This window comes from Aulonocara stuartgranti (genome assembly GCF_965226115.1).
Source record: "Aulonocara stuartgranti genome assembly, chromosome: 16".
Taxonomy (NCBI): Eukaryota; Metazoa; Chordata; class Actinopteri; order Cichliformes; family Cichlidae; genus Aulonocara; species Aulonocara stuartgranti.
This window is the reverse complement of record NC_138952.1, coordinates 30,699,116-30,770,527: the sequence shown is the minus strand read 5'-3', so window position 1 is coordinate 30,770,527 and position 71,412 is coordinate 30,699,116. Positions and strand designations below refer to the sequence as shown.

Below are 71,412 nucleotides of genomic sequence, written 5' to 3'. Positions count from 1 at the left end.
AGACACACCACTTTTATTAATATTTTGAAAAACAAGTTATGGGTACATATTTGCATAACCTTTTAGGGTATGTGTACAAGTAGCGGTAATTACAAGTACAAAACATGTACTGTGCTTCATAAATGAGTAACAAATGTAGTACATAACAGTAACCTACAGCACACCAGAAAAATAGATTCGGACTACCTTTTAGGCTCAGGTGCAGTGACACGGCTTTAACAAGAAGAAAAGTCAGTCATTCACCACCATCTTTCTCTTCTTCCTGCGCACTAAAACCACCAAAGTCCTCTCCTCCAGTGTCGGAAACGAACAGGCTCAGGGTGGCTTCATCATCCACTCTCAGCTCCTTTCTTTCGTTGTCACTTTCAAAACCAAAGAAATCCTCATTGTCAGTGTCAGAGTCGAACACCTTCTGAAGAGCCTCCTCTCCATCAGGCAGCAGTCCAGCCCTTCGAAATCCGTTGGTGATCGTGGATGTTTTCACACTTTCCCACGCTGTCAGAATCCAGTGGTGGAGTTGGGCATAACTTGCTTTTTGCAAGTTTATCGCCGCTCGTCATCCACGCCTCCAGCTGAACGCGTAGCGCTACTTTGAAGTTTGTTTTTCGCGCTACTTCGTACGGCACTACGTTGCCTGGCGGATGGACATGTGACTAACATACCACTCTTGAACTCCGATCCTTCCGCCAGGCAACGTAGTGCCGTACAACAGCGGAACAAACAAAACAAATCCGCTCATGGACAATCCATAGAAAAGCCGCACCTGACTAAAAGCCGCAGGGTTCAAAGCTTGTGCAAAAAGTAGCGGCTTATAGCCCGACAATTACGGTATATGTTTTCATAATCTTGTCTCTTTTGTCTTTTACTGTGCAAACTGAATTGATTTATTTAAATGTGGCCTGTTAAAAATGCAGTAATGCTTTACAAGTCACTACGAGCATCTGTCAAAATTTAAAGCAATTCATTCAAACATTTAAATGTTGAACGGCTGAGAAGGAGCAAGTGCCGCGGCGGTCGGGCGAGCTTGTGAACAATGACAGAAGAGCGTCGGTGAGAAGAAAATAATAAAACATTTTCTGATAGTTTCATGCTACGCTTCTGAACACAATTAAACGCAACCACACCCCCGCACAATGCAGGAAAAGGGCTTCTCGGTTGGATTTTGCATGGCCTCTCTGCTCTCTGTGTGTGGGTGTGTGTGCTAGCACTGCTATCGGTCAAACAGACAAACATCTGCAGCTCTTTACACATCAGTGACAGACGGAGAGCCAGAGTTGTAACCTGGTCAGTGTGATTTTAGAGACTCAGGAGCTATGCACAGCCAGCATGTAAAGGACATACAGGCACCCACATACACTAATACAAACTGGAAGTTTCTGGCAAAGCGATGACTCGGAGATATAACTTCTGTATATATTTATACAATATCTACAATATCTTTTAAAGCAAAAAATGGTTTATTTGCAAGGGCGTATTTTCAGTTAATTAATAATGATAAATAAAAACAAAAAACACAGTTATAATTATAAAAGCTGCAAAAGGAGTTTGTAATGTTATAGCTATTTTGTAACTGAAGTAATATTTCAAACATGAATCCCACCATATCAGTTCTTACCTTCAGTGGAACACTTACAAATTAAATTAATTCCTCTGTTTTCTCTTAAGTTTCATCATGTCTGTGCGTTTTTATTTTGTTTCTCTGCAGCATTTGCCGCATTTTTTAATTCATATAATTTTTCTTCACACCTGGGTGCAGTTTTAATACACGACGAGCGAGGATCAACAGAGCTCACGTCTCTCTGTTCTTGTTTCTGTTGCTCTTTAGAAAACACCTTTCGTTTACCCAACAGATGAGTTGATTTCAAAAATGGTGGAAAATGCCGTGCAAACTCATCCGTACCTCGTTTGTTTCAGTCGATGAGTCATGAAAGTGAAAATGGCTCTTTATGGGGAAAAGGAAAAAAGTCAGCTTGAGTCCATCTTTCTCCTGTCTGGCTCTATTTCTGGTTGCTTTTAGTGTTTCTGCCTCATCGTTGTTCTTTTTCTGCTTCAACTTCCTTCCCTCTGTCTTTTCCTCCAGATGAAGAGCAAAGTGAAGAACGAAGGCAGCGTTGGTCTCTACACATATCCTGTCCTCCAGGCTGCTGATATTCTTCTCTACAAGTGAGATTTCCATTCAAGTAGCGTACAAGTTATATTGTGTGTGTGTGTGTGTGTGTGTGTGTCAGTCAGATAACTCATATTTCTTAGGCTGTGTACCCTAAGCATTCACAGCTTTTCGAAAAACACTTCCAAAAGCCCTTCCTTCTGTGAATAACTGATTTTTATATTCCAAACTCTGTTAAAAAATTTAAATAACTAATTTTCCCCCTATCATTTACAACTTCTTCCTGTAAAGACTGACTGTTACAGTGCTTTCTGTCAGGGTTCCTTATTTTACTTGATGAAGATGAAGCTGAGAAACCATGAAGGGGGATACATCCCTGCTGAAAGCATGGCTTGCAGCCTTTTGCAGACATGTGCGACCATCCTGTGCTCAGAAGTGCATTTATCCTAGCAGCTGGAGGACAAAACAAACAAACAAAGGAGCTGCAACAGAGGTCTTGCTTAAGTATCGGGCCATAAATGACAATATACAGTGTCTCTCACTGAGGTATTACTTTAACAGCAGTTTCCTCTTAATGTTGTAGTTTCTTGTGACTGTTAAGTTTTATATTGTTACTTATTGTGCTGATAATTTATCGGGATGGCTGTGGATCAGCAGGTAGAGCAAGGCAAGGCAAGTTTATTTGTATAGCACAATTCAACAACAAGGTGATTCAAAGTGCTTTACAGAGACATTAGAAACAAAAACAAATAAAAGCATGATTTAAAATTGATTAAAACAAGCAAACAAACAAACAAACTAATTAACAAACAAACAAAACAGTATATAAAATCAAAGCAGATAAAATCAGAACAGTAGATAAAATTAGTAGTTAAATGTAAGTTTTGAAATGTAAGCTTAAAAGTGTGGATTTGGTGCTTTATTCAAATGCAGCTGAGAATAGGTGAGTCTTCAACCTGGATTTAAATAAACTGAGTGTTTCAGCTGATCTGAGGCTTTCTGGGAGTTTGTTCCAGATATAAGGAGTGAGCAGGTCATCTACAGATCGGAACGTTGGTGGTTTGATGCCTGGCTGCTCCAATCTACTCCAGACTGCAAGATACTGAACGCTGAGTTGCTCCCGTTGAGTTCATCTGAGTGTGAATGTGTGTGAATGTTTGCTAGAAAGCACTTGTATGTAGTAAAAGGTTGTTGCATAAATGCGCGTGTGAGACATGCAGAAAGTAGAATTAAAAAGTGCTATTTAAGAACCACTGCAGTTTACAAACCCCAAACAAAGTCCCAAACTTTAAACGGACCCTTTGTGTTTTGCCTCAGAGAGGTTTGTGTTTTTAGCGTCAAACAGTGATGTAGTTTGTGTAAATATCTGGGTCATTATGTATCTTCATCACTGGTTGTCCAGCAGCGCCGAGCAAAGTAGCAAAAGCTAAGCTAATCTTTTCCCCAGTGTTTTTATCTTTAAAGTAACCAGTTAAACTTCTGCTTCATCTTTGCATTCTTCTGCAGTGTTGGGACAACACTGGTGTTTTTACATTTATTCAAAGATAGTGAAGTTTCCATGTTTTCCATTCCAGTCCATAATGTGTGCTCAATAAGAACCTGGAAGCTAAAATCACCTCCACTAACATAAGAAAGAACGAAATGCGTGAATTAAAAGAGTAACTGCAATGAAAAAGGAGCAGAGCCAGTAATCCACATAACAAATACCAAACACTGTGAGCCTACTAACTTAAACTGATTGCGAGCAGTGTCCTAATTTAAATATTTTTATTATTTGATTTATTTTTGCAAGCTCTAGTTTGGCATCACCTGCCTGCACAAAGCCTACAAAATACTGTTTAGCAGAGAGGTTTACCCGGAGTACAAAAGAACAGCAACATTTTTGGATACTTTTGGTTTTATTTTTGAAATCTCTGCCTCTAAGTTTTATACTTTTTCCCCCCTCATTATTCACAACACAGAAAATCAATTCCACAGCATCTTTTTTTCATTTTTATTTATTTTTATTACAGAGGCCATTTTCCTTTTAATCTACAGCACATGCCACCTGCTCTCAGAGGCCATTTCTCCAGCAGAAAATAATTCCAGTGCAAAGTGTTCACAGTGCGATCTGTAATTTATCACGAGTAACGGGGACAGCATGTCTGGCAACGAAGACTGCTGGTGAAAATGTGTTATTTTTTAATATCTCACCTCTGCTGCGCGGGGGTGGAAAGAGAAACATAACGTGCAGATATCTCCAAATAAAACCTCAAAGTAGAGATTATAAAGAGGAAAAAAATGCAATCTCTAATTTCTTTGCCTCTGACGTGTTCGTATAAATATCCGCGTCACACATTTCTGGTGGAAATTTGTCTGAGACAAAGAGTTTTGTGTGTGATCTGTGAGGTGCAGCCTGCTGATGAGGCGTCAGTGGGTTTTCACGTGAGATAAGTTGGTTGGGTTATTGTCTCGTAGCGTTTCCAAATTCACATTTAGAAGGCATCTCTTCAGCTGTTTCTGGTTCAGCAGCCATATATCCAAAAGCTCATTTCCTGTGGAGAAACTGAGTCTCATCTCTAAAGAGAAAATTAATGAACTGCTTCCTCCTCCAGTTACAGAGTTGCCAAACACTGCTGAAAAAGTCTCCTGCAGTGACTCCAAGTGTCTCCAATTTGTCCTTGCGTCTCGCTCTGTATTTTAAACTCTGTGCTGTCACTGTGCACAGTGCTGCACGGATCACGTCTCTAATGTGCTGCTGTGGAATCATCTCTCTCAGGTCCACTCACGTCCCTGTCGGAGAAGATCAGGTCCAACATTTGGAGCTGGCTCAGGATCTTGCTCGCATCTTCAACAACCGCTACGGAGAGCTGTTCCCTGAACCCTGCGCCCTGCTCAGTAAGAATACGTGGCATGATGGCGTGTACACACTCATGATTTAGGCTTTCTACGGTCAGCTTCTTAAAATCACGTAGCTCTCTGGTAGCAGCAGCTTTATCTTCTTATGTAGAGAATGTCATCATGTGACATTAAAGTCGCCTGTTTTAGTCTCTTTAGGCTTTAGCTGTGTAAGTGAGGCCTCACTTGTGCGATGGCCTTATGCTGTATATACCAAGTCATTATATTTTCAAATGTGCTTGTTGCATTTTATCAAAAAGTTTTTTTTATTTGCGAAGGGTTGCAGATTTTAGTTGATTTTTATTAAATCTCCATCTTTATGAAGTTTTCTGCTTGAATATTTTTTTTATAAAAAGTCTTCTAACTGCCTGAAACAAGCTGAGTGCTATAAGTGAAGTGAATGTTTTTGGAAACTAGATTTTTTTTTTCCTGCATTAGAAGTAAAGCTTTCTTTCTGCCTTTCCATCCTTTTTTTGTCTCCTCTGTCGGGAAAGTTTGTGATTGATTGGTTCAATTTCTCTTTTTATTTAATTATTTTTTTGTTGTTCCTGATCTAGAGCCAGGAATCTTTGGAAGTGTATTTTGCATCACATACAGAGCAAAACTGGAAAATGAAACTTAACTTAAATAGCTGAAGAAAAGTCAGTAATAAGATGCTTCTGGGCCTAAAGCCTTCCCTAAAAGACGGTCATGGCTGGTTAATCTTCCTGGAGGATTAACATGAACAGACAGGGTTTCCTCATTGCGACCTTACTTCTTTTTTTGGTTGTTTTTTGTTTATCTACATAAATAGATATCACATTGAAATGAGAAAACTGGGAGAAAGTGTCTCGGTTTTATCAACAAAAAAAAAAAATATCAGGAACTAATCCAAATCCACGTGTCCGTCTGTATCCAGGGAATTTTCAGCCTCGGAGGATGTGTGCTGTCTCTGGCCGCTCGTGTTAAACAAAGTCCCAACGTTTGAATGGACCCTTTGTGTTTTGCTTCAAAGAGATTTATATCACTGAAGTCATTTTAGCCCTGATGTAGTTCGTGTAAATATCTGGGTCATAATGTATCTTCATCACCGGCTGCCCAGCGGCGCCGAGCAAAGTAGCACAAAGCTAAGCTAAACTTTTTTCCCAGTGTTTTTGGTGCATCTTTAAAGTAACCGGTTAAACTTCTGCTTCATGCCTGCATTCTTCTGCAGTGTTGGGGAAACACTGATGTTTTAAAATTCATTCAAAGATATATTGCCTTTTCCATGTTTTGTAAACTAAGTCGGAGTGGGACGTGCTGTTTAGCTAAAGCTAAAAACCACCAACTGCAGGGCAGCCAATCAGAAATTAGAGCGAGGTTCAGGGGATTAAAACTGACAAGATTTGAAATACAATATGACGCCGTTATTATTAATATTTTCTTTTGAAACGTTTCCCAAAATGTACCAACCAAATGTTTTTATACACGAGGCCAACATTTTGAAAGATCCCACCCTCCTCCTACTTTCATTCCTCATGATTAGCGGTATGGTGGAAGCACGGGATGGAGTCAGTCATGTGTGCATTAGAGCTTTGATTAAAGAAATATTGTCTTCCTCTTGTATAATAATTAGGGAGGTAGATTTGGAGTGCATGTCATCAAGATGAGTTTAGAGATGTGTGTATGCGTATATGTGTGTGCCCGAGTGTGTATGCACTCTTGCGTGTAATCAGTCGGCAGTATATAGCTCATACCAGTGGACCCCACCCTCGTTTCTTGTCTTTGGCATAGCAGAGTTGGCAGTCAGTGGTCTTTCCTTTGAAATGAACCAGAGTGTTTTAATTTGCTTTAGATAAAGACATCTTGGCGTTGATGAACAGCCCACATGTGGCCTGCTTGTACAGGACCAAACAAAGAACTGGAGCTGGGGATGATTTTAAGAGTGAAAGAAAGAATGAAAGGAAATACCGGCTCCCGTCATCTGCTGATCACTTCACACTCGCATGCGTCTGTTTCACACCGGGATATTTTTACAAGCGCACACAAATGTGTCAGGCAATCCTATTTCAGCCATCTGAACATAGAGGAATAAATGGAAAATTACACCTAGCACCTGAAATCTCCCCAAAATGCAGATATTTTAATAATTAGACGTTTAAGTCATATTTAAAGTGGCCTGACTGAAACGCCTTTTTGACCATTTAAAAAAATAAAGAAGAAACAAAGTCAGATTCTCTCAAAAGGCTGGGGCTCGCTTACATTGCTTTTAGCTGTCAGCTTGGACTGAAATCTGCACTCCGGACCTTTTTTGACTTGGTTTTTCATCGTTTGGCTGACCTGCAGTTTGATTAGCAGAGGCTGTTAAAGTTAAACAGCCTGAGACGAGAATGTGTCGACACTGCTCAGGCTTCTGCATCCACCTTTTGTCTCGGTGTAGATTTAGTACAAACAAATCTCAAAAGGCGTTATTTTTAAAGCAATAGATTTCTCACGTGTTTGGATCTTTACTGGTGAACCGCTGTGGAATTAAAGCGCTTTGAAGTCAAAATATTCTTTTTGGTACTCACCGGTATTTCCAAACAAAGGAAAAAAATCAGAGTCAGGCTTTAGTAAATATGTATTTGTGTTTTTTCTCCCTATATATATGTATATATAATATATATATTTTGTTGTTTTGCAGGCAAACCTTTACCCGTATTCCTTGGAGGTTATGTTTTTTGGTAGTGTTTGCATGCATATTATTGTGTCTGTAAACATGATTGGTTGAAAAGTTTTGAATGAATTCTTGTGAAACGTTGTAGGGGTGTAGAGAGGGGTCATACTAACGATCCATTAAAATTTGGCTCTCATCCACCAGGGTCCACTTAATGATTTCTTGATTAAACAATGAGAAAAATCCTCATGACTTCGAAATTATGATTCTTACAAATGTCATGTGTATTGTCAGCATATAGAAAATGCATTAAAAGTGTGTTTAAAAGATGACAAAAAGATTCTATATACGAGTAGATAGATTATAAATTCCCTTAAAAGTAAATACTGCCCAAAGATTGAGCTGCTTTGGTGGACGTTTGCACTTTGGTGCTTCTTGTCTTCCTCTGGGACCGGTGATGCTCAGCGTTGCCTCAAACATAATAGAAAGCAAATGCTTTCTGATTTAATCAGAACCTAAATTTCTTGACCTAATAATTTTGAATTTTGCCAAATTCCTCCACTCTTACGTGTCTCATTTAGAAATAAAAGTGTTTATTACACTGAGAGGTTTTCCTGATCCCTCTCGTTTCTCTCCGCAGGCTCAACACGAAAAGTCAAATCTCTCCGCGACGCCTCAGCCAAAATGTCCAAGTCAGACCCCCAAACGATGGCAACCATTTCCGTCACAGACACTCCTGACGACATCGCTCTCAAGATCCGACGAGCCGTCACAGACTTCACCTCTGAAGTTACCTTTGACCCGGAGACGCGTCCTGGTGTTTCCAACCTGGTAAACATTCACGCTGCCGTGTCGATGATAAGCGTGCAGGAGGCTGTGTCTCAGGCGAGAGGATTGGACACTGGAGCCTACAAGAAGCTTGTAAGCGAGGCTGTGATCCAGAGGTTGACGCCCATCAGAGAGGAAATCGAGAGGCTGAGGTCGGACCGGGCTTACGTGGAGCGAGTGCTGGCTCAGGGGACGTGCAGGGCGCGGGAACTTGCTGCACCTGTGCTCGCAGAGGTCCGACAGAGAGTGGGCTTCTGCTGAGAGACAAGAAAATGACCCCACATTTATACTGTGAGCCTCTCGGTAAATTACTGCTGCTGGTGGAAAAAGACTCAGCAGAGTGATGCTGGTCAGACTTTACAAGGGTGACTTCTTATTTTGCTCCGTGTATGTCCTCAGTGAAATCAAAGTGGAAGCTCGTCTTTCGATGCAGTTGTTGCATCTTATTTGCTTTTGCTCATGTTTTACATAATCATTCGCAGCCTGTTTATTGGCCTTCTGATTCAGGCTGAATGGTTTCCTCACAAGCCATCGTTTTATTTTTGTCATTCTTATTATTATTTTTTTTAGAACATTTTATCTTCTTGTTTCGAGCCTGTCCAAATAAAGATTTAAAAGTTGTGAAAAATGCTTCTCATTTAAACCGTCTTCACTTACAAAAGTGAGCCAAGTGTGCTTTCACAATTAACCTCCTAGGACCTGGCGTCCACATATGTGGACATCACATTTTGGGTTATTTAGACCAAAATACTCAATTTTGCTCTACAAGGGCCTGATATCCACTTACGAGGACATTATACTGCTACTGTTCTATCGAAATTTTAAACGAATATCCTCAAATGTGGCTCTGATTTTTCATAAAAACAAAAATAAGGTAAAAAAAATAAATCTGGTAATTCTTTGTTTTTACATTCATCGGGCCCCAATATGCCCAAATATCAAAGAAATTAAAAATGCATGCCGTGGAAGAGTTCGGGTCTTAGGAGGTTAAAGCTGCAGGATTAAATACTTAAAAAATAAACAGTGACATAATAAAAGGATCCATTCTAGGTTCAACATGTGGAAGAGGTCCTGCTTCCTGACATTGAAAAGTTCTGTGTTTAGTTGGGAGAAAAAAGCTGAGTGAAAAAGATTTTTGAAATGTAAATATATTTGTCAGTATCATTTAAACATTTGCAGCTCAGCCGTTGTTTGTTCTTTTGCCCTGGGTGTCTTATTGACAGTTGTTTGTGCATGTGTGTTTCAAGATGCAATGTGATTGAACAAAATGAATGAATCTATTGTAACATTCCTTTTTGATTAGCAGCCACATGTAACGTGCACGTAATTACACATTCCCCACGCACACACACTTGTTTGAAGTCCCTTTATTCATTCATTTATTTCTTTTCTGCACTTTCCCATAAAGTGTCTGCTTACACAAACAAACACTGAGTTAGTCACTCAGGTTTTACACGCGGTCCGTTAAACGCATTTATCCAGTTTACTGTTAACGAGGCTGTCCAATAGGAGGAACCGTTATAGTCTTGTAATACTTCAGCAGGGGTGTGAGATGTACCTTGAATATTTCAGTAGGAGCAGTGACTTTAAACATTTTCGCCCCACGTCTCTCCCTTCTTTTCTTTCTTCTGTTTTCTTTCCCGTGCTCCCTCTGCTTTTATTTCTCCTCTTTCCTGTTTTCTATTCTGTCTACGAGTGGTTATTTCATCAATTCTGCTCACTCCCGCTGTTATTATTCCTTCTTCCTACATTATACCCACTATTTTATTTTATTTCCTACTCCCTGTAATCAGCTTTCTGTTCTTCTGCAGGGGCATCCCCAGGGCCTGCACAAACACACACACGCACATTATGAAGCTGGACTGCGCTGTCGTTTTTCCATCCCGGTGTTTACCTGGGAACAGACCACATCCCTGCATGGTTTACTTCCCGTTTGCTGCCCCCCCATGTTGGCATAAGGAGCTGATGGAATATAAATAATATATAGGCTGCATTTATACGGAGGAGCGGGCTGTAAATCCCGGCGACCTGCTATGGGACCGCAGCACTGTGACAAATACCTGTTTTTGTTTCAGAAGACACGGCGGCAGTGATATAGTTGCGCTGTAATAAGTAGTGCGTTTCAATGTGAAGGCGACACAGCAGCTCACCCGTTTTATGCGTGGGGGGTAAAAACTTCAACAGAGTCGTAGTAAATGCGCCTTTCTTTCTTTCTTTCTTTCTTTCTTGAAGAAATCACCGTAAATCGACCGGGATCCACGTGTCGCGTGGAAACAGCCACAGACCTGAAGAATATAAAAAACGAGATATTTTTACTGATGTTGACCCAACAGGATGTCCACGCAGTGAGCAAAAGAGGAAGCTGGTAAACCTTAAACCTCGGACATTATTGCCTCCCCCCCCCTCTTAAATTAAATATGTTGCTCAGTGTTGTGTGCTGACACGTGATTAATTACCAAATAAAACACGTGACACTGTTTCTCTTGCGCTTTTACCCAACGCGAGGGCAATTAATTTAGCATGCAGGCTTAATGTTACACGTTTTGATTCTAATTTGATGAAAATTTGGATATACGCATGCGCTGTTCAACAAAGTTTAAAAGCGTGTACCTGAGAGAGGCAGATAGAGAGCTATTAGAGCTTTGGGCTAATTGTTGGAAGAGAGGATAAAGTGTGAGAGTCCAAATGTGCGTGTACGCATGTGCGTGCGCGCGCTAGCGACTACAATTGTGTTTTTTTTTTTGACTTTCTGCTGATCGTGGCTACACCGCCTCTTCTGTAAAGGCTTCAAATTATTTAAAAAACTTTTTTAAATTTAAAAACAGAACAGAGAATTTGTCCCGATGCTATTAATTTTATTTAGCTGCTGATTAAAGTATTTTATCTATGAAGGTATGAAACTATAATAACACACACCGCTCCATTCACTATTCACATAGCCTCGTTCACTCAGGCTATGTTTTTGCCATTCATAAGTGCTTTATATCTAACAATCATACTCCGTTGGATGCATCGAAGAGCAACTTGGGGTTAATATTTGACATGCAGACTGTATGCCAAATATCCACCAAGCCTGTGATTAGTAGATGACCTTCTTTACCTCCCGAGCTGCCCCCCCCCCTCCCCCCTCCCCCCAATTTATATAATCGGCATTAGCATCACACTGGGGAAGTATTCCGCTTCACCAGATACATTCAGATTATGGACTTTTTACATTGAACATTACTGTAAATGAGCCCCCGAATTTTTTAACTTTTTAAAAATTTTCAACTAGTGTCCAGTTTTAATTATGACCTATATATCTTTATCAAAATACACTAAAGGCCAAGGCTGTGGGACCTAGAGGTGCTGGGGGTCGAAAAAGGCAGACCTCGTAAATAAATAAAGGTTTAAACACTTAGTGCTAATTGTGTCATTTTTGGAATTGTCTTAAATTAGTTACACTCCCCCTCCGCCCCTGACAAAATGACGTTACATACTAGTGAGAGGTAGAAGTGGTGGATTAAAATGTCTGTGAGTTAAATGTCCTCACAGATATCACAGATACACTTCGGAACAGCAAGTCACATTTGGACCATTATGACCTGCACCCAGATGAAGGTAACGCTTTGGTTTATTATGATGCGCAGTTTGACTTTATAATTATTCAGTAATTTCACAGTCCTGTCTTTGTTGCAGAAGGGTAGGCTACTTCACAATCCGTATAAATTTTGCATTAGGGCCGAGTACGAAAATATCCATATTTGGAAAGGTTCTGGTCAGCAATACGAAAATATGTTATTTTATATATATGTATATCATGACTTGTAGCTGACCGACTTGTATACTGCTGTTTGTGCCTGACTTGTGTGTACGCGCGCACGCACGCGCGCACTTGAGCATCTTCAGCTTCAAGTCTTTAGCTCTGCTAAAGACAATCACCAAAATTAACTACTGGGTGATTTCGTCATGTAGCTTATCCAGAGTGTAATGGTTTGCATATATTCGCCTTATAAACGGAAGGTTTCCGGGACATAATTCCCTCTGGGGTTGTGCAGGGCATCCGGATCGTGCCAAAAACTGATTTCCGGTTTTCATTATTAAAAACAAAAACTTGTCAAACCTATGTCATTAATGATATAAATTAATTTTAAGCCAGAAACGACATTTCAGTTAGAGGGCAGAAACTGAAATCGGCTTTTGGTAAAATGCCTAGATCCTCCGTGATCCAGGCAAAGGAGCGTCGCTGACATTAAAAAAGGATTTCTTTAGAGTGGTCTGGCCAAAAGTGCAGCAGAAATTGCGACATTTATCCCATAATAGTTCTATAAAGATATTTTATTAAGTATCCAAAAATGACTGGATTGTTTCTAATATAGGTACAGTAACACAGAGTCATAAATGTGCTTGTATTTCTTTATTTTACATAGTCAATATTATTATATTGTTATATGTACCAACATAAGCAAATACATTTCACATAAAGAAAAAACAATAAAATTCGCAGTCAATTTTTGGCAGATGATCACTCTTTGGACAAAAAAAGGAAAAATTAAATTTAAAAAAATCTGCAAAAAAAAGTCCGAGCGTGTGTGTGTGTGTGTGTGTGTGTGTGTGTGTGTGTGTGTGTGTGTGAGAGAGAGAGAGAGAGAGTCGGGGGGAATTTTACAGCTCAGGCGGAAGGTGCTTACAGAATCCGAGAGTTGCTGTCAGATTGCACGCTCCATTGCTCTCTTCGTCCCTCGAGGTCAGGCGGGGTCAAACCCTTCTTTTAGTTATTGAATATTAACTGCACGTTTGACCGTTTCCGCCCACCACCCTCCACGTGTCGATCTCGCGGGGCCACGCCGGATTTAATCGAAAACCTCACTGTGGTCGACGAGGTATACCCTAACTCCGATTACTAAAGGAATCTAAAAGGGAAAAGAATTTTTAAGGAAACGGATTTATTAATACTGCCCACTCATTTCATTTATTGATTTATAAAGCACATTTAATAACAACAGGGAGTTGACCAAAGTGCTGTACAAAATAACAATTAAACAATGGCATTAACAACAACAACAGGTACGAAAATTAAAAGAAAATTAGGATAAAAGAATTGGTAACTCTCATACAGTTTCGAAAGCCAGAATAAAAAAATATGTTTTAAGATGCAATTTAAAAAGAGTAACAGTTGGGGCCTTTCTGATGTGGAGAGGTAGATCATTCCACAATTTCGGTGCCACAACCGCAAATGCCCGATCTCCTCCATCCTAGACTTATGTAAGGTAAGGAGCAGGTGATCGCTTGATCGAAGGGCTCTAGAGGGCGTATAAAGCTGCAATAGGTCAGACAAATAGTCCGGTGCCTGCCAATTAGCACTTTATAAGTCAAAAGTAAGATTTTGAATTTAATTCTAAAACGCACTGGAAGCCAATGAAGGGAAGCAAGCACCGGAGTAATATGCTGGTGTTTCTTCACACGAGTCAAAAGGCGAGCTGCAGCATTCTGTACAAGTTGGAGCCGGGCCAAGCTGGACTGACTGACACCCACACATAGTGAACTGCAGTAATCCAGCTGAGATAAAACAAACGCATGAATTGCTCGTTCCAAGTTTCTAAAGGATAAAAAAAAGATCTCCGTCGCTTGCTTCACTTTTTGGGTGAATGAGATGCCATCAGGGCTATAATTGGGATCTAAATGGCAAACAGTTGGTTTTAGTGTTTAACGAGTTTCCTCCCACGGGGGATTCAACGTCCCCCACCCCACACCAGTGCGCACACAATATTTACTTGTTTACTTTTGGAAGAATTTTACGCACAAACATTTTTCTTCTTTCTTTTACAAAACATAAAGAATAAATAAAAAGAACCCGTGATATAGAATCACACAGACTGCCACAGTTTGTTATAATATTCTAACACAGAAGTCCGTATTCCTCTTTTATCCAAGTAATTAGTTCAAATATGTCCGCAAACGTTTTGCGCGCATATTACCATAAAGACCGTAGCGCAAGTAATGTCCTTTTAAGCCGCCACAAGTTCACATATTAGTATACCTGCTGCGTTGATCTCTGTACAGGATAATGAAACTACCCACCTCTATTTCTTTTTTGCAATGTGCTCACCGTTTTTCTTCAGTGTCCTGCGAGCCATCCTCGTGTGCGCGCAGTATTTATTTCAAGATGACAGATGCACAGCAATAACCTCTGGAAAGCTCCTTTTTCAAGAACGGCACTCTGACTTGGGGCCTGCCCGGTTCCCACAGACGCGTTTGTGTTGACTGATCACACAGGCAGCGATCATCCGCGGCTCTTCCCCACCCCTGACACTTTTCGACCCGCAGCTGATGAAAAATGTGTAAATTATTTCCCCCCGCAGGAACTGATCGTCCCCGAACTGAGCGTCAGGCCTGCAGACTGATCACGTGCAGCTCAGCAGCTCAAAACAGTCTCAACAAAGGGCCGCCGATTTTTTTAAAACAGGGATTTGATCCCAAGAAACCGATCACCTTCCCGCTGTATTATATTATAACGCTGAGCGTCATTTTTGTATCAATATTAAATTTTTAATATTTGGTTGCAAAGGTGGGGCTAGTCTTCTATAAAAGCTTTTCTACCTGCCGGTAAAAAATGTCTCTAAGCCCTGGACGCGTATGTTTCTTGCGACTCTGTTTTTCTTTTACTGACCTGCAGATCTGTTAAAAACGACCCCTCAACGAGCTGAGCAGAGCACAAGAATTTCACTTGCTAATCGTCTCGTTCCGTTTGCTGTGTCCTGAGCGCACAGCTCTGAGATCAGCCCACCTGTCCTGCTGAAGCTCTGTTCCGGTTCCTCAGCTGTCGGGCTGACACAATGGAGCTGTAATTGAGCTTTTCCTGCAACGACTTTTAATGATGGAATCAGGTTCAAGCACTTTGTGAAAGTGTAAAATATCAGAATAATATTTTGTGGTGGTCTCCGTGAGGCCGAAGGCCTCGCCTCGGCCTCTGCAGTTCCAAAGCTGATAATCAACAGTCAGATTAGGACTTAAAGTGAAGTTGCAGGATCTGGGTATCAAAGACTAAAATAGGTGTGTTGCTGAGGTCTTTTTTTTATTTTTTATTTTTTATATATTATTAAGCCCATAAAGTTTGAACTGATAATGATCTGATTGGTGTATTTACATGAGGCCCTGCCTTTAATGTCGATAAAAGCACAGTAAAAACACATATGTGTCTCCATATGATTCATTATGGAGTAAGTTCGTTAGGCTGTTGAAGTCGGAGAGATGGCTCCTTTTCCCGGACGCGCTCCTTCCTGCTGCTGCCATTGGACAAAACACTTTGTCTTGCTCTGTGTTCTTACTTCTCATTGGACACGCGGCTTTGCCAGAGCGCAGGAGAGCCGCCCTCTGCGCCTTTGAGAGAGAGAAAAAAGACTCCTCCAGAAGTGATTATCAATCAGAGAGAAGTGAGGGGGACAGAGAGAGAAAAAGACACGGAGTGGAAGCACGGAGAAACGCGTGAAGCAGCACACCGCATCAAAAACACCGAGTCCTGCCGCGCTGCCAGGATGACACAGTCCTCCAAAAGTTTGTCGCTGCGTTTCTAGTCACAGTTGGGATTACTTTGGACACTTGGTGAGTTTGCGATCCGCTGTAAACACTGACGTGTGCATTTTTTCTTCTTCTTCTTTTTATTTTTTTGATTGTTTTGCTTCGCTGCGTTGGACGGACGGAGTGGGTTTTTCGCCGCTTCCCCCCACTTAGGGTGGATTTTGTGAGAAATGAGTGAAAGGAGGCGATCTGCCGCAGCTCTGAGCTCTAGAGCCCACGCTTTTTCCGTGGAAGCCCTGATCGGCTCCAACAAGAAGAGGAAGCTCCGGGGCTGGGAGGAGAAGGAGCTGGAGTTGTCCATGGAGAGCCTCGCCACGGACGGAGAGGATCCGGCGCACTGTCTGGATATGGATCCCGGTCAGTGCGCAGACACGCACAACATCGCTCAAATGTCACTGCAGAGCACCGCAAATCCACAAGTCCCGAGTCAAAACGTGGCTCTGTGTTCAATGACCCAACCCCGTGCAGAGCACACAGAGTCCACGCTCCACATTATTCAGCTCTTTACATTAAACAGACTGAGATGCAAGCCTGTGGAGTTATGCGTTTTGGTCTACAGGGATATTGTCTCATATATTCAGCATATGCGTTGATTTTCATCAGTAACAACAATAATAATAATAATGTTAGGACTTAGTTGATATTTGGTAGGTTTTTTGTGGGTTGGCCAAGTTTTGACTCTGGACTGGCGGATTACAATGTGAAGCTGCACCAGAAACACATAAAAACACATTTGAATCAGCTGTTTGCTCCTTGAGCCATTTTAGCCCAGCAATAATCTGCTTGAACTGCAGGGAGGCCTCAGTTTACTGCAGGAAGGTGCACTGGTTGAAACTAACCACTCAGTCTAACACGTTTCATCCTCGAAGAGGAGCAGCCTTTAAATAGTCACAATTACACTGTCCTCTGATGAGAGTTTAAAAAATACGTTTCTGTGGAGAATTGCATTTTGCGCTTAAGGCGCACAAATTCGCAGAGCAGCCCGTCCATTCTCCATTCACGAGTGCGCACAGAGAACGCTTAGAGAAAAAGAAAGAAATCAAATGTTGTCACGTCATCTGCTTAAAACGGGTAAGCGCTTTAAATGTGTTGTATGAAACTAACAGTCACACAAGATGATTATGAAATATTTGAGTTCATAACTGCACTCAAGTAGTGGAAAGGCGGGTTGTGTAAAAGCAAAGGAAAACTAAATAATAATAATAACAATAACAACGGAGTGAAATAAATATCACAGTTTAGAAAGCGTGGCAAAAAATAATTATATTTTATTGTAAGTAGTTTTATACGTATCCTTAAAACAAGCATGCGCGATGAAGCAATTAAAAAAAATAAGTTTATATAGTTTGTTCTTTTTTTATTTTAATTTTTAAATCATAGCTTTTTTGCAGCTCAAAACAAACTTCATTGTAAGTTTTTTGCGCCAAGTCAGCATTTCTATATTTTCATTGCGCAATATAATTATTTTAAATAAAACATAATCTGTTTTGTCTCAGCAATCTTAAGGCGTAATGCGTGGAGATTAAGTAACCCTGCAAAATAACCCTGACTGTTTTTTTTGTTTGTTTTTTGTTTTAAATACCTTGAGGCTTCCCTTTGAGTTCACAATGTTCGTTTTTCGCTTCACGGGTTTCAGCTGCAATTCAATTTAGTTTTATCTTTAAAATCATTCACGAAAAAAGATTTTTGTTAAGTCGGTCACTTGAAAAGTAAAATTAATATAGAGGACTAAATGAGCCGTGTAGATAATGTACGCTATGCACATGTGAATTCACATTAGTTCGCCGCGTGGGCCTGTGTGAATCAAGTTCTATCATAACCGCATCACTGCTCATTAAATGTTTGTATGAATGCGCAGAAAGGTAGAAGCTGAGCTTTGAGCCTTGAGCTAGCTCAGACGGTCTCAGGCCAACACTATCTCGCCGCCTGCAGCAGTCTGACCTTTGGGGTCGCACGGCTACTCTCCGGTCTTCAAACGGATCCAAACGCAAACCTTAAAGAGTAAAAGCAATAATAATAAAAATAACAAAAGCGAATAAACAAAACCAAACTATAGTTTTCTCGAGGGTTTGCCTCCCAGGAGCTCTCTTGGGAAGTTTGTTGTTATTGAAGGCCGTCCGTGGTGAAATGAGGAAGGTGGAACTAAACGCTGATTACAAGCAGCTCGTTTCTGTATGTGTTTGAAAGGGTAAACGCATCAAGAAAAAATAAAGCTTGATAGTCACTGAAAAAAAACCTTCAAGTCATTTACTAAAATGTTGTTTTTGGCTGCAGCGGGGAGCAGAAAGGTCTCTAAGTTCATCTCCTCATAGTTTTTGTATAGTTTCAGAATTTGTGGCTGAGTGGACCAGTTCCTGGTCCCTCTGTCCCGCTCATTAGCAGGCGGATTCCTGGCAGGTTCCGCGGGCCCTGCTTGAGTCCGAAAGCCTCCACTTTGGCGCGTCGGGCGGAGGTGACCGAGAACAGCGAGTCTCTGTGGTCAGATTATGTGGTTTAGAGGAATCCTTAACGGAGTGATTTTATTTTTACTCAACTCCAGGCGATGCTGGAAGCCGGCTGGTCGTATAACACGTTTATTAGCCTCAAAGACAAGGGCAGGACTGAGACAAGCACAGAACTGAACCAGGCTCGGATTTAACAGCCTGCCTGGAAGAGCTCAGCAGCTCAGTTAGCTCTGAAAAAACGTTGTTTTGTTAGACCTCACAGAACTACTTCCACCACACACTCATAATATTTATCCATTAAAACATCGATTAACAAGTTAAACTACATCTACTGTGAATTCAGAATTATGCGATTTGTATGGCGGTAATTTATAATAATTACTTTTTAATACGCAGAACTGAAGCCATGCAACAAACTGACATTTTGCTAAAAATCGGGTATTTATAACCTATTAAGGTCAATGTAAAATTATATATTAATGTCACTACACCGCTCCTTCTGTTTGCCATTTCTCCAAAAGCTCCCTCTCTGTGTAAGCATGCAAGCTGATAGAGAGAGATGGGCTTGAAGTTTGCTTACTTCCAGTCTGCATCAGTGTAGGAAACAGGTGCTCTCACGGTGTGGATGGTGTTACTCACTGGTTTCATGCTGGGCAAACCGCCGCTGTCCACTTCAGATGGCGTTTTTCCAGTTTTGCAACCTAAGACATGACATCTTTTATCAGTGCACCCCAACATCAAACGGATATTTGCAGATCATTTCAAAGGGATATATTTGGCATGTATTTTCAATTTTTTAAAAAGTTGCATGATTTGTAATATTACCTACTTGTGGAATTGTTTTGAAGTGTTGCAGCCCAAATCAGGTTAAAAAGGTCAGTACTGTTCATTAGAAGGAAATTAATAAGACATCTATACTCGATAATTTAAACCAGTATTTTACACTGATGATATAGATCCGATCTTGAAGTTTTAATTGGTGATAAAATAAATTCAAATAACAATAATCTACTTCCTCATTACTTCCAGCATTTTCCTTATTAACATATTAATAACTATCTATTTACAGTTCAACCCCGCTTGAGTTCTGCTGACAGTGTAGTGACAAAATGTGAACTGCAACACAAGAGACCACTGTAATGTACAGCACAGACGATTCAGTTCTGGCCAATTAGTGGCTTAGCATCAGTGTTAGTCTCAATTTAATAAGGCCTGGCATGAGCTTAAAGAACCACAAGATGCTGGCCCTATGTGATATTCTGTGTGTGTGTGTGTGTGTGTGTGTGTGTGTAGCTAACCACAGCAGATGTCATGACAGAATTCTGCTGAGTGGGCAAATTTTTGTCTATCAATAAATGTCAGTTTTTATTTGTTCAGCATAAAGTGGGAACTTAAGCTCTGAAACAAAAACCCAGGTCTTATAATCTTGGCGCTGTGCGACTCTGGACTAAAGGTTTTATGCTGTGTTTCCTGTTTTGCTCGATTTTGACACATTTGCTCTGAGTTCTTAAACTGTGACCTGACCTCAGACGTGCCATTTAAATCTACACATGGACATAACGCACACATTGAGCTCTACCTGCTGCTAGGTATGTTTGCCTGTTTGTCATTTAGGTTTAGAGCTCTGCGTTCGTGTGTGTGTGCAGCCGCCGAGTGGCAGAGGACAAGTCCTTCAGCCTAGTGTCAGGGCGGCCCGGCTCCAGCTTGGTCCTTTGGTTCGCCCCCTCTGCATCTTGAAGACATTCATACCAAAATTATCTCATTTAATCGAGCTGCTCATGCTGTCTGGAATGCATCTGTTTCCTCTGAGCGCCTCTGCTTCACACACCATCAACTAGCTTGAGATGCCAATAGTGGATTGCACAGGGTAGCTTTTCAGCCCATGTTTACTGCAAATATTCCGATCGAGCTTAATTTTGATGGCACAGAAGTTCGCATTCTTTATTTGTTTGGAACCTCGTTACTGTTAGAGTGAACTAGCAAATGTGTTTAGATTATTAGAAGACCCCAATTCAACACTGAAACCTGACAAATGATATTCTTGTAGATTTATACCCTTATTTGAGCTTCTTATTTTAATTTGGTGACAGACTTACAGTTGTGCCACACAGCTTGAAACAGAGTTAATCAAACTTCACTGCGGACATTATTGAGACTGATGGTGGTGCAAGGCTGAAAACACTCAACCCTAGGCCAAAACATTATATGAAAATTATATACCAATAAAAAAAAAGAATAAAAGCAAATGTCTAAAGCAGGTTAACAATAGAAGTCTGTTTATCTTAATAAAATAAGGTGTTTAATTTTCATTGAAAGCCCTGAGTTTGCTTGATCTAACCTTACAGGCCCCTTTAAAAATTAATTAGAGCAATACAGACGTGATTTTTTCTTCATTTCACTTAAGCCCTCCATCCTGTCCTCTTCCTTTGGCACCAGGAGCATGTGTTTATAAAGTGTGAGGGGGCAGCTGAATGACTGTGTGCATGAGTGTGAACAGTTAAAGGGAATCATGTGTGACAGTCCTCACTGGCTGCAGTGACACTGGAAGGATCTCCCAAGAAGATGATAGAAAGACTTTCTCCGTCTCTCTGTGGTCACTGCACCCCTCGCCCCCTGCTCTTCCTATCTCTCCCCTTCACTCTCTTGTTTCCAGCAGGGTTGGCTCGGCCTGCGCCTCGGTGTTTTTTTCGCCTGGGACTCTGTCCAGTCTCTCAGCAGCTCTGCATTTACATAACCATATTTGTGTGCCCTTAGTCTGCCAAGTCAACCTCCTTGTGTCAGGGCCCTCAATAAATAATACATTATTAGATTCTTTTTATTTTTTACTTTCTGGGTGGTGGTGGTGGTAGTGGTGGTGGTGTTGGAAAGTGTGTAGGATATTCGGCTATAAACTATTTCTGAGAAAAGTGAAACGAGAGAAAGCATGTGGTGATCTTGTGAAGGTTTCTATCTGGATAAAGTGCAGGTTCAAAGATTTGAGCAGTGAAGTTTTTGGCAACCCAGCTGGAAAAAAAAGATGATCTTTTTTTTTTATATTTAAGCCCTAAAGGTTGAAATTTTAAATCTAAAAGACATCACATGTGTTAAATCACATTACAGATTCAAGCAGAGAAAAGGGGGCAGAGCAACTGCTGGTTGTGTAAGTCTACATTCCTCTTTCGGTGGAAGGGATTTGGGGGTTTTACAGCGTTTTTTAAAATTAATTCTATTATTATTACAAGAAAGTAGCTTTTTTAGTGTAGAATGCAAACTTAAGTAACAAGTGTTTCTGATCTAAATAACACAGCTACAGCTTGGGTGACGTATTTCAACGGAGTAAATTGAACTTCTCACAGAAAGCCACTCGAATTTCTTCGGTGTGCTTTTTATTTTGTCCGCTGTATAGTAGCCTGCTAGTTTAAAGCACACTGAAATAGGGCGACGTGAAATAAAGTGAGGTCACTCTGGTTGTTTTTTGGGGGAATTAGAAGCTCAGAAAGATGGAAAAGCTCTCCTGTAGGTCTGGATTTGCTTCAAGATCGGAGCAACGTTTTATCTGGTCTAACGCTGTGACTGCGCTGATGACTTTGAACGGTCAGTCTGTAAAACTTGGTCCAGGAGGAACACTTGAGGGGAAATTTCATTTGCTAAATGTTTCCCAGTAGAATTCTTCATTGTGTGGCCCGACTTAAAATTTAATATTTTCTAAGTCGCTTTTCAAAGGCCTTTACGCAGCATTTATTCTGCTTTTGACACCGACCCAGAACTCCATGACGAGCCTGAGCCAGTAAGCCAAACGCTTCTCTCCGGCTGTAGCCGGCAGGTGATTTGGAGTCAGCCGAGAGAACCGCGCTGTACTTTCTGGCCGTGCCAAGTTTCCTGCATAAAGCTTAAAGCGCTTAATTCCACTGTTTCAGAGCTGCCTTCTCATCTTCCTCATTCCCCCCTCAGACTCAGAGGCGAGTCCCGGCTCGGACGGAGAAGGTCTAGCCGAGAGGACGTCGTGTTCTTTCGGCTCATCTGCCGATCTGGCCCCGGGCCCCTGCGACCCGTCTCCCCCGGCCTCCATGGATGAGATTCAGGTGGAGCTGCAGTGCGCGGACCTGTGGAAGCGCTTCCACGACATCGGCACGGAGATGATCATCACCAAAGCCGGCAGGTAAGGTTCATATACACCCCCTGCTCCATCCAAACTTATCACACACATCCACCCATCTTTTTTTTTTCTTTATTTTATTTAATTAGAGGTAAGCGTATGAAAACAAGTCTCTCCCGCAGGCCTCTCTCTCTCTCTCTCTCTCTCTCTCTCTCTCTCTCTCTCTCTCACACACACACACACACACACACACACACACACACACACACACACACACACACACACACACACACACCTCTGCGCTCTGTCTGGAGGGTGTTAATGTGTTGCACATGCAGGCCGCAGTGCTGCGTTCAGGCCCTCGTGACGCGGCAGGTTATTCCTGATGTCGGAAAAGAAGGAGACCTGCTTCTAATTAATCTCTGTAACATGTTCCGGCTTTTTTGTGCTCTCTCGGGCCAACAGTCCAAACACGGAGCGAGAACAGAAGTTGACCTGCGGATCCTGAAGGAAGTACCTTTATCCCTGCGCCCGCAGCGCCGTGCGTTTCCGACATTTCCCCGCTCGCTCCACAACAGTCGGCATGACTAACAACACCTCTGATAATGTTTCCACTTGAAGGCAAATAGCCCCCTTTAACACTGTATCTGTTATTCCATCTAATTACACTCTGATACTCTTTACACTTCCGTAGAACAATTTGCCTCTTTAAAATGTTTTAGGTCTATTGAATCAAAATGTTTAGGAAACACTGCGAAATGTTCATGTAAAAATCTCATTCATGTTTGTATTATTATTATTATTAAAATTATTATTAAAATTATTATTATTAAAAATATTATTATTATCAATACTACTACTACTAGCAGTATTGATAATTAAAAACACTTCCATTCCCTAACTATAGTAGAAATGTATGTAGGCCTGTGGGAGAACTGCTTTTTCCTTTCTGCAACACAGCTAAAAAAATAAATTCTAAAAATATCGCACACTACATTATTATCATTATTATTTCAGTTTAACAGGTGAGTTGTATTTGTTTTACATTTAGAAGAATTATTATGAGATCTGCTTTGGTCCATCCTATTGAGCTTTTTTCTTTTCCTGTTGCAACACTTTGGAAACCTGAGTTCAAATATACCCAAAGCTGTTTCTCAGCTCTTCCTCTCTTCAGATTGAAATACGGTCTCATGTCGCCCTCCTCCCGCCGTCACACACTACACTTGGCCGTTTTTATGAATTGGGTTTAAATTGGTAATCGGCTCATAAATAGAGCAGCAATCAGTTTGCGCCGAAGCAGAGTGAAGGCGGACGCGACCGTCGCCGAACGTATTTCACGGCCTGCTCATAATAAGCTCATAAATCCAGAAGAGAAGGGAAGCAAGAAAACAGCCCTCTTTTCTCATTAGGCAGGCCCCGATTTACGACCGTTAAACGCACAGCCGAACAACGCGGCGTTTGAAGTGCAAAATGAGGAATTAAGCTGAAATGTCTCCCTCTCCATATACAAACTTTTATTTAATATGGGTGCAGTTTTTCCCTTTAAATTGGACATTTTTCATGCGGTTTGCATCACTTCCAGTCTCAGGCTTTGCAGGCTATAGTTTCCAAATATGAAGAGCTGGTTGATAATATTTAGGCATAAAATCCAAATAAATCATCGATACAGGATAAAAGGCAGTTTCAACTGTTTTAAAATAAGGTAATACACCTGCACAGTATTGTTAAAAGCCAAAGGTCAGGGGTCACTGGCTTGGCAGAATGGATAATACAATGAGGATTCTTCTCCACTTCAATAATGGAAATGATACACACAGAAAAATCAACTATGTATATATATATATATATATATATATATATATATATATATATATATATATATAGCATAATAGCATTTTTCTTATAGATGCAAAGGGGATAATTAAAAAATATGTTCAAGAAACGTAAAAAAAATACATGTGATTTAAAATATTAAATAAATCTGGAGATAATATGTAAAGCTCAGAAGACTGTCAGCTGTACAAGGCAGAAGTTGTCCAGACTGGATTTATGGCTATTAAAGGAATAATCAGGGCTAATTGAAACTGTACACAGAAATCTGGGATCTTTGGAAAATCAAACGAAGTGAGATTCCAATGTCTTGAATAATTAGTCTACTTATCGCCTGTTTTAATGAGCATAAACAGCCTAAAATGTGCCTGCGTGCTGTCTCACATCCCTGCGTCAACAATAGCCGGACTGTTCAAATGAATGAATACACACTAATGTTTCCTCATTACAGAGAGGGAAGGCTGACAGAGCAAAAGCTGAAAAAAGTTTAATTAAATATTTTTAAATCAATGTTCTTGTATTGTTATCATTATTAATATAATTGTTATTGTTGTTGTTAGTGTAATTCACCATTTAATGTGGTGGTTATGATCATTAGTGTATTTTTTTCATGCTCCTAATACGAGTGTCTGCACAGTCGGCAGTGCTGCATCATGACAAACATCAGGCGCGTTTAGGGTGACAGATGTGCATACAGCAGCATTTCTTTGTTGTGTTCTTATTTTTGTTCCCAATTTTTCTTCCTGTCTTTTCTTTTTTTTAAACTTTTTTTGTAAATATTTAAAGCCATAAATATGTTTTATACTCCACAGTAGGAGTAAAAAAGAGACCCCCTTTTCTTAGTAGCACAGTCACTTCATCTGAAGAATGAGCTAATGAAAATCACAAAACCATTACATTTTATATAAATTTTATATATTTATAGGTGTGTGTATGCGTGTGTGTGCGTATATATGTAGTATGTTGTTATTTTGAAATAAATCGCTCTCACATCTATTACCATATGTTGCTTTTTTCCCTCTAGGAGGATGTTTCCAGCCATGCGTGTAAAGATAGCAGGTCTGGACCCTCATCAGCAGTACTACATTGCCATGGACATAGTGCCTGTGGACAACAAGAGATACAGGTACCTCCTGTTTGCACAAACATTAATGGGCGTGAAGGTTGATGTAGCCTAGTCTAGTGAGTAGCATCTAAAACAGAGGTCCTTCGCTAACGAAAGTTTATTTATGTTCCCTTCCTGTTCTACTCCCTTTCAAATGCAGAAATGGACTTCTCCCTACCCAAATGCCATTAAATCAAAAATGATTTCGTTCTTTTGGGTTTTGGTGGGAAAGTTTAATGTCCCGTGATGGTCTAAATGTTCTTTCAGATGCTTTTCACCCACGTCAAGAATTAAACTGTGGCGAAAATACTAAGTAATTGTATTTTATCTAAACATGCACAGTCACATCTCTGTGTGGGAACGCACGAGCGAGCCTGCACCCTGCTGCTGCTGTAGCTGGACGCAAAACTCTACTTTCCTGGATGATTCTCAAAACGCTGGATGGAGCGTAAACATTTTGACCTAGTTGGATTGTTCTCATCTTCCTACCATTTCTCATGTTGGTGTCGTACATAACAGGATTTGGATTAAACAAAGATATTGCAGCTTTTTTCCTGCTTCACATTTTTCAAAACGGCTACTTGAGGTGTTCTTGTCGTCTTCTTGGCCGAGCAGGAAAAAGTAGTTGCTCCCATCATTTGATTAAGGAGAGCATGTGTAGGAAGAAGGCTCGCATGTGATGAATCTCTCTGGATATGCAATAAGACTGATATCCAGGCAGACAGTATTGGCCCCTGAAGTCAGAGCCAGAGAGAGGAGATTGAAATGTATTCATCATCCCACTGGCCAAGCAGCAGAGCCAGAGTCTGCCTGCAAATAGGATAACACTCAGTATTCGAGTCTAATCAGGGAAACGGGTGGAAAAAATGAGGTCAAAATGGGAAAAATGCAACGCTGCACATCTACCTGCTGCTGCCGTAGCTGACCGTCCAAGTTTTCTAGGCTGGGGTTCACCTGCACATATTCTACACAGACCACGTCTGGTTTTATTCTTATTATTGCTAATACAGGCTGGAACTTTGTCCTGAAGCAATAATAAGGCAAATAACCCATGACCTACATACTTATCTCAATCACAAAGTTTTTTTCACAGATGCTGCTATTTGTGTTTCAAGTGATTTGGCAGTGGGTTCCCCTAAGCACTAAAAGCAATCACAGCAAAGCAGACAGAAAAATCTCATTTAGCAAAGGTGAGGTGTAATAACCTGAAAGGGTAAAAATGGCAAAAATCGATGTTTTATTACTGCGACATGTCTAATCCTAAAGATAACACAAAATCCAACAATGACTTACTTTGATGTTGCGTCTTCTCCCAGCACATTTGTTTCACTCGGTCTAACCATTGTTACGGAAAACTGAAAACTTAAGATCGAAACAAATGCAACCCTGTTCTAAAAAGGTTGGTGTGCTGTCATGTAATGTGAATAAAAACACAATGCAAATCTTTATTTAAGTGAAACTAGCACCACAGCACCTATCAAATCTTTAAGATCTGAAGTTTTATACATTTTTTGGGGAAATGGGGAAAAACATGGATTAAATGATAGGTTATAGGTCCTGATTGCAGACAGGGCAGTTTAGAACCTGCACCCTTGTTTCCTGTGCTGTTGTCATATGTGCAGATTTAACTTCACCACAGACACTTCTTTAGATTCCGTGAAGTTGTTTAAAACTGAACTTCAGTTGCTGAACAATTGATCCAAACAGTCTGTCACAGAGTGGCGAAGCTTTTTTCTTACATTTTAACCTCTCTGCGATGCTCTTTTCATACTTAGTGATGTTTATAATGCAACTATTTAGCCGTGAGCTATACGATGAAGTGCTTTTAAGCATTAAACACATTTTCCATTTCTCTCCTGCTCTGTTGCTGCAGTTTTTTTTTATTGCGCTTGTTGCATCATCATAATCAATATTCAAAATTCAGAAGAAAAAATGGAACCTGTCTTATGTTTGATAATAATAATACTTTTCCTTCTTTAGCTATAGTTTAAGAAAATATTCATGTTAGTTCTTATAATCCAAAAGTTATGGTTGACATCTTCAGTTTAAATTGGAAGTGTGTTTTTAACTTGCAGCGTGGATTTAATTTCAGATGTTTAAACAATGTTTTTCAATGATGAGAAAACATAAACAGCTCTTTATTTTTTTTCTTTTGTCTGGATAGATAAATTGATATAGCGCTCAAGCACTTTAAAAACATATATGTATTAATAATGATCAAATTGACTGACTTAGTGGCAACATAATTGCGTGTGTGTGGTAGATCTGAGTGTATCGGCAGTGTTTTACAGGGCATATTTTTAAAGCAGATAGTTTTGTTGCACGAAAGATGATTGCAGCGAGCTAGTTTGTTTTCGTGTGAGAGTGACTATTTGTTCAAAAGCTGAGTGCACCACAAATAGATCCCCTCTCTTTCTGCAAAACAAAACCATGTCATTCCCTGCAGAGAATCTCCACTTCCCCCCACGACCACTCAAACTCAATTAAAATTCATTCATCAGGAAGAAATAAAAGTCTGCATAAAAGACAAATTAGCAAATTAAAATAAAGTGACTTCTGCAATCAGTGCATTTTATTTGACCTCCCTGCACCCTTCATTTCATTTCATTGTTTAATAATGTAAAGTTTTCCACCAGAGCGTATAGCAGACGTTCTGCCCTGCCGCCTCTCCTTGCTCTCCCACCAGCGAACCAAGACATGGAGGATTTTTAGAGGCCAGAAGATCTTGTAAAATTAAATAGGATTTTCTTCCTGGCTGGGGAATTTACCACAGGGCTTTGCAAACTGAGCTGGGAGCTGTCACTGGTGTGTCTCAGAGTCCCAGGGAGTTTGGGGTCTGGAAATAAGGTCTTTATTGGAATCGACTTGCTTTACTTGGGCTCACTGCCCCTGCTTAGGAACGTCTCATTGGTACCACGCTCATTAAATCTCCATATATTACACTTCTTTTATGTGGACAGTCATTTGGTTCGTTCTGAGTTAAGGCCATTGAGCGTGGGGTCTGTCTGGCTCCTCAAGCATACCTCATTGCTTCGAGTGTGTGGCAGTGCACGTTGCAGTTTTGCTTTAACATGCGCAGGTTCCTGCACAGAAATGGGAAAATGGATCAAACAGCCACCAACATATTCGCAGACATCTACAGGGATAAAAGACAGATGTATGCAAAAATAATTACGTTACTTTAGTCATGGGGTCAATCATAGTTTCCCAACCCTATAAACTAATCCCATCTTAATTTTAAAAATGCTGTAAATGTACGTTGACTGGAAAATTGACTGTCCTTAACTTTCTTTAAACAAATGTTTATTTGCTTCTATTAGCAAATATTCTGTTAGGATTGTGTTTGGTTCTTTTGTGTTGAAGCAGGAAAACACACACGTAGAAAAGGCACAGAAACAGCCAAAGATAGACAGTAATTCCTCCAACCAGGGTTCACCAACTATATCTTAAACATAGTCTCCATTGAAAAGTCAAGTTGTAAAAGTAAATCAACCTTCTTGACTGTTGTTTGATCTTCATAAGTATAGAAATAAAAGAACCCATATGATACTCAGAAACAATTAAAAGAGCAACAGCACACACACACACACACACACACACACACACACACACACACACACACACACACACACACACACACACACACACACACACCCAAAGAGCCTTGTCAGATTTGCATGCACAGCCGCCGTTCATTCCTCAAAACTCATCTGATCGTTCAAAGCCAGATTCATGTAATCACATCAATTCCAGACATTCTTTTTCTTTATGGCAGTTTGTGAGGACCTTAGATCTTTGTATATAAATAGAAACACACATATAAAAATGAGTGAAGCCTAACATTAAGGAATGCGTACTCAAAGGGGAAACACGCCTCATTGGGCCTTCAGTCTGACATACTTATGAGGACCACTTTGACATCAGCCTTAACCGGTACCTCATCTGAACCCTAAGCCCACTTTCAGCTTTGAATAATCCCAGTATTTTTCTTATAAACAGTAACCCTGCTTCACGGATCCTGTGAGAACTTACAAAATAACTTCGCAGGGCAGTTTGGGCCTCCCAAGCATAGAAAATCAAGAGCACACGTGTATGCGTACGGAGAGCTGCTGGTCTTCTCTTACAAACTCAGAAGTCAACCCTGAATGGTAACTCAATAGCAATATTTACTCTGTCAGTACAGTAACTCAATATACTGTCCGGGCTTGGCAAGTGTGTAAATATGTGTTTTTATGTGCATGCCAGCCTCTGTAAGAGTATACGTGTGATGAGCTGGACAAACACACACACACACGTGTATGCATACAGACACATACAGACTGACAACCATTTTTCCCTTCTTTTTTCTTGTGTGTTTTTCTATTTGTGTGTTTCAGTGTCCCAGTCTATATGACTGTGTTTGTGTGTCTGTGTGTGTGAGAGACAGAGAAAATTGAGAATTGGGCCAGGCGTTGCAGTTCAGTTTTGTCAGCTGTATGGTTTGGTGCTGGCTGAGGGACGGAGTTCCCCTCCCCTCACCCCCATCTGCCCAGTAAGAGTGTCACATAAAGTCCGGTCTTTATTGATCGTGCCGGTGCCAGATGGCAGATTTATGGAAGATGAAAGCGAGGGACTAATCAGATTTCCAGTCCTGTTTGGGGCTAAAGTTTCCTCCTTTCTTAACACGTTCTCTACTACGCTGAGCATAACCCTAAACAGCAGTCCAAACAGGAAATTACAGAAACGCCTGGCATCCTTTGTGGGTCTGCATATGCATGTGTGTTTGTGTTAAGGTCAAAAGTCAGGGCCATGTGTGGAGGTGATATTAGATAACACGGTAGTCAAATAGGGATTTCTGTTAACTGTACCAAATCTCTGCATTTAATAGCAAGCAAAGACATTTTAATAAATACCTTTTATACATGTTATATTTTAACTGATATTTACAATCGGGAAGAAGATGTATTTGTTATAAAGTTTCAGTGTGGGAGTATATATGTTATCATTCATGATAACAAACAACCAGAGAATTATTACCAACCGATATTTTATTCAATTTTGGTGGAGACCAAAAATGGAGCAAAAATAAGAGAAAAAAAAGGAAGATACATATTATATTATTATTACACCTGTTCAGGTCAAAACACCAGGTAAAAACATGTCATAACAGTGATCAGGAGTGGGGAGAAATCTCATGTAAACTCCTGTTTTGGTGCGTGGGAAATCCACAAAGAACGAATCCATCATAGATTAATGAATGATGAAATGGATTGGAATAATGAGTGTAAAAAAACCCCCCAGAATCAAATTGGCTTAATATGGCATCTCATCATGTGGTTTCTGCAAACTGTGCAGAAACATTCAGCTTCGTCATGGTTTGCTGAAAACTGGATTCCTGTGATGATTACGCTGTTTATGGTGTAACAAACAGGGGAGAGAGAGGAAGAAATACCAATGAAAACTTTGGCTTGTGTGGTTGTGGAGTGCATTAGACACGAGGCTGTTAACAAAGACCATTTGCAGATGCAGCCTGCAGTTCAGTCGGTGTCTGTGTGTGCGTATGCGTCTTCACTCCTCAAGTCCAAGCCACTTAAGAAAACATATTAAGTAAGCTGAATGACTTTTTACTAGTTCAGCATTGAAAACGTTCTTGTGAGGATTTTTAAGAGTTTGTTTGCTAAAAACGCACACATCAGTGTACCCAGCACACGGGCCTTCCCAGGCTTTTCAATGCTGTGATGTGTGCGAGCTGTTGGAGTGTCATAGGCATATGTAAGGGGTCATGGCTAAATGCTCCAGCTTGTAGCAATGCAAAAACGGGACTCTCAATCCTAACTTTCTTTGGACTTAATCTTACTGGCTAAGCTTCATTCTTTTTAAACATGCAAGGCTCCTAAAAGCAAAAGTTAAAAAACAACAATGCAGCGCAAAGTGAAAAACACAAAGCTCCCAAACAGAGCACGAACCACTCCTCCTGTCTGACAAACATTTACTTACAAATGTAATATAGCATACTGACTTTAGCTCCAATATGGTGGCCAGAGGGTGTGTTTGCCAGCATTCCCAAAAACACCCCCTATATGCTTTTTCAAATGCTCACAAAGAGGCCGAGTTGGTATATTCTTTTTATTTTTGGTCTTGGACATAAATGTGTGGTAAAACGGGGTGGTGCAGCCCTTCAAGGCAATAACAAAAGGACCAAATGAGAGTTTTGTCCATGTTTCAGGGGTGAGTGATGACTTTGGCAGAGACGCTGCAGATAAAACACTTTCAAGTGAGCGCAGGGCCAGAACTAAAAGCAAACAGCTGTGCTTCCCACTCTCTCTCCCGCACTCACTCTCAGCCTCTCTCGGCGCTTCACTCCTATCTCTCCTTCACCTTTCCGTCTGCTGATTTCATCTCCCTCATTGTGTCCGTCTCTCCCGAAGGCCGCCCGTCTCGTCTCCACGCATTTTAATTCCCCCTCATTGTTTCTTGCATTATTCCCTTGTTTTCCATCGCACTCATTCCTTTCTTTGTCCTTTCCTGTTTTTTTAATCAGCGCACACAGAGTTAACTTGTGGCTTGTCATTTCTTTTTAAAATGAGGGTAAAAGTCAGTTACTTTTGTCACATTTTTTTCTTTCTCTCTCGCTTTCTTCTCCCTCTCTCCCTGCTGTTTAATGGGTGGGTCGCCCCATTGTACCCAAACTCACACACAACATCGTCAAATATTACGGCTTTGCTTAATTGAAACTATGCAGCAGAGCGTGCGACTGCATATGGAATATTTTATGTTGCGCTTGTTAGAAATTTCAAGCGCAATGAAGAAACAGCAGATGAGTTTTTTAACAGCCGGTGTTGTGGCAACGTGGCCGAGTGTTTGGAGTTTGTTTTCCAGCGAAGCGAAAAAAGAAAATCACTCCAGCTTATTTGAAATCCAAACAGGCTTTATAATAACCCCTCTAACCCTCAAATAACCTCAAATGAGTTTTCAAAACAGTGAAGTGGGGAGGGAATACTAGTCATGGACTAACTTTCTGGGGAACATGATTAAGAAATCAAAGCAGAAGAAGTCTCAGTGAAGAGACATAGAAAAAAACAAGTTTACCATAACATTTAGAGTTACTCGATTTAAACATGCACAGGTCTTCTAGAACATGCAATGTCAAATGAAACCTTTGTATTTCTAGCATAAGCTCAGACTCATCCTCGTGTATCCGTTTGTGTGCGCCAGCGTTGCTTAAACCAGGTTTCCCACTGTGTTTTCTAGGTATGTGTACCACAGCTCCAAGTGGATGGTGGCGGGAAACGCAGACTCTCCGGTTCCTCCGCGGGTCTACATCCACCCAGATTCTTTGGCCTCAGGGGACACGTGGATGAGGCAGGTGGTCAGCTTTGACAAGCTCAAACTCACCAACAACGAGCTGGATGACCAGGGGCATGTAAGCACAAGACTTTTCTCTGCTACTAAGTTAACAACAACAAAACATCTGTTATGGCACTTTTGAGTCTGGATGTTTCATCACTTCCACTTTGATGTCTGGTCAAATCTACCCCCTCCACAATTGTAGTGTGAAATAAGCAAATTCTTCCTGTGTCTGGAATTTATAACAAAGCTGATCAACTGCACATTTCTTCATGGCTGACTGATTTGTAACTTTAAAAAATACAAGTTCTACAAGTTCTTTTAATAAGATGATTTTTTTGTATTGACTTAACAGTGAAAACACATGAAGAGTAGAACTTACTTACAAAACACTAGATCAGTCATGCTCACCTCCTCTCTTGCTAGTCCATGTGCAATAATTTCGATGTTTCCCAAATAATGTAAAGTAGTACAAGCATATTTACAACAATGCCATGAAATCATGCAGTGTAAAATGTTAATGGTTTAATTTTAAGCTCACTTCCTTAAACTGCTGCTGAAGGGCCCATGTGCAACTTTAAGGCCACTGGACCCAAAGGCCAATCAAATGTGAGTAAATGGTGCTACGCAGCTAAATAATCTGAATACGAAGCAGATTATTTGTCAACACTACGTTTTTAAAATTTGCAAATAAAAGTTTTGGAATCGTCGTTTATGTTCGTCGTTATATCTTAGAACAAAATCTAGAAATATTTTAAATAAAAGCTGAAGCAGCAGTGTGGATAAAACTTTGGACCACAATGACATACAAAAACAGAGTGACCTATCTGAGCTGCATTTGGTTTAAATGTTCAAGCTGTGATTTATACACATGCACTCGGTGCACTCCTGGAGCTGTGTGGCAGCTTGTGGATGGAAATGTTTTGAAGTGTTTTCTTGAAATGAAAGTTGACACGTTTCTTTGTAGAATTTGTGCTTTCGGGACTCACAGAGCCGTGAGACTTGTTCACAATCGAACCAGATATAGTGCATTCACGCTCAGGCCGCCCCCTTTTTCGAAGGATGGGCTGCTCTGAGTTCATTTAGAGGATTAAAGTGGAAAGATATTAAAAGTTTCCTTGTTTGAATATATCATTTTCCTTTCCTTGGGGGATTTTGTTAAGGTCATTTAAATGATTGAATTTGATTTGTAGTACGCTCCAGCAGCCACATCACTGTGCTAAATTTTAAGTCTGACCACAGTCTCTCTGATTTACTGCCCTGCTTGTATCCAGTCAGTAACAGAGGTAGTTAGCTATAGTGAGCCTCTTATTGCTTCTTGGCTGCTTAAAATATGTTATCCGGGCTTCATAGGTGAAATATTTAAAGCAAAAAAGCAAAAACTTTGACCATAATTTGTCTGATTTATTGCCCTCCTTATATATAATCAGCAAGTGGCCAGCAAGCTAAAATCAGTCCTGTATTTCCACTTGATTCCTCCTCTTATGGTAGAAATGAGTTTCATGTGAACGGAATTATAGTGAAAGCTGTTAGTTTAATTGTCCTCTTATGCTTAGCCCTAGCTTAAAAAAAAATGGCCAAATATAATACAGATAATATGAAAACTACCTAAGGTTGTTTGTGTAGCAGCACTGCTACCTATGACGTCAGCAGTCGCCAGCAGCAGACGTTGCATAAACACTGAGTGGTTTGTTGGAGTAGAGTTCGAACGTTACTTTTTTCTTATCAACACTGATGGAGGAAACAAGTCAATCAAAAGTTAAGTTTATTCTAAATTCAGCAACCTGTTTGATGTATAAATATCAACCTGTTTGCTAACATGCTAGCCACAGCCGCCATAAAAGTCTGTCATCTCGAGTCTGCATGAACTCCATGTGCTTTTAGAAACTAAAGGAGAGCTGGTGCTAAGAGAGGAAGGATGACACAGTGTCTGTCTGAGAGATCAGAGTTTCTGTTGCTACAAATCAACTTTGTTACTGAGAAAAAAGATCATACAGTTTTTATAGAAGCCTTGTAGTGACACCGCCATGACAGAGATGTCTCCTGCTCTGTGACAAAATGGCGGGTTCCACATTTGTGCAGCGCACTGCGTGGGCACGGCAGGTTGCTGCTCTCCAGATGATCACATCAGCTCAGTGGTGACAAAAGTAACAACATCTGGGCGTCAGCGCGCGACGATTCGCTTGCAGGGCTTCTTCAGAGTGACGGGAGGTTGTCTTTCCTTTCCTGCTGCTCGGCTTTAGGGTCTTTGTTTCCCTGGAGGGTCTTTAGAGGCCAAAGAAAATTAATTTCGGAGCTTCCTGTGTGGGAAACCTCACCACGTCTCACTCATCCTCCTGACTTGTGGTGTCGTGAAATGTCTGCCTCATCACAAACAGAAACCATACGTGTCATGAATCATCAGGTGTCACAACAGAAGCAGTCTGTGAGCAAAATCAATATTTTTGCACGTCTCTCCGAGCGCATTATCAGAGCAGCGTTGCCATTTTACAATAAAAACTTGATCCATTCACAGCACTTGTCAGCAGATATGAGGTGATCTCACCTGTGTAAAGCTAAACAATCAAAAATCTGAATTAAAAGTAAAGCGCAGACAGCGCTGGAAGTCCACCTCGAGATATTTAGAGACAGGGGTTAAATATGGAGCACATATACAAAACATTATCAGCTTAAACAACATGATTTATTGTTGACTGCATGACTTTAGATACTCTTTTAACCTGCAGCGCTCCATCATTCATTAAGGATAAAATTCATCCCATCATTCTGTTTTGGTCGAGTATGAAAGAAATGCCCAGGTTGCTCAATTCAAAATAACACAGCAATAATATAAAAACACATTAACTTAATCATGTCATTAACTTTATTGTTTTTCATATTATGTTGTTTATTTTTTGTAAATTATTATTTTACAATGAATTTCTTTATGTTAACATAACCGTAAAATAAATGACATGAAATAAAATGGACAAGAATTTCTTGTGGAATTTAAAATAATCTAAAGTGACATCAAATCCAGCAGGAACTTATACTCCACCAGTAACTGTGCTCCACTATATATACTTTAAATAATCTAAGCTTATAAAAGTTTATTTTATACATTCATACAGTTTCGTGCTATCTTGATGATGATTATGTTGAAAAATAAAGTTAAAAATAAATTCACAATATAATATTCTTATAATATAAATCATTTTACATAATAATGCTATTCTATAGAAAATCTGAACATAAAAATATTAGCAGTAATGATATCAACCAAATTACTGTAACTTTTTGTTTTACCTTTTTTTATTTGGCAAACTAATTACATTTTTTTAAAGTGTGTGTTGTTTGAGTTGGTAAGAGATTACAAACAAGTGCACTTTTTAAACTATGTTATTGTACGTGCATTACTAATGCATTCACATTTTATTTGTATTTTTAAACTGCAGTTATTATCAACATGCAATTAATTTGCAAGTATTTTTGCAAGACTGTTGAATGTTAGTCAAAGCAACAGTGTAACTGTTTTATATCAAGATTGCACTTTGCTTTTTTTGCTTTTATTTTTCAAATGCGGTGAAAACTCTCCGTCCAGCAGTTTTGTGTCATTTGCACACGGGGGAAACCGTGCCGCAAGCTAAAAGCTTCTCTTACCTCAGTGCCTGCATGGACTCATTACCCTCAGTCTGCATTCTTATAGCTTCAAATCTGCCTCATGCTGTCCCTCTCTCACTGTTCTATGGGAAAACCTAATAAAATGCTAAAGCAGACTCGACTAGCCAAAACATTTTTTGTTACTTCTGTTTTGTTCTTTGTTAATGATCCATTGCATGGTAACGTATCAATGCTGCTGTGTGAAACCGTTCAAAATGCCACAGAAGATGTTTCTACAGTCTGCTTTGAGGCCTTTGCCCCTTTTTCTTTTATACTGAGTAAAAGACCTTCCAGAGACACAGCTGACTCACATACAGTCAGTGAATCCTCGACCGTTTTCACAGCTGAAATCACAGGCTTGCTTTGATTACTAATTGTTTATGGTCATTAAAGTGTTTTAACTATGTTTTTAAAAAAATCAATTAAAGCCAAATGTGCCTTAGACATTGAACGGGATCTAACTTGGTGGACATGCACGCGACATCTGTTATGTGCATGTGTTGGTGTCCCTGGTGTGAATGTCCAGATTATTTTCAAAGGGGGTCCAAAGAACGTCATTACCTACCACGGAAATGAAAACACCACTTATTAAACAATTGTATTTGAGCGTGAACAACTGTCAGCTGATGTCCTCTGGCTGCTCCTTGAGTCATTTGTTCTGAGTTCAGCGAGTCAAAGTGTGACTTTGAACCACAAGATAGTTGTTTCATTATTTTAACTTTTTTTTCCTTTTTGATAATTTACATTTTATTTAAAGTCTGTAAATAACCTGAAAATACGACTGGATTTTGCTCGAGCGCTTATGGCTGGAGTGGCAGACAATACGAATTGAAACTTTAGAATTTCACATTCTGTCAAATTGATTTGATATCACTATATTTAAACATTAAAATCTCCAAGATCAATTTTTTTTTCACAGCTCTGTTTTATCAATTGAAACAAACGTAGTCTGAAAACAACCCACAAAATGTGAAAGTATTTTTTCCATGGTGCAAAACTTATGCCTGGACGTGCTGCCTGGAGACCGTTCCTCTGACCACCCGGGTAAAGATACACCACAGCACCCGCCCACGCAGTTTGATTGGCAGGTCATCACTGGGCAGAGCATGCCAAAACACCACAAAAATGAATACCGAGCAACACAGATGGAGACATGTCTTTAAAATGAGGATTGCAGATCAGCACATGCGTCTCCACGCAGATGCCCAGTCATGATTCGTGTGCGTGTAGTGTGTGTGATTTGAGGTCTGGAACACTGAATGTAATGTTTTTGATATTCAGAGGTGTTTTCCCCCTGCGGCTCTAGTTTGAAATGACCCCCTCTGTTGTAACAGAGTGCTGAGGTGGTGGGGGGGTTGTGGGTGTTTGGCTCTGGGGAGGTTTTCTCACTCTCAGATTAATCAGGAGCAGACTGAAAGCCTGAGGCGAGGTTGGGGCCGACACTGTCTGACGCCTCCGCTCTGCTGTGAAATAATGTGAAATAATCCTCAAGCCAGCGTCACTGCAGTGAGAACTTTGTTTCCGCTTAATGTCACGTAGCCCTGGTCGGGAATCAGTGCAGCTAATTGATGTTTACAAGAAAGCGTTTTTTTAGGACGGAGGTTTTATGTTGTATTTTGAGTGTTTTGTACATTTCAAGGCACCTATAATGCATTCACACACAGATTTGTAACTACCGAGATCATCCTTCACAGATTACGCACCCCTGCGTACATTCACACAAAATGACTGACTGCACTTCACTCTCTTCTTTTCTCATATTTACAGATCATCCTCCACTCCATGCACAAGTATCAGCCTCGTGTTCATGTCATCAGGAAGGACTTCAGCAGTGAACTGTCTCCAAACAAACCAGTGCCCAGTGGGGAAGGAGTTAAGACCTTCAGCTTCCCTGAGACAGTCTTTACCACAGTCACTGCTTATCAGAACCAGCAGGTATTCAGCTCTGACTTTATCACCATAGTAAAAACTGATTACAGGATATTACTTTAAAACAAAAAAAGAAATCAGACGTAATTTCAGAAGTGCTCTGAAATTACTCATCTCTGAAAAGCTTTAAAAAATCCCTTTATATAATCTGCTTTCTTAAAAATCCTCACATTTTATAGCGATGGCATTTTCTACTCAAGCATTTTTGAAAGTTTATAAATAAAATGTCTCTTTCTATGTTGTCCTTTTCTGCAGATTACCAGACTAAAGATTGACCGCAACCCATTTGCCAAAGGTTTCAGAGACTCTGGAAGAAACAGGTACATTGTTACAACATCATCCAGGCAATACACCCTCCTTAGGTGTCTTCAGTGCTTTGTCTCTGTTATCAGCCAAAGCAGTTATACTGAGTCTTAGCTGACACATGCAAAGAGATAAATAACAACCACGTGATTCAGATTCTCCAATCAATCTAACCTCTGTGTTGTTAGACTCTATGGGGGGTAAACAAAGAACCCCATGCTAATTGTTGCACTGTGTGACCTTTATTGTGGAAATAATCCTCTGAAGATAGCACACATGCAGCTGTTGCCCAGATCTGCAGTACAGACAGACACACTGATGCACAAGCGAGAGAAAACAACGTTTGTTCTCTTTTGCTTTCATTGTTTCATTCCTCTGATTTTCAGGTCTTAAACTAATAACCTGTACGTGCATAAACAGGTTGAAACTGGAAATCAATGTCAAACGCTGTCAAAACACTGAACAGATACTGATGTATGTATTTATTATGTATTTATTTATTTCCACTTTTTGATTTTATTAAGACTTAAAGCTAGGAGTTGTTTCTGCTTTGAAAGGTGTTGTGACAAAGGGTTGTAGCTAATGCCCGGTTATATCAATACTGATTCAAGTAAAGGCCCACCTATGTTTGTGTTGTTGGTGCCTTTCCAACAAATAATATTACTTGCTGGGATGTATAGACTGTCCAAGAAGTTTGTACTTAATCTTTGAGTAAATTTGAGTATTTTACTAGTCTGTTGCTTGGAACTGATATATTGTACCTGTGCGGCTTATTAACTGAGCTTAGCGGTAAACCTGCCTCTCCATCACCTCGTCCAAATATTGTTACTTCTGGCTCAATCACTAGTGGGTGCATGTTGCTGTTCCTAGAATATGGTTTGCTGCACTGTGACTAGCTAATGAACAAGTATCCATACATCTTTAATCTTAACTGTAAATATTTGCTTGTCTCTGACATCTGCTGTGAGCTGATTATTAGTTTTTCCACATTTTGTCAAAGGTACCAAGTTTTCATCTCTCTCACGGTCACCTTTAGCTTCAAAGTGGGCTGATTGTTTTTATTTTAGACATTTAGCTCCATAAAACCCCTAAAATTTCATCACTCACTTAAGACCTGCTTCAGACTGAAATAAAGCCATAAAATGTGATTGGAACAACGGCTACATGTAACTAAATTTAGGCCAGTTTAACCTAGACGTCTAGACATGCTTTGACCTGAAAATCACCATATCCGTGCTTACGGAATATTAACACTGTCTGTACTCGTGTTTTCTTTCTTTTTTAATCATGCCCACATTCCCACACGACCTATAAAGCAGTGAAGCCGGCCATTTAGTCGCTATGAATTACAACCAGAATTCCGTGAGATATGTTTGCTCTCCTCTTCCTGACACAAATCCAAACAAAAGGCAAATGAAACACAATACAAAAATGGTTTGACTCTTATTGTCGCACGGTAAAAGGTTGCACTGGGACATGTTGTCATTACTGTCTTGTTACTGTGTGATGTTAGCCAGAGACAGCAGTCTGACTCTGCACTGTGGAATACTTACTTCTACTTACTTTTCAAGCTAACTAATAACATTATTGATTATGTTGGATTTTATCCTGATGTTCTACATCACTGTTTACCTCTCCTTCTGCCTCTATCCCCCTCCTCTCATCTCCTCCCCTCTTTTCTCTTGATTCGCCTTGTTGCACCCAGTCACTGAATCATCCTATATCTATAACATAGTGGAGGAGAGGAGGAAAGAGAAGGGGTCTCCACACATGAAAGCAGCCCCCTCATCTGGTCCGCATTATTGGCGCACAGATATTTGAGACATCTTTTTTCGTTTTTCAGGCAATAGACCGTTTGATTTATGAACTGGCATTAGAATTTCATTGCAGAAAAGCTACAGATGAAAAGATAACAGAGCACAAGAGATTTGTCTTTGGAGAGAGAAAATGAATTGATCCTCACGTACTGCTCAGGATTCCTTCCCTTCACGCCCGTCTGGGATTTGTTTTGGTTCAGATTTGGCCAGGACACACTGAGATTTCAGACTGCTTCTGTTACCTTAAAAGCCCTCTCTCAGTCATTCTGAATTTCATGCTTTGTGTCGGAGCTGATTTCTTTTTTTTTATTGCGTCATTCATGAATATTGTTAGCGAGCTGCAGCGCTGACCTTTGACCTTCATGCTGCTGTTTCAGAATAATTATGGTGATTTGGGAGTTTGGTCACACAGGATGAAGTTATTAGCTCAATATGAAATGTAACTGTAGATACGGTGTGTTTCCAGCTCACAGTCAGGTCTGATTTTTAATCAAGAAAAAAACTGCAAATATTCAGTTCAATCAAACATAAACGTCTGATTATAATTACACTTTGGCAAATCTTGAATTATGAAGGTCAACCCAGTATTAGGGCATAAATGCAATAAATGATCATATATCATCATCATGATGATGATGATGATGATTATTATTATTATTATTAACTGCAACATTGCTAATACAAGAGATAGGGCCAAGGGCAGATGCTTCTGCATCCCCTGAATTATTTTCACAAGATTTCTCAACATTTTGATGATCAAATGATGATAAACGAAACCACAATTAGCAAAAACTGGTTAAAAAAAATTTCATTAGCATGATAATCATGATTTTTCTCTTGGTCAAAAGTTTGTCTATCAAGGAAAAATCCTGCAACACGACCACCTCTGACTAACATTATCATCGATTTGGATGCAGTTTCCGATGTGGCAGTGATTGGATGCTGGCATCAGCATCAGGTGCAGCTTGTTAGGTTAGTGGCTCTTGTGAGCAGTCAGTGGATGTTGTCTGAAGCAAATGCCGATGTGTGTTGGCAAAGCCAAGAAATTCCAGCTGCACGGACAGATCAGGCGGAGTCGTTCGTAATTTTATTATGTGCACATGCATCCTTGGTGGCTAATCATCATCATCATCATCAACTTTATTTATAAAGCACTTTAAAACAACCACAGCTGACACAAAGTGCTGTACATTGGAACTGTAAAATAAAATTACATGAGATATAAATAAAAAACAAATAAAAGAAGAGTGAAATCATTAATTAAATAACTACTGCATTAAAAAAGAAACTAAGTCTCACTGAGGTTAAAAGCCAAGGAATAAAAGTGGGTTTTAAGACGTGATTTAAAAGTGGACAGTGAAGGGGCCTCTCTAACATGCATGGGCAAATTATTCCATAATTTTGGAGCCACAATAGAGAAGGCCCTGTCCCCTCTGAGCTTCCTCCTGGATCTCGGTACCTCCAGGAGCAGCTGGTCAGCTGACCTGAGAGACCGACAGGGTATGTGGGGATGAAGAAGCTCAGAGAGGTAAGGCGGGGCAAGACTGTGTAGACATTTAAAAACAAACATAAGAATTTTAAAATTAACTCTAAAAGACACAGGCAGCCAGTGCAGAGACACTAGCACGGGGGTTATATGCTCTCTTTTTCGAGTTCCTGTTAGGAGTCGTGCAGCCGCATTTTGAACCAGCTGCAGACGCGAGAGCAATGACTGACTGACCCCCACATAAAGTGAGTTACAGTAGTCCAGGCGGGAAGAAATAAAAGCATGGATCACTGTTTCAAGGTGCTGCCTCGAAAGAAAAGATTTTAGTCTTGCCAGTCGCCTTAAATGATAAAAACTGGACTTCACCACTGCTCTGATTTGGTTGTCCAATTTAAAATCACTGTCCAACTTAAAACCAAGGTCAGTAACAACAGATTTAAAATAGACTTCCAGGGATCCTAAATCAACACAGGAGGACTCACAGGGACCACTGGGTCCAAACACCAACACTTCTGTTTTCTTTTTATTAAAATTTAAAAAGTTTCGAGCCAACCAAGCTTTAATGTCATCTAGACATGTCAAGAGAGGTTTTATGGAGATGGCATCCTTGCGTTTTAGTGTCAAATAAATTTGGCAGTCATCGGCATAACAGTGAAATGAGATCCCATGCCTTCTAAGGATAGAACCCAGAGGCAGTAGATACAGAGAAAAGAGCAGTGGCCCTAAAATTGAGCCCTGTGGGACACCACATGACAGAGGAGCAGAAGACGATTCGTAACCGAGAAGGCTGACAGAGAAAGTTCTATCTGACAAATAAGACCTAAACCAATTGAGTGCAGTGCCACCAATACCCACTACATCATGTAATCGAGAAATTAAAATATTGTGGTCTACTGTGTCAAAGGCAGCAGTTAGGTCAAGCAAGACAAGAACAACATGGTTACCAGAATCACATGCCAGAAGGATGTCATTAAAAACCCTTAGTAATGCAGATTCTGTGCTGTGAAGGGTTTTAAAACCTGACTGAAAAACCTCAAAGATTCCATTTTCATCTAGAAAATCTTTCAGTTGACTAAAAACAATTTTCTCTAAAACCTTGGAGACTAAAGGCAGCTTGGAAATAGGCCTATAGTTCGCTAAAACTGTGTGATCAAGGCCAGGTTTCTTAAGCAGTGGCTGTACTACTGCATGTTTGAAATTTGCAGGAACCACACCAGAAGACAGACTGCTGTTAATAATGTCAAGGACATACTGTTGTATACTAGGAAAAATTTCTTTAAAGAATTGTGGAGGGACAGGATCCCATGGGGAACCTAATGTGTCAGATTAGGGTTAAAAAGGTCAACAGGTGAGACAGACGAGATAAAAGCAATTAACATTTCCTGTGCTTAGCTTGAACAAGTCACAATTATCTGTAATGAGTAACGACAGTCGTTTAGTCCACATCTTTCTTGTCACCTTGTGGTAAACACTAGATAGGAAGGAAAATCAAGGTAATTTCCAGTGAAACCAAACCTTGCTCGCCCCCTAATAAAATACTAACCCTCTCTTGATTTGCCTTCTCTGCAGCCAGGTTGAGCAAAATGTAAAAGTGCTGCAGCTGCAACTGAAAGCAGTGGAAACAGGCAGCTGCGCACATAAAAGCAGGTGTGACATATTTTGTTATTATTGCCACGCGCGTCTTTTAAACATTACTCAGCTTCTATTAGTATCGGATATGGGTGACATAAACAGTTATAAAAAATACCTAAGGTACTTTCTTTGGGTTTTTAAGCTGTAAAATGAACGTGCAGCTCATTTGCTGTGAAGCATTACCAACCGATTCCATATTCAGGGGAAATTCCAAATTAATAGAAAGGCCAAACTTGCACTGCTAATTCTCAAATTAAGCACCATCTTGTTTTCCTTTTTCTGAGTTTCTTGTTGAATCTTAATGCGGTCCTCTCTCAGCCTTACGGTTATGGGGGTGTCGTCAGTTGTCTGGTGACCAGGCTTTATGGCCCGGTGGAGGGATACAGCTCATTTGTTGGGTTTTGGTCCCGCGGCAGCAGTGCAACTGTATGAATGAGTGCAGTGATGATGAGGGCTGGGCTGATTAGCATGGCGCACTAACGAGCTGCCACAGCCAGGGAGCTGGTGGCCCTAAAATAACACAGGGAGCAGAGCGGACGCTGCTTTGCCTGGGCCAGAGCCGAGTGCCATGTGGGGAAGTAAATCAAGCAGGAAGGAGAACCATGTACAGATTCAGGATGAAATGTCACCTCAGATTTATATGCACACTAAAATTCTGCTCCTTTTTAATGGCCCCAGTTTCCTCCTAGCTGGACTCTGGTTTATCCCACCTCTCTCTCCATCTACATTATATATCTCAAACCCATCCCAGCTCCCGATGTTTCTAGCTGTCTCACTGACATGTAGAATATCACTGCCCATTTTTCTTCCATTGATGTTTTCAGTATATTTAGATTCTCCCTCTATGTACTCGTCAAGTCACAGTTTATTAATTCTATTAACAGAAACGAGTAAATTCCTTATTTAACTCTATTAAAAGTACAGTTTTAAAATAAAGTTAAGTATTAAAAAGGCTGATTTTGGTGCAAGAGTGAAGAAAGAAATATGAATACTTTCCCCAAACTTTGGTTATTGTTCTCATTAAGCGTTTCAGTGTTCATTTCAAACATTTAAATGTCTATAGTAACAATCAAAGCTCATAATTATCTAAAATCAGGCTTCTAGAACTTTAAATACAACGGTGAGCCTGATCGAGGCTTCAAGCTTTAGACTAAAAAAAAAGAGATACATGCTTAAAATCAGTGATTAATCTATGACTGATAATATTATTTTCTCTGTCCTAGCAGCAGCTTTTATTGTAAACTTCACTAAAAAAAAAACTTGCCTCTTGTTTTCATTTCTTTTTTTGTGTTTGTGTGTGTGTCCTAAAATTGGTTTTGCATGTCTCTGTCAGGACTGGCCTTGAGGCGATCATGGAAACATATGCTTTCTGGAGACCTCCAGTGAGGACACTCACATTTGAAGACTTTACAAATATGCAGAAACAGCAAGGTATGTAAATAAATATATTTGTGCAGTCCTTCTCATCTGTCTTAAAGGAACAAATTTACCTTAACTTTGTGATATTAAAAAAAGTATTACAGTAGAATAATGTAAGGCAAAAAAACCCCAACCTACTAATAAACTACTGACTGTGAAACTGTATGATATTGCTTCCTTTTGCAATATGCTATATTCAGTCGGTATTTTAAACCTTTAGATCTTCTTTTCTATGTGTTGAAAAACACGCCACACAATTATAAGTTTCCGTATTATAAAGCCTTTTCTCAGTTTTTGACCAATAAATCAGTAAGTAAACTTTGAAGACTTTGATGGGTATCAACCAGATTTTAATGGATTCTTAAAATGACCCCACTTTACACCCCTACAAATTTTGGCATAACTTTTTGAACTATTGTGTTTACAGACAGAATGACACGCGTGCAAACGCTAACAAACACATAACCTACTTGGCAGGGGTAATGAAATGCAAAATGATGTTAAAGTCACATTTATGGTTAAGAAACACACACACACACACACACACACACACACACACACACACACACACACACACACACACACACACACACACACCATAATAAGTTTATGAATGACTGTCAGTACATCAAGGATCGCTGTATCATGATACCATCATTGTCACGGGCGACTTGCACGAGTATTGTAATTATGAATTAGTTTGTGTTTTCAGATAAAACCTGTAAACTGAAACCAAACATGACACGATCACTGACTGGAACATTTTTACTTTCGTTTTTTTTTTTTTTGTGATTTTAAATGTATTTGGTTTAAAATTGGATTTTCATAACTGAAACGTCACATCATCTTTTTTTTAGGGCTCATTACAGTGTAGTGTAATACATTACTGCACAGTTACCTAGAGTTGTGTGCAGTGGTACTTACCATGACCTTGGCGCATTGGTGTCCCAGTGTGAACTCTCCATGTGCATATTTTCCCTCCATATATCAGCTGTGGTTGTCCTTCATCTGAGCTTGGCCATACACTGCTCCTCTGGCAGGTCTGCCTGCGTCTGCTGAACTTTTCACATCACGCGTAGCCGTTGCAAATAAAATCGTTAAACAAACCCTGTGGCTTTTGGACGGCTCCACGACAAGAGTCAGCGTCACTTGGGCCACCTCCCTTTGTCTCAGCTCCAGAGTCGACAACCAGGAACGAGTCATGGCTCATATCAAGGGCCTCGCCGCTTTCAAGCAACTCTAAAGCAATGCTGACCTGATCCATGTTACCCTCGGAGGTCAGCATGACGTGATGCTCCATGTTTTGTCAGAGCGGGCTGACACGTGTTTGTTATCTTTAAACTTCTCCGCAGTGATTAAGATTTAATTAGAGTCCTTGCTCTGTCAGTGAACCCTGTATCATCTCATAAAGACTCTGTGTTGTGTGCATGTGCACTCTGTGGTAACTGTAAGGAACTGTGTAGCTTTGCTCTTATGGCACCAGACACCCTTTTCCCCTTCAAAGCAATCAAGCATTCTCCCTCGGCACTGAAGCCCCCCGAGCCCGTCTATCCAGAGGAAAACATGACATCACTTAACTATCGTTCTCTCTTTCCGAAATATATCTACCTTGCCCCCCTTTTCTTTTCTCTCCCTCCTCATAAGCTCCCTCCTTCATCTCCTTGAGCTGAGCAGAGCGCTGCGGCGATATTATCGAAGGCATATGGTGCAAAGAAGAGCCCGAGCCAAGCGAGTCCTGGATTATTTAGTTATGCGTCCTCCTCATTCCGGTTTCAAACTGAATTTTAGGACAGCAGCATGAACGTGAGCCAAGTTCTTATTAACACAAAAGTATGTGATTAATACCTCACAGCTTTCACATCTCTCTGAAAGGCTTGGCCTGAGGATCTTACTTGTGCCACCAAACTTATATGCATGTATTATATGTGGGGTGACACGAATCTCCTCAGAACAGAATATTTAATGCGGCGTGTTTTACAAAACAGTTCGTGATCGTGTATACAGAGTATGGCTGCAGTTGGTCTGAGAACAGGGGTTTGACAAAGCCCATTTGTCAAACAACACACAATCTCATGGGAACTTCAGTTTGAAGCCTCTAGTTCTTCAGTCTAGTGCAGGGGTGGGCAATCTCAGTCCACGAGGGCCGGTGTCTCTGCAGGTTTTAGATGTGTCCTCGAACCAACACAGCTGATTTAAATGGCTAAATTACCTTCTCAACATGTCCTGAAGTTCTCCAGAGGCCTGGTAATGAACTTATCATTTGATTCAGGTGTGTTGACCCAAGGTGAGATCTAAAACTTGCAAAGAAACATAAGCAAAAGTTGAATGCAACAGAAACCGAGACATGTCAGTCACAGTGTGGTCATGCCCTAAGGGATACCCTGCTTTATCGCTTTTTAATGCAGGTTTAAGGCCATTTGGAGAAGCCTTTTGAGGCATTACAGTTTCTGGTACTCCCACATTGGCTTTTGTATAGTTCACTCATTCTCTCTGTATTTCTGTTTTGCAGGGGGCAGCACAGGCACTTCTCCTACCACCTCCAGCACAGGAACTCCATCTCCCTCTAGTGCAGCACACCTCCTTTCTCCCTCCTGCTCCCCTCCAACCTTTCACTTGGCCCCTAACACCTTCAATGTGGGCTGTAGGGAAAGTCAGCTTTGCAACCTGGGCCTGTCGGAGTACCCTGCCTGTGCTCGCAGCAACATGGCGGCCCTACAGGGATATGGCGGCCTGGCTGAAAGTTCATATGGACGCCTCCAGGCTGCAGGGAGTGCTGTGGCGTCTGGTCAGCCCTCTGAATCCTTTTTGCCACAGAGGACTTCCTCTTTGATTGCTGCCGGCATGCAGGGTAGCACTCACGCTTCCCTGACTGGCAGCGGCAGTGGCGGCGGCGGCGGGGGCAAAATGGATGGCTATAGCGGTCAGCTCGGCTCATTCCCAGCCTCTCAGCTTCAGTACGTGATGCAAACCGGGGGAAGCTCCAGCTCAGCCTCGTCCTCTTCATCCGGATCCGCCCCTTCCTCTGCCCACATGTTTGGTGGAAGCCACCACCACGTGCAGCAGGGCTCCTACAACGCTTTCTCCCTCCACAACCCTTACAATTTGTACGGATATAACTTCCCCACTTCTCCTCGCCTGGCCGCCAGCCCCGAGAAACCCCAGGGCGGTTTGCTCTGCTCCTCCACTCCTGCAGGGGCATTCGCCGAGCGCCAGTACTTGTCCAACGGAAGCATGGACACCATGCACATGATCGGCAACACCACCGGTGGCCAGCAAAGCAGCAGCTCTTGTGACGGACGTCAGTATGGCTCCTCGTCTCAGATGTCCATGCACATGGTGTAGGAACTCAGACCCAACCTTGCAGGGCGCCACGTTTTTAATGTCTTCAATATGAAAAGTAAATCTACGAACCTGGTTTGGTGTTAAGTTTGAACCAGTGTTTTCACATGAAGGATAGATATACTGAGGTACAAAGGAAGCTTTCAGAAAAAGGATGTCCTCTCAACATTTTGTTTTTAAAGATACTTACAGTGGAAGACAAAAATATTATTTAATTATCTTTGTATTAATGAAGGACGGCAACTTGACAGCAATGAAACAACAACCTCATTCAGATCAGTGTTATAAGAAGTGGCAGTGTACTTACTCTGGTACAGAGGGGATTATCAGTTGTGAGTGTCATTGTGCAATAGAAGCAACAGGTTCTTCAAAATGACTTGATTCTTTGGGGACTCAAATGTCATCTGCTCTTCCTGCCATTCTGTAACCAAAGAACCTTCTATGTGATACAGAGGGCTTTTACTTCACTCGGCACTTGTGCCATATTAGCTTGGGAATGCCAAAGTGTCAGTGGTTGCTGACAAAATCCACAGTTTTTGGCTGGAATGAAATAGACAACTGGACCGGATCACCGAATGACTCTCCATGCTCCACGTACATGCAGGAGAGAAACTGGTGCATGCTGTGGCAGATGGTGAAAACACACAAATCTGGTAATTGATGCAAGAGTTCACTGAGGAACTTTTGCTTCATCCTGAAAATGCCAGCATATATGCACATTAGAAATCAGGACTTCACCACGCAACTCAACCTTTTCTCCTCTAAGACTGGATTGGTTATTTTTTGAGTGGATTCTGTTTTAAATATATATATAAATATATGTATAAGATGGCGAATGCAATCAATAACATAAGCTTAAAAAGTTGTTGTGTGACAAAAAGTAAGCAATAGCAGCACAGAGTAAAGTATGTTGTGACGTGTATTACAGATGTGTATTTAAGTGCTGAACAGTATAGCAATTTTACAGGACAATCTGTTATTAAAATGTGTGAAAAAGGGGAAATAGCAACGTAATTCTTTTTTTGTGAAACATTTTAAAAAAATGTAAATACAAGTGCCAAGCACCTAAAAAACAAACAAACAAACAAAAAAAGAAACCCTCAATAAACGTTTTAATTCATTTACATGGGTTGGATTTCTTCCCTCTCTGTGAACAGTACAGGCAATTATTCTGGAAGATTAAGAACATACGACATTTTCTAATTCAGATGAAAAAAATGTGTCTTTGTTAGTAACATATAGACTGTATATAAGGACTTGACAAGGTTCCTAGTTTGAATCCCAGCTGAACCCTTTCTGTGTGGAGTTTGCATGCTCTTTCTCTTCTCTGTGAGATTCCTGTGGATACTCCAGCTTTTCTCAAAAGTGCAAAGACGTGCATGTTTTAAAGAGACCACAGCTTTGAGGTAGATACAGTCCTGTAAATATATATAATAAAGCACTGTACAGTTAAAATGTAACTTAAACTTTAAGTGATCACTAAATGCAAGCGCGTTGCATTACATTAATTCACTTATTCGTTTGCGCATTAAAGTCTTAATTTGAGCATTTTGGCTGTTGACAACTTGTGTTTTCAGTGCAGGATGTGAGAATATTTAAAGGAGAAGCAGAGTGTTAAATGATCATATTACGCTAACATGCTTGATTGTGAAGTGCTTCCAGAGACTGGACTGGATTTGACCGACACTGATACCTTTTAAACGGTTGAATGTGGTTCCACGGTGGTCCTACAGACAAGTGTCCTTTTTCATGAGGTGTTTTTGATCTTTCACATTTTTTTCTCATTAAATTTGCTGTAGTTAGTGCAGTAAGTAACATCCTTATAAAGTACAACAATCTATCTCACTTCTTAGATAGAACAAATGTCTAAGACTGTGACTCTTGAGTACAAAGCACTGCATAGCAGGCCATACTATTTGTTAGATTACATAAAAAAGGCTTTAAAAGTCACCTACAGCACAAATGCAAATGAGAGGTCCAGTTTAGTGACCTGAATTAGCAGATGGTTGTAGTTATATGGACAAAAAGATGCATAATTTTAAGCCTTAATACAACTTCCCCCTTTCCACCCCAGCTGACCCGCACACCCACCTTGCTGTTGTTATGAAGCAGGGAAGCTGGCTACAGACCAAGCGCCTGTTTTGTGCCAAGCTGTAAACATAGTTATTCTATAAAGTGGAAATCTATCTGGATCGGCCTGTTTTACAGCCTCAAGTGGCCATTTGAACAACTGTAACTTTTAGCTCTTTCACAGCGTTTTGGCTTAATTTGGTGGTTCCCGCTTGGTCATACGCCTCAAACTCAGAGGAAACAGGAGTTGCGCATAAGCAAAACAAATTAGACTGTTTAAAGTAGGTAATCAACAGAATAATGATGCTTTTACTCACCACATGTTCTGTATTTCACAGCTATATACTGATTAACTCTTGGAAATGACTGATAAATATCATCTAAGAAGCATGCCATTTTGAATGGAGCTTGACATTCTATCTACGAGAGCTGATTTGCCAGTCGCAGCCTCTTGGCCACAATAGCAACAAATGGCGTGATTATTAATCACGCAAGAGAGTGTTCTCTGCTTATAAAACACACACATCTGCTCCGCTCCACATCACAGGCACGGGCTTCAAACGCTGACGCAATGCATCGATCATAAACCAAAACTGGGAGAAAAAGACCCCAAGAAAAAGACGATTTTTCTCCCTGCTGGTTCTGTTTATTATGAGAATGAAGAATAAAGCTCTTGTGCCAACTGCACTCAGCTGCACTACTCCTGTTGTGCTTGTTGCACAAAAATATGGCACCTGTTTAAAGAGACAGAAAAATCCCCTTGTAATCATTTGAACCTCCAAGCGAAGGAAAATATTCAGCTTTTAGGATCGTTCCTACTGCAGCCTTGTGGTTCTTCTCTTGTTATACAGACGCAGATTCCAGCGATTTAGCCGGGGCCAATCAGCATCTATTACACGGATGTCTTCTGAACGGCTCTCCCCAATCACTTCCTATCACGAGTACAGCTCCAGCCATGAAATATCATATCTGAACCATCATCGGAAAATGAAGGGGGTAAAGGACCGTGGAGACGGCGACCCACTATTGGAAACACCTGTTTTTCCAAGCATGACTTCAAATAATGAGCAGGGTGATGTACCGGAGAGAAGCGTATGATTTCATAATTTGGCATCGCTCCATCTATCTGGACATTATTTCCAATAATTATTCACATTATTTGTCTGATATGCGCCCCATCTCCTGTTCCAGCAACATTCAAAATCACCCTGTTACCCACCCCCCCACCCGTCTTCACCGCAAATCTACCTCAGGGCCTGTTAAATAGGAGATGTATTGGTAAAGAGGAGCAGTGCACATGGCTCTACAGAGAGGCGGCATGACATAATGCACAGCAGGTCTGTTTTTATACCGTAAACTATCCATCAGGTCCTTAAGTGGAAAAGAATGGCAAGAGGCTTGAGTAACAGCCACTCGCTGCCTTTCATCGTGGCGTCTTTCATTAGAAACAAAATATGCAAAAGGAACTCACTGATTGATTAATGGCGGAGCGTGGCCGACTCGCCGTAAAACATGAAACTGTAAGACTTGGAGATACGGAACTGGAGCTTTTTTAACGAGGTCCTCTGACAGGGATGCTGCTTTGAGCCTGCTTTGACTGACAGCACGCTGACTGAAAGATATTCCATAATCCCCACATCTCAGCCATTGATCTTTCCCTCCCGACACATTTCAGAAATTTTAAAAGACTCAGAAATTGCTCTCTGGGGATTTCTACTGGACGCGAGTCCAGTTGAGGGGGGAGCTGTGACCATGTGCCAAAGTGAGGAAAAACACTGCTTTAATTTCAGAGAACCCTGAGCCTGGTTTTGACATGACAGAGTGTGAGTTTATATCGGACACTTCAATCAGTAAATCCTGGTAAACTATTGCCCTCTTGTGTTTATTCCTCTCTTATGCTTGAGATTCCTTGGCCTGACTCATCTTCACAGTAAATTATTGCTGACAGGAGACGCAGACCCACTTTTCCGAGGTGTTACGGTGGGCCTGACATGTGTATTGGAACACTAAATCATTGTTCTTCTGCAAAGGGCTCTCACATACCTTGGGCCGTCTTACACCAGCATTCTTTTCTCCTTCAAGGAACATCTTGAAGCTATTTTAGGATTGATAAAGTCATGATGCAGATGTCAAGCGTTAAAAAAAGAAACATAACAGGTTCTGGCAATGAGGCTAAAGTCTGTACAGCCACAGGAGTACAGATCTCTGAAACAACCCTGTGCTTGTTTGTATGTCTGTCTATAGAATGAAACAAAGGGAACATGTAGAAGAGGAAGTAAATATAAAGTCTTCACATTTATTTCAGCACTGCTGGATGTCTCTGTAGCTTACAAAGATTAAATAACAGCCAACTGCACTTTACATCTGTGAAAAGTGCAATAAAAATACATTTTACTTACAAATTAGGAAAAGAGAGGGTTTAAGGAGCCATTTTCATAGTGAAAACTATGTGATGTGTTTGGATTTTGCCAAATGTCACACTTATGATTACTGGTTGCACCTATCCGAAGGACATTGTTCCTGAAGTCTTGTTTGTTCTAATGCAACTTTGCCAATCTAAGCTGTGTTGTTATGTTCTTTTTAGAGAGAAAAGGATTTCTCCTTTAAAACAGGCCGTACGTGTTGAGTCTTTTTCTAATTGTACTGTCATGAACTTTAACACATTTACACTGAGATGTAGCTCTTGGGGTTTTTGCAGTATCTCTGAGCATTGATCGGTCTGACCTTGGGTTGAGTTTTCTGGGATGTCCACTTCTGGGAAGTGTAAAATTGTCTTGTCTTATAACCCTTCCCAGAAAACGTTCTTTAAGAACCTTGCTGCTGTCTTTCCTCTTTGGCATCGTGTTAAGATGCACCTGAAAGTTTCAGATCAGGAAACTGCCAAAAACTCTGCTTTTATAAATGTCTTCACAATTGCCGATGATCACTTTATCAAGTGCATCATTTGATTATCAGCAGCTGGCTGGGACTTATCCTCGTGATTCCTGTGTAAGTAGTAAAGGTGTACTTAGGTTTTCATAGGACCTTATACATGTAAGATTAATGTCCAAAGCCAACACTGCAAAAATGAATGAATAAATACAAATTTAAAAGTAAAAGACAAACAAACAAATACTTAAAATCAATATCTAATATGTTTTTTCACAATTTCTTACTTTGTTTTTCTTTGTAATTTCTAATGATAATAATGGTGATCCTTGAGCTGTTTCAGTGATTTTTTTTTGTTTGTGTCTCACAGAACTGATGATTTAAAATAGGAAATGATCTACAATGAAAAGAAGATAACCTGATAACTGGCAGCAGGGTAAAATGTAATAACCCCGCAAATAAGCAAAAGTAACATTCTTTAGCAGCACTATTTTACCTTAAAGCCTGCTTTGTCCTAAACTGTAGTTCTAAACTTGGCGTTTAGAATTATATCCAAAGCAGAATCAAATTTCTCTTGGGCCAAATCCTTCAACACTGTTACGCTGTTAATGCTGTCAAATAAATACAACCACAACATTCTCTAAAATGGCATAAATTCGCATGAAAGAATAGCAAGAAGTCTGATATTCTCATTGTAGGAACTACACTAGAAACCAGGAATGCAAGTGAGATGACTGCCAATAACAGTACTTTTCAGGATGAAAGAAAGTGAGATAAAAAAAAGTAAATGTAAAATGGATAGATCAGCAGAATATTGGAATAATGAGCCACTGAGTTGGAAACTTTATGTATCCCTCAGTCTCAAAACTGCATAACAGACGGTGGCTACCATATCAGATATTATACTGATTGAGACAATTTACCACAACTTATGTTTAAAAGAATTCTGCACAGTTAGAAACTTTGATGATATTAGGTAAAATATTCAGTCAACAACAGTCAAAGTTTGTGTAATGTTCTTTATAGCTGCAACATTTTGTTACTGTCATAAATATGCATTATTTCCTGGGCAAAGGAAGTTTAAACATGCCTATCAGCAGAACATCTTTGTAACACAGCTACAGTATTTGGTAGAAGACAATAAATTGAGATTTTCAAGCCTTGGATTTGATGTTCATTGTTCTTATGCTCAGTTTTACGCACAGAGATTAACTAAAACACAAATAAATATTCTTACACACTCAGAAAAGGGCCTCAGCCATGGCATGCGGGTCAACAGGAAAACAGTTGAAATGATTTTCCTTCTTCCTCTGGAGAGAAAAAAAAAGATGTTTGAGATATGGTTGACCCTCTCGGGCAGGTGGTTCTGATAAAGACCCCAGGCCCAGATGGAGACAGACCCGTCCGAGGCAGTCCCATGGTGCCATGCCTGCTGAGAACAAAGACGCCCCAGTGGAAAGCCCCCGTGTCTTAATGAGAGAGGTCCGGTGCTTTGTGGTGGCTTGCAGTCAGGTCCTCAAAGATTCAGAGGATCAGGTGACTGACCGGGCAGGTGACCCGGATATTGAAACCCCGTGGAGGGTTGATTTTTAGACTGTGAGAACCGGAGAGTTGGTGTGAGTTGAGTGTGAAGATGTAACAGTAGGCTCGGTGGAGCTGAAAGGCAAAAAAAAAAAAAGAAGAAGAAAAGGAAAAATTGTTAAGAATGCTGGTAATACATTAAAAATCGAGTCTTTCTCGTGGTTATACCTGAAATTGGATTTTTAAAAACATTGACCTTTTAAATGCTACAGCTCGAACTATGAGAAGAACTTTTAATTCAGAAATGAAAAAACAGCACTGGCTTGATTTATTTTAAAGTACACTTTAAAGAAACATTTGTTTAAAGTAATGCACTAAGATGGATGTATGGATGAAACATTTGTAATAAATTAGAAAGAAATTTAGAATAAAAAGAATATTGCCTTAAAGTGGTTTAAAATATGTTTGTGCACATGTGCACACTATGACAAGTGTGGGAGCTGAAGTTATAAGTTATTGCTGACATAGCAATAAAATAGGAGAGTCCTGGATTTTTCAGCATCCTACATTTTATTATAAGCCTTCCAACTTAAAATAAATAAATAAATAAAAAATTCAGTGATGTAAACAATGTTGAAAGGCATTTCAAATCCTCCATTCCAGCATCAGAATGTAAATGCATTGAGATTATCTTGAAAATTTCTGTTTTATTGTCTCCATGTAAGTTGTAGTTAGTCTTATAACCTTCAACAATGGATTTAATCCTTTATTTTGTCTTTAATATCCCCAAAAAACAGCAGAAGCAATCACAGCCACTGAAAACAGGGATATCAAAACTAATTCAAATAATGAATGAGATGAATCCCTCATCTGAAATTATTCTTTTCTCTCCTCTGAATTTTATTTTGGAGTCTGGAGACTGAATCTTCAGGAAATTAAAGAGCGGGAGCAGAAACTGAAACTCATTTAATGAGTCGAGTGGGAACATTTATTGTTTTACTGCATATACAGTCTATACCTAAATTTCAGGTGGAGCAGTATGTTTGGCACCAGATGCAATGACATGTATTAAAGCTACATAAGCTTTTCTATTAGTTAATACAGGTTCACACCTTACAAAGGCATAAAAGTTGCACTGTATTCAGAGGACGACAAACACTTAATAGTTAATGAAGTGAGCCACAGTTTGATTGTTAACTTAAACTGACCCCACCACCAACTGCACTCGACGAGATCTGTGGACATTTTACAGAAAAGCAATGGACTTGAGTGCACTATTGGCCCAGTTATGCTATAAACGAAAGCGTACAAAAGAGAAGAAGCCAGAGGTCGGTGCCATACAAAAAAGGCCGTCTCATAAAAGAGTCCTAATAAGTGTTTGCTTGAAACAGCATGCTTCCCTTTGAGAGGTTATTCAGAGTTTCCCATTTGCTATGCTCGTTACTTTCACAGGACGTTTGTTTAATGGTCAGTGTAGGGATGATGCGAACAAGCAGACAGATTTGAAAATGCAGACCTAATACACGGAGCTAAATATTCTGGAAAATATTAAACCCAACACATATGTGTTCTATAAATCACCTTTATAATGCTTGTCACATAAAATGTTACTATGACTGTGGGCTCGAGAGCGTGTCCGCCGTGTTAAAGCTGGCCTGATTTCAGGACTGCCAAGCAGCCCTTGGTTCCCCTCGCCACCATCAATCTATCTATGGGGGCCATACATGCCTGCCTGTGCGTGTCTGAATGCAAGTTTGAGAATGGCAGCTGTGCTCTCTCATGGATCTCACCTGCACTGGCTGGGCAGAGGCCAGGGACAGATTCTCACGGTGACATTTCTGAAGCCGTCAGTGAGCAAAGTGTCTGACTTAGTACTCTGATAAAACAACATTCTGTTGTGGTCTGGATAACACTGTTAAACAACGCTGGGGTAATCCCTGGTAACAGGCCTGTTGAAAGCGGAATCACATCCGTGCTCATTGTGCTGCCGAGCAACTTGGCCGGGGTCGCATTGCGACGTGCGCTGAGAGAGCAAAACATGAAGCCAGAGCGCTCTGTACTTTGGTGGAATTTGGAGTGGCTGCACATGTTTTCTCTAAACCTGTGTCAAAGACACTGAACAACTGTTTGGACTGTGCCAGACTTGACGACAAAGGCAAGCTGTGGGTTTTGTGTGGGTGGCTTCACAATTTGGTTACAATAGTCAAACATGCATGTGCCCATGGACACACAGAAGCAAGAACATTAGTGAGTGTATACAGGCGGACCTCTTTGGTTCCTTCATAATGATGATGTTCTCATGTGTGTGCTCTGGACTCTAGATATTCATGGACATTTGTCTCAAAACCACTGCCGATGTCTTCAACATCCTTTATGCGCTACTCCTTTTGGTTTTAAGTCTTTGCTGAATCACATTATTGTAGTTGTTGTTTCTGAAAGAGCTTAGAGAGAAATAAAGCACAGCAGACAAATAACCAGTACTACTCCACTGACCAGCATCTTTATTTTTGCAATTTTGACACTGTAAAAGTTTTTGTTGCATTAAAGGTGATTATTTTACTTTTTATCCACTCTTTTTGTGCGATTTGAATTAAACAAAAATTCTTAAAAATCTATTAGAACTTGCTGTCTCAGTTTTGTCAAACTAAAGTTAAACTGACTAACAAAGTCAGTGTGTTTCCTAAGTAACACAGGCCTAGAAACAACCATCTAGCAACCACTATGAGGAAAAGCATTTGTATTCCCCAAGAGACTGTAATGGGTTTCTGAAGGTGGCCGGCAGCTGCTACAGTGAAATTGGTCACAGAGAGTTGTACGATGCTGCAGCAAAATCCTTTGAGATTGCCATAGTCACCAGTAGTTTGCATGAAAAAGGCAGACTGATCTAGGAAACTCTTTGAAGTTCAAGCCATTACTGAGTATTGCACCCACTAATTATTTAACTTATCTAAAAATTGTCCCAGCAAAGCATGCAAGTGGATAAACCCATTCCTTCTTTGGATGGTTATTGGTTGATGTCAATTAACTTCTCATGGAAGCTCAGACAGGTGGATACCCTTCCTTCAAGGTTTCTCTGTGAATGTAATTTACAGCCTCTGGTCTCCATGCAGTCAATTCATGCGTGAAACTGTTTAGATATCTTACAGCGAGTATAGTTTGTGAATACCCCTGTCAGCCGAATCTCTCACACCTGCTACATAAACCAACAGCAAGTAGAAGTCATAATTGAAAGTAACAACCCAAGATCTTTATTGCAAATATGCTGCATGGACTGTATGAAGAAGTTATGCAAGTTTATTACTTTATTTAGTTCATTAATTTCTTTCACAATAGTGTGACTAAACTAGTTTCAAAATGATTATGAAGTCTCAAGTAAAGGCACTGTGACTCCCAGTGTTTTCTAGGAAAACATTTCTTAGAGCATCATGCTGTCCTCACAGGCTTTCCTTCCCAGCACACATCCACCCAGCCACCTACATCAAAAAGAAAATGTTATTTATCAGGCCATGTTCTTCTATTGTTTCCCTCTGACAGAGAGGGCGGAGCAGGGGCCACTGCCTGGGCTTCCTCAAACAAATTTGAACAACTGCAAATATCTCATCTAAAACTTGTCTCTTATCAAAGTGATTTAGGTTCTTATGTATGTATTTCTTTGCTGCATCTTCTTTGTGTAGTTCTTAGTAGGTAAAAAGTGGTTGTTAAGTGAGGTCTGAGCGGTGGGTTGGGTTAAATGAGTTTCGTGGTCGGGTTCGTTGTTAACATTATTCAGCAAAGTCGGATGTGTCCCGTTCTTTCAGAAGGATAGATTGGAGCAATGTGTTTTATACTGAGCAGTGTTGGGGACACGCAGAGCAAGCAGTTGCTGTTCAGATTGAGACCTCATGCTCAGTCATGGCCTGGGCAACAGGTTGTGTTTGGACTGCGCACTACTAGCCAGAACTGCTTTGTGCTGCCTGGCACTTAATCCACTTAAAGCCAATTACAAGTCTATTACTGTGATCGCCTTCCTGAAAATGACAATGCAGCATGTGGTGGAGGGAACCAGAGAGGAGGGAGCTCTGGTCCTCTCTCTGTTTGTTTCTAACAGCTCTGGAGTTAATTCTTTCCTCCCATGTGAGTGTTATCACCATTAGTTGGAGCAGCAGTGATTGATATAATGACTGTTTTGGCTAAAAGAGGCAGAAGGTGCTGAAGGATAAGTTCCTACTTTAACAAAGACAGTTTTACTTTTTTTCAGCAATAAATCTTTTCCTTGCTGTTCAGTCTATAGCACAGCTTAGTAAAGCTAAACATTTGTCTGTCAGCATATCTCATAAGCAGTGAAACATGACAACTTACAACTTTCATGAGCTACAGTATAAGCACATAAAAGATGAAATGAATTAGTAAAAATGAAAATAAAATCAGTGTCATATTTAACATATTTTAAATATTTTTACATTTAACAAAAACACAGCAAAGCTACAAATACAGCATGAAAACTAAACTTTCAACATGGCAGTACATTAATAGACATGTATACAAATGAGTATGAGCATGTCAGGGGCACAAGAGTGTGTAACAGAATACTGAATCCAGTTCATTTAACGCCTGTGGGTGTTATTAATTTATATCCTATTAAAATATATATTTTTATCTGGGGAAACGCTACACGTATGAAGGCTAATTTACATAACTGAGCCCTGCTCTCAAAAAACGACACAGATGTAACACTGTAAGTTTTAAAAACAGGATATTCTGTCAGCAGTGTTGGGGAGTAACGGAATACATGTGCCGCCGTTACGTATTTAAAATACAAAATATGAGTAACTGTATTCCGTTACAGTTGCCGTTTAAAAAGGTGGTATTTAGAATACAGTTACTTTGTTGAAATAAATGGATTACACGGCGGTACTGTCAGGACTGTTTGGGTTTTGTTTGACAGCCAAGTTCTGTTGTTCCAGGCGGCAGCGTTACGGTTGCCATGGTGACGCGCACTCTCTGCGACTGCGTGTTTCCTGGGTGAGAGAGAGCGCCTTTTTTTGTTGTTGTTGTTGTTGTGCTAAGCTAATAGGCAGAATGCTACAGGCATAGCCCTAAAGAATGTAGCATCATAGGCAGTGTAGTCCGTGCTGCAGGGAGAATGGACTGCCATACCCATTATGTGTCTGTGAGCGAGGGAGGGAGAAAAAGGAAAAGTACGAGCTGTCATCGAGCAGAAACGGGAGCTGGAAGCATGTAAATATAATAATAACCACTGCAGCCAAGAAGATTGCCTGACGAGCCCAGTTGTAAGTAAGCTATTAAGACTCGACTGTACACTGTGTTCGTGTTTTCCACCGAAACAATAAGTTCCGTTGCAGCAGCCTTTCAACGCCTCTCTCTGTCTCTCGCTAGCAAAGTTGACCCAGACAACAAAGTAAAGTTATTTTTCAGCTATGATTCCGACACGAAACCCGACGTATTAGTCAGAGGTCCTTTACTACGGTTCGGAGCCGCGGACCTTCAGTAACAGTAATAAATCACACAGCAATAGTACATTCATGTAGTTGTAAAAAGCATGATAATATATTAAGTAATCCAAAGTATTCAGAATACGTTACTCTCATTGAGTAACGTAATACATTTTGGGGCATGTATTCTGTAGTCTGTAGTGGAATACATTTTAAAAGTAACCTTCCCAACACTGTCTGTCAGTACAGAAGTTGACATCATGTGGTTGGTTAAAGCTAATAGACTTACATTAGTTTGTGTTAGCAAACTCAGGACAAAATCGATAACTCAGAGGAAAATAACAACACTAAAGCTAAAAATCAATTTAAGGGAATCACATTTGTCCATCTCGTGGCTGTAACAATGGGTTTTATGTTAAGAAACTGAGGACATACTGTCCACTTCCACTGTCTGTCAGCTTCATGCAATAAAATAATAATCTTTCTCTTCCCAAGCAAATCCAGAGTAGTGATGGGATTTCCGGCTCTTTTTAGAGATCCGGCTCTTTCGGTTCGGCTCACTAAAAAGAGCCGGCTCTTTCGGCTCCGAACCGGCTCTTCAGGTTGTTTTGTTGCTTTAATTAATTTATTATTAACAATAATATAAGATTATGCACAAAAGGAATTACTAACGTAAAAACAAGTGGTTTTATTTATATATGTTTATATATAAATATATGCGGTGGCCCCTAGAGACAAAACACGTACAAACTCCAAAACACATTTCTAGCATGAACTGAACTTCCAAAGCAGAGCTACTAGATCACTTAAATTACACAATTGAAAGCATGTGTGTATTGTTTGTGTATTTATACACAGGCACTCATATATATATTCAAATAATTTAAAAAAAAGTTCATTTACCTGTTATTACCACACACCAAATCCGGTCGTTGGTACTTGCTGGCTTGTGTAGCCACAAGATAACAAAGGCTCAACACTGCGCCCAGCATCCTGGAGCACTTCTGTTGTCTTTTGTACGTGTTTTGAGTTTTTATGTGCTTCTGAGTTTTTACGTGCTTCGGAGTTTGTACGTGTTTTTACGTGTTTTGGAGTTTTTACGTGTTTTGGAGTTTGTACGTGTTTTTACGTGTTTTGGAGTTTGTACATGCTTCAGAGTTCGTACGTGATTTGAAGTTTGTATGTGCTTTGTCTCTAGGGGCCACCGTAAATATACTTTTATTTATTCACTCCACATAAAATGTAATAAATAAATCATATAATACAAAAATCAACTATTCACATTTCAAGTTTTAACTATTTAAATTTTCAGCTTTTTCCTTTCACAAATTTAAAGTGAAAAGAACACAAAACACTGCAAACCACAACACAATTAAATATAAATTATAATATGAAAACTAAAAGAACATGCATATTCTCTGTCATATGGACCTGCATGAATAAACTTTCTCAATCCTTTATCATCTGCAACCGAAAATAGTTGTGGATGATTACTATACCTTTCTAATGTTGTTGTCCCTGCCTCTCTTTCTCTCTCTGGCTCTGTTCCTGTGCTACTGAGTGTAACTACCGCCCCTCCCCCCTCTGCCCAGCGTAAAGCACAAGGCTCGCGTGCAGAGTGAAGCGGAAAAAAAGTGCGAGAGAGGCTGAGAGAAAGAAAAAAAAAAAACCCACGTGACGGCTCGCGATAAGGAGCCGGCTCGCGTCGTTCACGTCAAAGACCCGGCTCTAAGAGCCATTTCGTTCGCGAACGACCCATCACTAATCCAGAGAGTTTACAGTCGTGTCCAAATTCATGAGTTGCATCCTCCTGAGGCCGCATTTGTAGACCGATTACGTCACAGCGACGCGCCGAAGGCTGTCCAAATTCATATACTGCTCCGAATGCAGCCGACAAACGAGTCCTCCTTTTCCCCGAATTTGAAGGATGGGTCGGGTGTGTCCTTCGTGGCCCACCATATCCCAGAATTCATAGCGCAGCCCAGCCAAGCTCCAGTTTCCGGCTAATGGCGGCCGCTACTAAGTTTTAAAATTACTCTTATTAATCTTTCTGGGTCACAAAATAAACTTTTAACATATTTTCAGGCGAGAATGTGGGTGTGTAAACTTCAAATATCTGCTTTGTTTGTCAAGATATCGCATATTTGCAAAAGTGCTTCGACGTTTTCGGTGACGTCTGTCACCCACCAGCTCAACAGCTTGCCAGCCCAGAATTCATTGCACAGAACTTCATTCACGTAACGATGGCGGCACAAAAGGATAAACCGGGAGACGAATACACTTTTAAATGTAAGTATGTGAAAATCTGGTGGTACAAAAGTTAAATTTTTATAGCGGTTATGTTGTTAGGGTTGTGAATTTGCATAGACTTGTAATATTTATTTAAACAATCTTCATAAAAAGTGGACGTAAACTAGCTTGTATGGTGGGTTCCACGGTTTTCCATTGGCGCTTACATTTTTCCCAATCGTTTTTGTGATATGTTTATAGGGACCAAAGAGCAAACGGCAGACTTTATTAAAACTAGAGGAGAAAATGATCACCTCTTCACCGGGGTAAAAAATTCAGCGACTGTGGGATGGAGGTACACGAATAAATCAATTTACACATCATATTCATCTGAGTACGGTTTCAATAACCCTCATTCTGTACAGAACCTGTGATGTCCAGACGATATTCCTCTTGTGTTCTGCTGTGAAAACTTTTGGATTTAGGGATTATCATAGTTGTCATGGTTTTCTCTCTTCTCTTATTTTTTTGTGTGCGATCAGGACTATTCTTGAGAAGATGGGCCTACAAGGGAAAGTCACCACCTTGCAGGCCAAAAAGAAGTGGGACAACTTAAAGAAAAGATACAAAGTATGTGTGCTGTCAAGAAGATAATTTAAGAGAGAGATAAGATAGAACTTTATTAATCCCTCGGGTGGGTTCCTCTGGGAAATTCTATTTCCAAAAAGCACAGCACCGACAGAAGTACAAGTGAATTGCACATTTCAGGTATTGAGGTCTATTGCACCATTGACTATTTACAAAAAGTATTGCACAAGGTATTGTACAGTGAGGTGAAGAGGCACTACAGCTTAGTTGTTCCCCCCTCCTTTGTCCTCCTGTTTCCCCTCCCTCTCCCCTCCAGAGAGGAGTTAAACAGTCTGATGGCGTGTGGGACAAAGGAGTTTTTAAGTCTGTTAGTTCTTGTCTTGGGGAGAAGCAACCTGTCACTGAACAGACTCGTCTGGTTTTTAATGGCCGTGTGCAGAGGATGCCCAGCATTGTTCATAATGTCCAGCAGTTTCTTTAGTGTCCTTCTCTCTGCCACTGTCACCAGAGTGTCCAGCTTCATGCCGACCACAGAGCTAGCCTTCCTGATCAGTTTCTCTAGCCTGCATTAAGAATGAAATTTAATAAATGCACATTTACTAAAAGTTGTATTGTTTACATTTGTCTGTCATTTCTGATTTCCTCTGCGATTAGGATTGCAAGTGTCCAGGGTCAGGTGAGGGAGTCAGTGGGAAGCCCACTGCTGCTACTTGGCCCTGGTTTGGCCTCATGGATGAGGTGATGGGACAGAGGCCTTCCATTAGGCCCCCTGTCCTTATTTCCTCTCTCCCTGAGGACACTCCAGGGCCAAGTACAGCAGTGGGTGACCAAAGTGAGATGGAAGAGGAGACAGATGAGGAAGGAGGTCAGCCAGCAGCAACGGGAAGGAAGAGGAGAAGGGAAAGACAGGATGAGCTCCTTGAGCTCATCAAAGAGGACATGCAGTACCAAAGGGAGGCTGAGGAGAGAACAGGAGAGCAGGGACAGGATGGACAGACTTTTTTCCATTCTAGAAAGATTAGTTCCTAAATAAGTTAAAAATATATTCAGATATGTTCTTACTTTGTTCTATTTGTTATGTCATACTAAAAGTTTTTGATTAATGAAAATTAGTTCCCAAATTGGTTGTGCCTTCAGATATTCTTTTTTTTTAATACATTTCTTACCTTTTTCTACGTGTTATTTTAAGTTTTCCACTATGAATAAATTGATGAAAACAGATTTCGCTGAACTCATTTTATTTAGTTGTTTTTAACATGTATGAACATAAACTTTAAATGTCAATTTAAAACTCTTCAAAGGTAAATAATAATAAAACAAGAATATTTCTAAAAAATGAATTTTAGTCAGAGAAGGAAAAATATATACAAATATTTACAAATTTTCACACAGGATTAACCAAAGTGACCTGTTCCTGGACCGTTTTTTTTTTTTTTTCAAATATACTTTAAAGATCACACAAACAGAAAATCTCTGGCAGTGTTGCTGGATTTGCCGAAAGAAGATCAGACATGGATGGGGTGCTGCGACTGTGACCCGTGGTTTGTCTTTTCTGGTCAGAAAGTGGAGAATCGCACAGGGTGGTCTGCAAAGAGTTTTAGGATGCTTCCTCCCTCTGTCCACTGCATCGTCCATCCACGGGTTTGCAGGGCTGACTCAATCGACGGCTGCCACACCACTAAGAGGTTTTTCAGAAATATGCAAACCAGAGAAAGTGGATTCACTACTAGTATAATACTTGTGACTCTGTAGCAGACAACAGTTTGAAAAAATGGTATTAAAAAAGATGCTTAGATAAATGTTTACTTGCCTGTTAACAGTAGTCATGGTCTGGTGGTACCTCCTCCAGGGCAGACACCTCGGCAGACAGCTGGTCCCGCCACAGAGCACCACTGACTGCCTCCAATCCAGCCTCCCCCTCATCCTCTGCTCCATCTTCCTCAGGTTCATCCTCAGGAGCCACAATGTCACCAGCACTGAGGCAAATGTTGTGGAGGATGGCACATGCTGTTACTACCTGTAGTGATATACATATACACATTATTCTTTCATACACACACACACACATACATACATATATATATGTATACGCACACACAATTAATTTGACATTGGGTGGTCACTTACATGAGGTACAAAGGTGTGGTGCACCTCCAGCGCTTGCAGGAAGATGGCCCTGAACCTGTTCTTCATCATCCCAAAAGCACGCTCTATTATGGAGCGTGCCCTGGAATGATGGCTGTTAAAGCGCTGGGCTCCCACACCTTGGACTGGCCTCTTGTAGGGTGTGATGAGGGGGAGTGGACGCTGGAGGCATGGGTACCCTCCATCTGCGAGGATGAAATGCCCTGGAGGAGGGTAGACTGACTGTCTGTACAGTGGGCTGTGGCGGAGCACCCTGGAATCATGCACCGACCCAGGCCAGCCCACGTATGTGTCGATGAAGCGGCCCCGATGGTCACAAACCGCCTGCAAGATGATTGATGGAAACAGTTTTCTGTTCCTATAGCACTGACCATCAGGGCCACTTGGACACTTGATGCGTATGTGGCAGCCGTCAATTGCACCCACCGCTTTCATAAAGGCTCTGTGGCGTGCCAGCCCTGCAAACCCACGGGACACTACCTCCAGGTCCTCTGGGGTTGTTGGGAGGTGGATGACCTGGTAGCGAATGGCCAACACCTCTTTCGTGACTCGGTGGACGATGTAGTGGACAGTAGAACGCGGCATCCCAAACACTCTTGAGACCACCCTGTAGGATGCTCCACTTGCCAACCAGAAAAGTAACACCAGTATCTCAATTGTGGCACCCCATCCATGCCGCCGATCCTGGTTCAGGAGATTTAACAACACTGCCAGAGACTCCCTGCTTAGCCGAAAATCAGGCCTTGGATCCTCCTGGCTAAAAAAACGGTCCAGGACTGGTACACTTTGGTTAATCCTGCAGTACAACGGCCTTGTCTGGTTAAGGAAAAGGTGGAGAACAGCATAATCAGTTTTAATAGAAAGGTATGACTTCATTTATTTTATGACATCAAAGCATTATTCTGATTACTAAGCTTGAGTAAAATATACTAACACTGAGAAATAACATTTTATACATTTCATCTGTGTAGCTAAGCTTTTTTGTGAACTCAAAAATAACCCTGTTTTTGGCTTTCTGACAATTTTACTGCAATTTTATGTACAAAAATAAGTAACAGATCATATGAATAACTGAAAATAAATGTAAACTTATAGAAGAACATTTTCTAAGGGATTTTGTTCATATATTTTGAATGACCGCCGTCATTCAGTCACTGAAATTATCCATAAAACTAGCTAAGTAATTCCTAAATGCGTCTAGATTAATAGTTTTACCTGGATATGATTTTCTCTGATGAGCCTGGAGTACAAAACATGCCGGCGATGACGACCGCGAGACAGTTTTTTTAGATCGTTGATAATTAAAAATGAACACAAAAAACGGAGAAAGATTTCGGGGTCCATTTTCGATTTTCGTGCCGTGGCGCTGACGGCCGGAAATACTCTGATTTAAGGGCGGGAGTAGATCGAGAAGGCTAGACCGTCCAATTCCACAGCCGTTTACTTCCGGCTTACCCGACTTCCTGAGGACCCGGCCCACGTAGACCGCGAAGGCCGGGTCCTCAGGAGGATGCAGCTCATGAATTTGGACACGACAAGTGAAAATGGACAGTATACCATCAGTTTCTTAACATAAACTCATTGTTGCAGGCAGCGACAGCACAAATGTGATCCCCTTAAACTTTTAGTGTTGTTATTTCCTCTGAGTTATAGATTCTGTCACTAGTTAGCGAATGTTTATGTTAGCTATTAGCCACAACTAGGGATGGGTGTCGTTTAGGTTTTATCCGATACCAGTACCAAACCGGTACTTTTGAAACGGTGCCGGTGCTTAAACGGTGCTCGAACCGGTGCTCGAACCTGTGCTTAAAGAATGGAGAACACAAAATTGGTCCAAAAAACTCTCATGTTCAGCTGTTTTTTTGTAAAAGGATAACAATGTTAGCCTTTTCTGCAGCTATAGGGGATTTATGGCATCGCTCTTGGCTGGAAGCAGTGCTTAAACAATGGAAAAAACAAACTTTGTCCAAAAACCTGTTTAGCTGTTTTCCACTTTTTCTTTGGTCATTTTAGCCTTTTTGGCCAGCGTGAAGGGAGTATCTGCCATCAAACAAGAAGACAGCCGCATGTAACTACGACGGTGTTTGCTAGTTCACCTTACATGCATTAATGTAATAACGTGGTTAGCCTACTCAACGTAAATTACACACAAACAACATTAAGCTACTCGCGCAGAGAAGAGCGGCTGCTGCTGCCATCATCATCCGTATCAGTATCAGCATAATAGCACTTGTTGCAGGTTGCTGAGTTTGCATCTTTTGCTGTGAAGTACAGCCAGACTTTTGACCACTTCGCTTTGGGCATTTTTAATCTGTAGCTCTGCTCTAAAAGAACGTACATGCCTGGGCCCGCCGACTACGCTCGCAAAGGTAAAATGATTGGCTGGAATCCAAAGTGTATGACATCTCAGGAAAAAAAAGCACCGAAATAAAGCACCGAAATGTGCGCTGCTTTTCGGTCTGGTTACTACCGTTTATGTCAGAACCGGTGCTACCGGTACCCATCCCTAGCCACAACAATCAATCACAGAATGTCACGTTCCGTACTGACAGAAGATGGTGCTGAACCTGTTTTTAAAACTTTAACTTTGAACACTTGTTTCTTAAACCCAGCTTCACAGATAGTGTTACATCTGTTTCAGTTTGTGAGAGCAGGGCACAGTGGTGTAAATTAGCCTTTATATGTAAAGCATTTCATGTCGCCTTTAATCAATTGCATTTTATTATAATACACAAACTGTCTGTCTGTTTGCTTGTTTGTGTGTCCACAAATTCCTTCTATATGATCAGAATTTGAGGAACCAAAATATTCACACAGTTTCATCTTAGGCCACTGAAGGTTATTTTCCATATCAGATAACACAATGTTATCATGTTGCCTAGCATTGTATCATTTGTGTGTACCTTATGGTCCGAAAAAATGCGTACTGCACACTGCAGTTTAATGTTGCAAAGCACCTCTTTTTAACTTCAGTGGATATTATACATGGTTATGCTCAGGATATGTCAGCCCATTTCTACTGGAAATGCCTTTTGGTTAAACTTTCAGCAAGGAATTTGCATTTGCACTGTTACATTTTTATAAAGCTTTAATGTACATAAAAACCAGCTTCTTGTTTAAGTGAAAATAAATGGAAGGTTGTCTTTTTGCGCTAGTAATGTTGTGGAGTTGTATTTTGACTCGCATCAATTATATCATCAGTTATATCGTTATCGCAAATTTTCAAATATATATCGTGATAAATATCTTTGGCCATATCGCCCTGCTCTAATTGTAGCACCAAAATTTTAGAATTTACAGCAGTGCAGAGTATCACATCAGTGAATCAATGACAAGAAAAGGGATGATACATAGTGAGCTGGAATCTCTAACCATGATTTAAACCACTAGCTGTAATTTCCAGAAACACTTAATACATGTGGGAAAAAAAACCCCAACAACAAAAAAACAGCACTTCTTGTAAGACGCAATAAATGCCTAGTCAGCTAGTGTTCATCTTTGTCAGTCTTGACGAATGCCTTAGCCTCTTTTAAAACTAAAACCAAAAACAAACAGCTACAGAGGGTCTTCCCAAAATTGCTCCTGGGGGTTCAATAAACCCAGCAGCTGGATGCAAACCTTCAGAGGTCTTCATTAAGAGATACAGAAACAGTTCAATGTGCAGTCATACAACACATTCACGTGTGTGTGAGTGTTTGTGAGAAAGCAAGTAGACAGATAAAGACAGAATGTGTGGGTATCATCTCACATATGGTGAACACACATGAAGGCATTCTCTAGCATCACATATAGTACAACATGTTGATTTAATTACACAGGAAGTAGGGCCTGCGACAGTCTTCTTATTTATGATGTGTTGTGGCCATTTACATCTAAGCCATGTGAGAGGGAAAAATCCAGGACAGCAGTTAGTCAGGAATTTCGACCACTTGTGTCGGGAAAATACGCTGTTACAGCAATGACTCATAAAAAATGCTTTGAAAATCAGCACATTTTGGGTTTTTGACACAGTGCGAACGGATTATTTGTTTTTATCTAAAGATCAGTGATGCAATTTTCCTGCTCTGTAGAATCATCAGAATTGATGACCTGAAAGTAATTTCCATCATTTTATTTTTAATTAATGAGACGTTACAGTTTTAAAAGTCACAGACAAATGACACTGTCGCTGGGACATCAGATCGGTCATGCATGAGGACAAAAATGAGAATTTGTTCTCTAATCTGCTTTATGTTAAATGGAGTGTTGCTTGAATAATGAAAAATGAATTGCATGCCTTTCTGTTTGTGTCCAGAACGAATAGAATTGTTTGACAGTCAAACCATTGCCTGTACATCATGGGTTTCATCTTGCTTTAGGTTAAAGGTAATGAAGCTGTTTTGGAACAGTGAGATGTGCTCCCCAGATTCCTGGATGTCTGAGTGCAATTTTATGTCTTTTTAAAAAAACCTTTAGTGAGTGAGTTACCAGCTTTGGTTGTATAGGTTACAGAGTGGGCTCACTGGGAGCTATCTAGTTACCGCTGCCTGTGGCGTGTGCGTGGTGGGGAGAACGGGCAACGGGAGGCAGGCAAAGCGTCTGTTGAGTGGAAAATGGCCTCTAAAGCTCGCCTACTCACCTTTCGCAGTGACAACATTTAGCACCGCGTGCCCACCCCGTTCCCCTTTCTCACCCACTCACCACCCTCTCTCTCTCCTCTCCCCGCCTTTAGCCCTCACCCTTACGCTATTACGGTTTTTAACGCTTTACAAACTGTTTTCGGAGTGATAGATAAATAAATTGATTTTGGGGGAGCCAATGCCCTTCAACAGATGGTCAGACGTGACAGGGAATAGTGGGTGGTGGTGGCAGCGTTGGTGAAGTTCTGCTCAAGCCCCCACTGTGGCCGAATGTGACAAAATGCAAAGTGGAATTCGACGGCCCCCGCAGTCCAGAATTGGCCCACGGAACGAGCATGTGAGAGGAACGATGGCATGTCCTTCGCAGTCCAGGCGCGTTTGGGTGACAGCTGCGATGTTTATAGGCCAGCTTCGATGACAGTCGAAGGGGGGAGCAGCTCGGCCCTTTTCAGACAGGAATTAGGTTTGTCATCAGATTCTAAAATCCTTCTGATTTATGATGTTTCCACTCCTGTTTTCTCCTCTACCCTCTTGACCTCCGCCGACAAACACCCAGCGGGAAGATGATGACATTCGGCAAAATTGTTTGTTTATCTATTACTTTCACCACAAAGGATCGTTTTCCCCAGACCATCATGCACCTAGCTACAACATTCACACCAAGTCCTCCTGCTGTGCACTTCTTTACTGGGAAAGTGTGGTACAAATAATAAGCACTGTTTGATTTATTACATTGTAATTACGCATATTTTTGTGCAATTTTGTCTGATTGGTAAAGTTTCCTGCTTTTGCTCAGTCAGTGAAAAGGTTCCACTTACAACTAGATGCACACCTCAAGTTAGAGGTTGTGCATAGGCTGCCATGAGTAGCTGTTGCAACTTCCTCGTGATTATGTGATGAAATCTGTGTATTAAACAACTATATTGTAATCACTTTTGTTGCAGGTTTATGGCACTTAGAACTCTCCCACTGCTAAAAACTATCATCACAAAAACAGCATAGGGTTATACCACTGCTCAAGCAGACAACCTCAGTATCTTTTTTCATCCCTTTAAATAGCAAAGCACTTCATTTACACTCACAGCCTCTGTTAACACAAATGTCTGATCAGCCATTTACATTGCATGTAGACATAGTCAGTATGACCTACTGAAGTTCACAGCGACCATCAGAATGGGGAGGAATGGTGATTTAAATAAATTTGAATGTGGCATGGTTGTTGGTGCCAGACGGTCTGCTGTATTTCAGAAACCCTTGGTCTATTGGGAGTTTTCCACACAACTATTTCCAGGGTTTAAAGGGAATGGGATGAGAGAAGGGAAAGTATCCTGTGAGCAGCAAGCCTCTGGGCGATAATGCCTTTTTGATGTCAGAGGTTAGAGGTGAACAGTCAGACTGCTTTGAGCCAAGAGGAAGGTAACAATAACTCAAATGACCACTCGTAACAACGCTGAACACACAAGTCATGCGACTTTGAAACACATGGGTTATACCGGCAGAGACCACACCGGTTGCCACTCCTGTCATCTAAGAACAGGAAACTGAAGCTACAGTTTCCACAGGCTCACTAAAATAGTTTATTAGAAGTTTGGAGAATTGTTGCTTGCTCTAAT

At 40.6% G+C, this 71,412-nt stretch overlaps 4 protein-coding genes across 6 annotated transcripts in view; 3 read left to right on the top strand and 1 right to left on the bottom strand.

The window, feature by feature from the left end:
* wars2 (tryptophanyl tRNA synthetase 2, mitochondrial) overlaps positions 1-9,712 on the top strand; it is a 93,451-nt gene extending 83,739 nt beyond the window's left edge. For all 3 annotated transcript variants that reach the window (XM_082509521.1, XM_082509523.1, XM_082509522.1), the window contains exons 4-6: positions 2,081-2,163; positions 4,866-4,984; positions 8,239-9,712. In XM_082509521.1, the coding sequence (XP_082365647.1) occupies positions 2,081-2,163; positions 4,866-4,984; positions 8,239-8,687 (651 nt within the window). In that variant the 3' untranslated portion in view covers positions 8,688-9,712. The remainder of the gene's footprint in view (positions 1-2,080; positions 2,164-4,865; positions 4,985-8,238) is intronic.
* Positions 9,713-15,774: 6,062 nt separating this feature from the next.
* tbx15 (T-box transcription factor 15) lies at positions 15,775-49,451 on the top strand. The gene is made up of 8 exons (XM_082507757.1): positions 15,775-16,340; positions 22,358-22,565; positions 25,357-25,458; positions 32,668-32,839; positions 38,170-38,337; positions 38,587-38,651; positions 44,903-45,000; positions 47,498-49,451. Exons 1-8 carry the CDS (start codon positions 16,154-16,156, stop codon positions 48,328-48,330), a joined length of 1,833 nt encoding a protein of 610 aa, XP_082363883.1. The 5' UTR covers positions 15,775-16,153; the 3' UTR covers positions 48,331-49,451.
* A 12,431-nt stretch (positions 49,452-61,882) lies between these two features.
* On the top strand, positions 61,883-64,230 carry LOC309691674 (uncharacterized protein). The gene is made up of 4 exons (XM_082509539.1): positions 61,883-62,507; positions 62,709-62,802; positions 62,990-63,077; positions 63,690-64,230. The coding sequence occupies exons 1-4, from the start codon at positions 62,462-62,464 to the stop codon at positions 64,062-64,064; spliced, it is 603 nt and encodes a 200-aa protein (XP_082365665.1). The 5' UTR covers positions 61,883-62,461; the 3' UTR covers positions 64,065-64,230.
* Positions 64,231-64,275: 45 nt separating this feature from the next.
* On the bottom strand, positions 64,276-66,867 carry LOC309691335 (putative nuclease HARBI1). The gene is made up of 4 exons (XM_082508950.1): positions 66,396-66,867; positions 65,163-65,996; positions 64,846-65,052; positions 64,276-64,713 (listed from the first exon to the last, which is right to left on the bottom strand). Exons 1-3 carry the CDS (start codon positions 66,522-66,524, stop codon positions 64,849-64,851), a joined length of 1,167 nt encoding a protein of 388 aa, XP_082365076.1. The 5' UTR covers positions 66,525-66,867; the 3' UTR covers positions 64,276-64,713; positions 64,846-64,848.
* Between the last annotated feature and the right edge of the window lie 4,545 nt (positions 66,868-71,412).

What these genes read in the sequence shown, in the direction of transcription:
- tbx15 (XM_082507757.1), top strand. Translation starts at nt 16,154, where the DNA reads ATGAGTGAAAGGAGGCGATCTGCCGCAGCTCTGAGCTCTAGAGCCCAC. An exon ending in ATCATCACCAAAGCCGGCAG is followed by an intron (nt 22,566 to 25,356) that starts GTAAGGTTCATA and finishes TTTTCCCTCTAG; the next exon opens with GAGGATGTTTCCAGCCATGC. An exon ending in AAATATGCAGAAACAGCAAG is followed by an intron (nt 45,001 to 47,497) that starts GTATGTAAATAA and finishes TCTGTTTTGCAG; the next exon opens with GGGGCAGCACAGGCACTTCT.
- LOC309691674 (XM_082509539.1), top strand. Translation starts at nt 62,462, where the DNA reads ATGGCGGCACAAAAGGATAAACCGGGAGACGAATACACTTTTAAAT. An exon ending in AGACGAATACACTTTTAAAT is followed by an intron (nt 62,508 to 62,708) that starts GTAAGTATGTGA and finishes ATATGTTTATAG; the next exon opens with GGACCAAAGAGCAAACGGCA. An exon ending in TCAGCGACTGTGGGATGGAG is followed by an intron (nt 62,803 to 62,989) that starts GTACACGAATAA and finishes GTGTGCGATCAG; the next exon opens with GACTATTCTTGAGAAGATGG.
- LOC309691335 (XM_082508950.1), bottom strand. Translation starts at nt 66,524, where the DNA reads ATGGACCCCGAAATCTTTCTCCGTTTTTTGTGTTCATTTTTAATTATC. An exon ending in TCAGAGAAAATCATATCCAG is followed by an intron (nt 65,997 to 66,395) that starts GTAAAACTATTA and finishes TTCCTTAACCAG; the next exon opens with ACAAGGCCGTTGTACTGCAG. An exon ending in ACCACACCTTTGTACCTCAT is followed by an intron (nt 65,053 to 65,162) that starts GTAAGTGACCAC and finishes ATATCACTACAG; the next exon opens with GTAGTAACAGCATGTGCCAT.